This window comes from Eurosta solidaginis, chromosome 1 (assembly GCF_040869045.1).
Source record: "Eurosta solidaginis isolate ZX-2024a chromosome 1, ASM4086904v1, whole genome shotgun sequence".
NCBI lineage: Eukaryota > Metazoa > Arthropoda > Insecta > Diptera > Tephritidae > Eurosta > Eurosta solidaginis.
In genome coordinates, this window is record NC_090319.1 from 17008906 (window position 1) to 17080994 (window position 72089).

Below are 72089 nucleotides of genomic sequence, written 5' to 3' on the forward strand. Positions count from 1 at the left end.
CTACAAGTAATAGGCATTCGCATTGTTAAAATATGTAAGTATTAATTGATGATTTTATAAATTGATATCTTTATATTCATTTAAAAATATATAGGACAACTCAAAAAACAAAACAAACACAAAAGCAACAATTTGTAATCCTAGTGGACTTAAAATACATAAATAAATAACAATTAAATCGAAACCACTTTTTTATAAAGCATTTCTATTTGAAATCATGTCATTTTTTATTTGTTCTCTGATACAACTAGCAATATTTCTCATTCTATGATTTTCCACGTATTCTGTATTTATCACGTTCACTTCTTCCAGTTCAATTTCTGAACTGGGAGGATTTCTTCATTTAAATCAATCCTTTCTTCATTTAAATGGTTCCATAATGCTACAGAATCCTTTTTTTAATTTGTTCAACAAAAATTAATCGTTTGCCGAAATTGTAATCGCCTTGTTTCTTTTGTTCTCTTTCTTTGAGTTTGGTTAGTGATGCATACTCAAGCAAAAAATTAGCGAAAAATAAAAAAGCGACATTGTTAGCGATGCGATAGCGCTACAGAGTTCCAATTACCTTTCGCATCGCAATTTATTTTCGCATCGCACTGCCTTTCGCATCGCAATACAGAGTAGGCCCCCAAGTCTACAAGTAGGATATGTAGCAGCACGCACATACACAGCCACGCTCACCTGATAAAATGCTTGTTCTTGTTCGTTTTTTTTTTGTGGATGTTATTTGGCACTGTTGTTCTTCTTAGGTCCAAGGAAAATGTAGTAGCTGGCAACGAAAGCCGCGCAAAATCGTAAAATTACAAAGAAATATCCTTATGTACTTTCAAACGAGCACTTAATTACATCTCTCTTTAAAATCCATATGTTTTGGACAATTTTAATTAACAAATTGTGATACTTTATTACCGGGGACGATCGCTAAAACACGACCAAAACCGTCGGGGGAGGTATTAATAGACTCGTTTTTGCCTCGCTTCCAATAATTCGAATACTTTTTCGTTTTTTGGACTATTCATAACGGGACAAAACGCGTCTTTTCATTTCTCTTTCCACATTTTTGGACGGGTTATTGCAGTCGGCTTCGGTTTTAAACTGTTTTTGGCGGACAACTTTTGAACGGGTAGAAAAACTTAGCACCCGTGTTTGTATTCTTAATACTGGAATAACTACGCGTCCTCAGATACCCCAATTCAAGACTTTTGTATAATTTTCTGTAGGACCCATATAGGTGCACTACATTTTCATACTAAAATCGTTCAAGAAATTTACCATCACAGCAACCCATATCTGATATTCCGCTCCTTTTTTTGTTTCCCCGTGTCGTTTTCCACGACAGCAACCCCGGTAATTTTGACACTTCGTTCAGTGTCAAACGCATGTTCCACTGAGTTCCACAATGATACTGACCGAAGTATCAAACGGCAATGTGTCAGAAAGAGAAACAAATTGTTTCCTTCTCATACATATCATACTTGTAAACCTGTACTATGGTATCTATTCATTGAATATTTACTCTAAAATTACCGATATTAAATTTATCGAGGAAATATTGTAGCTGACATCACGCGACTAAATTACCTTGAAAGTCGGCATAAAGTCATTATGTATTATATTAGTTGCGCTAAACGACGTCATTTGGAAGCACGAATTATATGCTTGTATATTTAAAAAAAAATGCTTCGATTGTCCTGTTGCTCCGGACATCAATGAAATCAAAGGCTCAGGTGGAGCCTGCAATACCGGCAGTTTAATTTTTCCGTTTGCACAGCACAACCCCACTGTTTCATTTTTGAATTTTTTCGCACCACCATATTGAAAATTTTTGTTCATTGTGCCAATGACAATGGATGTGTGTGAACCGTAATCAACTGCGGAATCGTATTCGGGTTTGTTTGTCTACGAACACGAACATTCAAATTGTAACGTTCACTCCTCTCATTAGATCGATTACGAGCAACCGCACTACGCTGCATCCTTAATATATCACTTCTATCACGTTCTTCCCTTCCTTCTTCACTTCGAGCGGAACGTAACCTTGCATTTCGGTCATGTCTGCCTACATTAAATCGTTCGCGTTGTTCTTCTGAGCGGTTAGACAAACGTCTAGCATTACGGGTACGACGACCGATATTGTGTCGTATTGGGGGCATAATTAGTGCTCACTGAAAAATTAACTTTAAACTTGAGAAAAAATAACCAAAAATGTATTATTATCAGCACAAAAACACAATTCACTTTTTATTTATAAAATTTATTTAATACCTGTCAATCACTGAATCCAATGTTTACTATTTTATAATTATAAACTTTTATTTAGTTTCACTTTTGTTGTCTGTAATGGAATCTTGCACGTTAAATTTGATACACTTCCCGGTGTCCGATTGAGCTGAAATTTTGCACACATGTATAACTCCGATGACAATGCAATATTACTTTGTTAGAATTCGATAAATTAATCGATAACACAGTTATCGGTAAAGATTTGTATTTACTTTGGCATAACAGCCTAAGTCCCATACAAGCCCGCCGGTACCTATCCGTGGATTGTGATATTTGGACGTGGTGAATCACGTGTGTCACGCGTGGTGAATCTCAACGCTTGCGAAAAGCGGAGACACAACCCTCTGTTGTATTTCTGTGTATAACCAACATAGCTGAATTTTTAAGGCTGTTTAACTCTGTAATCTTTTCTGTAATTTATTTTGCTTTTGGAAAAATTACCTATTTGAAAAAAGCTGGCTGAAAAATATTGGCATAACAGCTTAAGTTAAATCAAGAATGGGAAATCTTGGAAAATTTGAGCAGATGTGGCAATTTCGCGCGTCCATTGGACGAAATATTGACAATCTGCTGATCATCGCTAGGAAATTAGCGACATTCCATCAACTAAGCAGCACTTTAGCAATACTACTGTTATTATTTGGCCGCTCAAACACACATATATTAATTGTGCATTAAATCTAAAATATACAAATACACCATAATAATTTACACGGCCAAAGCCATAATAATTTACACGGGTCATCTATTCTTTCTCTGAGTCAAAATCTGAACTACCAGCGCTACCGTCAACAGCTCAGTGTCATCATTGCCAGTAGCGCCAATAACACCAAACTCGTGCCTGACACACAAAAGTCGTTTCACTCAATAGCGCAAGTAAAATGTACTACGCACTCACTACTAAGTAGCGTCAAAAATTAGAACAATTAGGACTGTGATATAAACTGTAAGATTTAATAATTTAGGTGTAAAGTTTTAATGTTAAAAATATATAATTATGTACAATATAGATTTTTTTTGTCGCAGACGAAAAAGCCTAATTATCGTTTAAGCTTACAATGAACTTATAAAGTGTTATATTTCTTTAGAGTCAATTTATTGTTTACTTTTAGTTAATTTTATTAACCAAAATAATAAAAGCTTATTTTTAAAAAAGTTTTTTTTTTTCTTTAATTTTATTTTTAAATATTTTTTAATCGATAAATGTATTTTCTAAATTTTCCAATGTGTACTATGTTTTAAAAATATCTCAATCATTGCATTTTCTTTTTAAGTTTCCGCTGGTTCACATGTACATACATACTTATTTTTTAATTAATACGCGAACTAATTGCAATGAGAGAAGAAAAAACGCAAACCCGATGAATTATGCATGACAATTACAATTACTTGTGGTGGGGTGAAGTGTGATGAGGTGAGGTGAGCTACGGTTAAAAGAGGTGAGGTGAGGTGAGGTGATGTGGGGTGTGGTGAGGTGAGATGAGGTATCTATCATTAGGAATGTTTCCTTTCAAAGCGCTGACGCATGTTCCAAACGCAAACCAAATTGGCCCAACAATTTAGTAGTTTGGTGGCATACAAAGTACTGAAAACGCAGTAAATTTGCGAAATCATGTGGTCATCCCTGGGGCCCTATTCGCTAACTGTGAGTTTTAAAGTGTACACAAGGAATTATGTAAACTTTGAAATTCTGATTCTGTAAAGGAAAACTGTGAAAAAAAATCACTGATAAAAACTTCATGAGTTTTTTTGGCAGCCAGTGTACACTATTGTGACATTCAAAACTCATACGCACTGTTGCAGAATGACTTTTTTGTTTTCATGGCGTTTGATGAATATTTTCTCACTGACATAAGACTTTTACGTTCAACGCTCATTCAGCAAAACAATGTGCAAAATAATTTACAGAATCGCATGAAAATTTAACGTGTAAGTTGTGTGGGCAAATGAGTTTTCACTGAGTGTACATTTTTCAGTTTTTCACAGTTAGGGAATTGACCCCAGGTCCACATTTTGGTCGATATCTCTTTAAAAGGTTCACATATTATTAATACCTTTAATTTAATACCCATATCGTATAAAAGCATCCTGGGGTCACCCCTAGTCCACAGTTTGATTGATATTCCGGGAAGTGGTTCTCGTATGAACCCGGTTTCACCTCCTTTTTACAACTGACGTCAATACCTATCATTTGATACCCATATGGTACAAAGATATTCTTTGACCTATATCTCCAAAAGCCAGGGTCGGGTCTCCAGCGCCACCCCGGTTGTCAATTTATGGTAGGAACGTTTTCCATTAAAGCGCTGACGCATGTTCCAAACACAAACCAAATGGGTTCAGCGGTTTGGTAGTTTGGTGGCGTACAATGTACTGAAAGCGCAGGAAAAATGCGAAATCGTGAGATCTCAGCTTTCCGCATTTTTCGGCCGCAAAATCAAACATTTTTGAATTATTTTTTATCTATAAACCCTCCACAAAGAAGGTCCAAAAAACTAATTTTTACAGAATTGAGATCGGCTTAGCCATTTGGGCAGGCATCGCGGTCGTACGATAGACATTTCATGTTTATATATATAGATCAAAATATTGTTTTAATAACACCAAAAACGACTTATATATTCTATATACATAAATTCATAAGGATTATCTCACTTCAAAATTTTAGCTAAATAATCTAAAGTTTTTTTTTTGAAACTGAGTCGAGAACTGTGCGTGTGAATGTGCGAATTTTCACCGATCAGCTGTTAGTTGCACTACTTGGTAAAATTTACAATGATGCTAAGTATCAGTAATGGGCCCTATAGCTTTGTTCAGATTGTCAAAATCTGCGTGTTGGTATTATGCGAATGGCATGGAATAAGAACATAAAAACTTGTTGACCATTATTTGCTTAGTGCAAAGTTAAATTAAACTCCACTATTTCGGCTCAACGGTTCGCTAAGCACCTTAGCTTCTTCAGGAGCGAAACTGAATTTATTTAGTAATGTACACAAAAACTTTATAAACATAAAAGATATGCGGCGGAGATGTCAATTGTGTCCTCCTTTTTATTAACAGTTCTTTCTCTATTTTGCATAATTCTTAAGCTGCAAGTATGCACCGAAGTGTGTCGTACGTACGGCCGTTTGTCGTACGAACCACGTTTGACCGAACCCCAAGCCCGTGGGAATCATGTGTGCGTCTGTGTACATATACATAACATATTTGTGTGTGTATTGTTTACAGCAAAGCACTGTCGCCATTGACCAGTTTGCATGCATGCTTATGCAAACATCAACTTTTGGAATTACAATTTTTCATGGTGCAAATGGCAGAAACAAATACTGAATAAGAATTTCTAGTTAATTTATTTGTAACCTCCAATTTTATATACACCCCTATTCTGCATTTCGATTACGTTCCCGTTCTACGCTACGCTTTAATCGAAGTTGGGTATTCTGCATTACGACGGAAACGTAACGAGAAGAGGAAGAGCAAATGATTTTTCGAAATCAGCTGTTTGTACGGAATGTGTGAAAATTAGAACAGAAATATTAATTGGAGCACATTTTTTGTATGAATACAGATTAATTTTGGAACACTCCTATACTCCTAAAGGAGTATTCCTTACACTATTTATGGAGTACCCTTCAAAAAACGTGAGTACTCAATAATGTAAGGAATACTCCTTTGGGAGTATAGGAGTGTTCCAAAACTAATCTGTATTGATACAAAAAATGTGCTCCAATTAACATTGCGATGTGCTAGGAGTATTCCATAGAGTACATACGTGAGAGTACTTTCCAAAGTACTTTCACTGTAGTACTCCATGGAGCACCCACAGAGGATCATACGCCAAAGTACTAAAGAGGAATTGTGTCGGAAAGAATTATCGGAGTAAATTTAATTTAAAATGAAAGTAAATGAAGAGGGGCAATACAACTTTTATATTTTTTACTACGAATATTCTAATGTTATTTAGCATTTGCGTGAATAAAGAAACTAATATTTCTCTATACTATAGTATGTATACATAAAACCAGCGCGCGGTTGCATTTTATCAGAGTTGCCATAGTAAAATTTTATTATCAGTTATTTGTATGCAATATTTTACTTTTGGCAACTCTGTTCGATCGTCATCGTGTCGTGATCATGGTCGTTAAAAAACGAGCAATGATCGGCTGATGGTGGTCCGCAAACGCATTGCAAAGGAATATTGTTAGAGTACTCCAACATGAAGAAGATGAAACACGTAATCCAACAATTTTTGCAGGGTATTCGCGTTTTTTGAAGGGTTGTTGTACCTATATCTATTTTATTACATTTTTCGTTTTCCGTTCCTTCACACGGTATTTCGTATATTATATTGTTGTGTTGTGAAAGGCCGATAGGGCTTTTTGTTTTAGTGAAAATACTTTGTAGAGTTCGATTTGATTTATAAGCCAAGCATGTGTTATTTTTGTTGTATGGTATATCAGAACCGAAGTTTTCTGTTAATTTTGGTATGTAAGTCTCACTGAAGAATTTCTTCGTTTGGCTTGCAGTGTTTGTTGTTGAGAATCTGCTACTTTTGTTTTCTATTTGTGCTATCTTCTGCTGTATAAGATTTTGTATTAGGGTTTGCGGGTAATTATTGTTTTTTAAGATCTCACGGATTTTATTTATGTTGACATTCTAAAATTGTTTATGGCTAATATTTAATACTTTTTCGATTAATTTGGATGCCGTGTGGACTTTGTATTTGAACGGTTGGGCTGACAGAAAATTTATGAGGCGCACCGATGATGTTGGTTTCGTATACCAATCTAATACTAATTCCTTTTCCATTCTGTGGATTCTTATGTCCAGAAAGGGAATATTGCCGTTCTGCTCTATTTCAGAAGTGAATTTTAGTTTGCTATGGAATTTATTTAATGTGTCTAATATAAAGTTCAAATCAAGTAAGTTTTTTACTAAACAATCTGTTTGCTTAATTCTAACCGAAATTTGTTTTAATAACTTTCTTTTATGTACATTGTTGTTGTGATAAAATTACTTGTTTGTGATAAAAATTACTAAATAAATTCAGTTTCGCTCCTGAAGAAGCTAAGGTGCTTAGCGAAACGTTGAGCCGAAATAGTGGAGTTTAATTTCACTTTGCACTAAGCAAATAATGGTCAAACAGCTATTTATACTGCTGTTAAACACATAATTGACCGGCTATCTTTTAATTACATAAAAACTTGTGTTGCAAGAAAATAATGCCAATGTGTTGGTTGCATTTTGCCTTTGCCATCTCCTTTTGACAATCCAAACTCCAGTGAAATGAAAAAATAAAATCAGCTGATGAGATTAGCCTCCCATATAGTTGAACCATGTATACAAGGTGGCAGCACAGTGACAGCTGATTTGGAGTAGTCATCGATTTACAAAAACAAAGTACATGGAAGTTTTATTTATGTCTGTAGGTAGTATGTCGCCGTGCTACCACCTTGTATGGTTCCGCCATGATGTATTGTATGGCAAAAGTAGTGGCCACAAATCACGCACAAAAGATTGTGCATTCGCGAGCATTGTAAAGCCTACAAGTAGGATATGTAGCAGCACGCACATACACAGCCATGCTCACCTGATGAAATGCTTGTTCTTGTTCGTTTTTTTTTTGTGGATGCTATTTGGCACTGTTGTACTTCTTAGGTTCAAAAAAAGTGTAGTAGCTGCTAGCAAAAACTGCGTAAAATTTTTATTGTAAAATTACAAAGAAATATCCTTATTTACTTACAAACGAGCACTTAATTACATCTCTCTTTAAAATCCATATGTTTCGGACAATTTTAATTAACAAATTGTGATACTTTATTACCGGGGACGATTGCTAAAACACGACCAAAACCGTCGGGGGAGGTATTAATAGACGCGTTTTTGTCTCGCTTCCCACAATTCGAATACTTTTTCTCTTTGGACTATTGATAACAGGACAAAACGCGTCTTTTCATTTCTCTTTTCACAGTTTTGGACGTGTTATTGCAGTCGACCTCGGTTTCAAACTGTTTTTCGTGGAGAACTTTTGTACGGGTAGAAAAATTTAGCACTCGTGTTTGTATTCTTAATAATTTTCTGTAGGACCCATATAGGTGCAGTACATCTTCATGCTAAATTCGTTCAAAAAAATTTACCATCACAGCTACCCATATCTGATATTCCGCTACTTTTTTGTGTCCCTGCGTCGCTTTCAACGACACAAACCCCGGTAATTTTGACACTTCGTTCAGTGTGAAACGCATGTTCCACGCAGGTTCCACGCTAGTTTGAAACTGACCGAAATGTCAAACTGCAGCGTGTTAGAAAGAGAAAGGAATTGTTTCCTTCTCATACGTATCATACTTGTAAACCTGTACTATGTTCACGAGTTCAAAATTGCTTCGTTCTGCACATCTACGTCACAGTTTCCTGCTTGAGCGAAAGAAAGAAAGAAAGAAAAAACAAGAGCTAGAAATTACGTATAAATTGCCCACAAAAAACAGCTGATCTTTTGTTTACATGCGCAATGCGTAATCTTCTGTATGTGATTTGTGAGTAGTGGCTATTTACCAGGTATGCACCCATGGTTCAACTATATACAGGCTGGCTTATCTGTAAAGCAACAAAATATGTCTGTTCAAATTGTCAAAATCTGTGTATTGGTGTTGGTGCGAATGGTATGGAATGGAAACATAAAACTTAGCAGTTTTTGTATGTGTAAGTAAAATGTTGCCAATGTGTTGGTTTCATTTTGAGTTTGGCATCTCCTTTCGACAATCCCTTCGACCATGCAATGACATAAATGAAATCAGCTGATGAGATGAGCCAACCTGTACATAATTGAACCATGGTATGCACCTTAACGTTAAGCTAATCGTTTATCAAAAAATTTCCACCGTTTCCGTTGAAACACTTCGAAATATTATCGATAAAGAAATTATCAAGATAAATTGTGTCTCGTTTTTAACCGAAACGAAACGCTTTCGTTAACGTTAAAAATATTAACAAAAACGTGATACTTTATGTTTGAAATGTGCCATGGTGAAGCCGTGGTGGTAACAGCGAGCGGACATACACACACAAACTCCATGTAATTTGTTTGTGTAATTTGTTGGTGGTAATGTCAAAAATACTTTGAGAAATGTTCGTACTGTCAAAATTCATGAGAAAAGTTGCAATCAGCTTGGCTAATGGTTTCACCTTTAATGACTCCGCCATCAATCAGCTTTGCCAGCATAGTTTGAAATTAATAATCAACATAAACGATTTGATTTCGTTTTGATATGGCAGAAAACGAAAAAAAATCATTTCGTTAATTTGACGTTCTTAACGTTAATAAACGAAACGAAATGACTTTGTTTCGTTTATTAACGTTAATTATCGTAACGAAATGATATCGGTTCGTTGGTTAAGCATGCCTGCTATTTACCCCGCGCTCCAAAGCGAATGTTCTCTGCATTTGCATTCAGCGAAAATTTTTACAGGTGCACTTGCATGTATATTGTTGTTACATTACCTATGGAATGCAGTGAAAATTTGCTGTGCAATGATACAAGATCATGTGAACATGATCGTGAGCTGCCCTTGAAGATACATCTAATAATTTGGCTTATTTTTCCATTAGTGCACCATAAAAGTGCATCCACACTAAACGTGTCGTGTCGTCCGACTGTCGCTATGTGTGAATGGTGCCATAAGAATACAAGGAAGGAATATTTTGTCACTACGTGTAGCGTCGATTAGTGTGCACGTACTTTAAGCAATTCTGAGTAAAATACAATTTTTTTTTTTTGTAATGGAGTTTTCCTTTTTGATAATAATCACCCCAATAAGGTTATTAAGCCAAAGAGTATATATTTGTTAAGAGGCGTCACTCGATACTTTTGTTGTTGCCAAAGAAGCACCACGACATGGTTTGTCATCTCGAATGTGATTCTCAAGGAAGTTTTGTTTAGTTTTCTTTAACTGCATCCTATATATTTATGCGGTGAAGTGACTTTGCATAATTACGATTTTTGGAAAATAAATTAATTAATTAATTTAATACAACACAAATACCCCACGAAAATGTATAGAAGGCGTTTTTATAAATACATCTGACATTTTCTAGAATTGGATTAGGTCCACCTTTTTTTGGAGTTCAGAGTTTTGATAAATTAATGGGTCCGGGGTGCGAACAAAAACTTGAAGACTCTTTAAGATACAAAATTTAGGGTAATTCTTTACTTTAGCTCACAACTACTAAAACTCGTCCAAAAATATCGGGAGAGGTGTCAAAAGACGTGCCTTGGTTCCAGGATCACGAATCCGAAATATCATTTATTTTCGGAGATATTTGCAAACAAACAAAATCGTGAATTTTCATGTGGTTATTGTAATTTTGATGATTTTGTGTACACACAAAAAAACTTAGGGTAAAAGTGTTTTGCGCGGATATAGTTTTGGCTCCAAACCGGTGCTGAACACACCCAGGGTACTTTTTATAAGCGTAGCCGCAGGCCGCCAATGCAGACAAGTGTTCTGCGAAAAAATACTATATATCATACCCCGTTTTCGGAGCGCTCCGGGGCCATTTTTCGGTTTTTTGGAAATATCTTTTCACAGAAATAAAATTTTTAATTTCCGCTTTCGGATTCGTGGCCCTGGGATCGTGTCTTTTGACACCTCGTCCGATATTTTGGACGAGTTTTAACAGTTGTGAGCTAAAGTAAAGAATTACCAAATTTAGTTTTTCATTATTTTATTAAAGCGTGGTGCTTTAATGAAATATTTTACCAATTCTTTCTTAAAAATATTAAATCAGGAATTCTCATTCACTACGAACAGATACTAACACCCCTATTATGAACTCATACGATACACGATAAACGCTTGCAATCTGTTCTACCGTATAATGAAATAAATTCTAGCGTGTGAAACCCGAGCGTTAGCGTTTATCGTGGTATTGTCATACGCTAACTATCGCATAAGCTGTTCAATTTTCTACGCTAGCTATTTTTCCACGATATGTTGGGAACTATTTAAATAGAAGTAAATATAAAATTATTACATAATCCAAAAGAATCCAACTATTGCCTCATTCCTAACACTCTGTTGCAACACCCTGGGCAAGAAACCTTAATGTGGCACAAACCTTCAAAATATTTGGGATGGGTGACCTATTTTTACGGGCGCGCAAACTGCCTTCTATCTCTGTTAAGACATACTCTGGCAACAATTTTGTTTATTTAACTTTTTCTTTACTTTTAGTATGTCAAGTACTAAAGAAGATTGGAAGCATCTCTCAATTTTCTTCTTTTTGTGGGTTCTATGCAAGTTTCGTCAATTTGTTCATTTGAGTTTATATAAAAGGTAACAGAGGTTGCATAAAACATTTTATTATTACAGCTTTTAGAAACTTTTGCCACTTTTACGTACAAGACAAATGAATTGTTAGTATTTATGTTTTATTTTGCTATCTGTTTCGTATAGATTCAGAAAAATGTGTAAACTAAACTCTGCCGTCATTCATAATTGAACATCTATTGGGCGTGTGGAAATCGCAATATGAAAGCTGATGTTTTACGATACGCTAGCTAGCGTTTATCGTCTATCGTATGAAAATTCATAATAGGGGTGTAATATAAGCTGTGTTTTTTTTACACGAGTATACGTTTCGTTGACGAGTGAAAAAAAAACGCCTATCCTCGCTTAGATAATGCTTAGGAGACCCATCTAGCGGCTGTAGTTAAACAACTAGCTACAGCAACAGGGTGTACCGAAAAGCGGAGACACAACGCTCTGATGGCCATAGGGTATAACATATAGCTGAATCAGTTGCGATGAATTGTGGACACACATTGAATACATAGAATTAGTGTAGAGGGTGAAACAAAGACACATATTTCAGTTACATCTGAGTATAATGCGTATTGAAATTTAGTAGGACAAAATTTATGCGCAGCAATTTCAGAGGTGTATTTAAAGTTTTTCGCTTAGCAGTCCATATAAAGTTTAAGCGTAAACGGATATACGCGTGTTAAGAAACACGGCCATAAGTTCGAAATTCTCTTTTGCTTATATTGAACGTCTGGCTCACCCCATTCCGTACTGTATCCACCAACAGTCAGGGTTGCTTTATTATTTTCATGTGATCTGGCAACAATCTGGCGTTTTTAAAAAGATGGAGGAATAACGGATAGAAAGGAGAGCACAAGGCAAGCGGTGGAAAAATAAAATAAATTGGCCGAGAAAAAATAATTTACACGTTTCGAGCATATTGATTTTTTCTCAATTAATATGTAAGTGCAATGGAAAGTTGTTGTCTAAGTGTTTGCGAAAGTGTTCGAAAAATGCCGTCTTTAATATGTTTAGAAAGATACGCGCCCTAATTTGCATAAAAATTGGTTATATGTATATGTGTCAACCAAAATATGGCACTGGCATAGTTCCCATTATCCAAATGCATTTATCATATAATAATTTTCTGTTTTCAGGTCTGCTGATCCGTTCAGTTTAAGTGAATTATCAGAATTTCTTGACGATTCTGATGGCCATCGATTGGCACAGTTTATACAGAAGAAAAGTGGTAAAGTGTGGCCCAGTCGCAAGCGAATTTTTAATTCTGAGCCCGAACGGTTTAGTTTAGAGGTGCGTCTAAAGCGTGTCAGTACACCTTGCGTTTCACTAAAGGAATCGGGTGAGAATACCGATAGGGAAAATGATTCTCAACGAGCTCAACCAATTGTACAACCGAATGAAATACAGGAAAAACCAGTCAATACGCCTGAATGTAGTGCTGAAAAGCAAACACACTCCATATTAAAACCAGTTAACTCCGAAGCGGATGGTGTACCCCATGACCCAGTTTTACAAGCGAATGAAATTAAAGAAGAGGCAGTTGATTTGCCAGATGGTAGTACTAAGGGATTAACTCACTCCCAATTAGGAAGAGAAAATCCTCAGGCGGTCTGTGACCCAAATACCAGAAACAACACAAGCCTTCCAGTTAGAGATCAAATCAACAATACAGAAGTGGTAGAGCCTGCCTCCCAGACAGCTACGTCACAAACACCACCGAGAATTATGGTATGGTTGGCAGCTGAAAATCAAGCACAACCAACGCTTCGAGAGGAGGAACAAATGCAACAGCCAAATTTGCCACAGCAGGATGAGGAACTAAATCGTTGTGTTAGTCCCGTACCTTTAGCATTGTTACCCGCTACACCACAATCATTGAGACATAAATCACCACGATCCCCCATGTCAAAAAACATGCGAAGTGGCGGTGTAAGTAGTGCAGATCGTTTAAGGCGTCATGTTCTAAAGCGTCATTCCGTGTTACCCCATACCGGTAAAAGAACGTTACTTAAAGAATTTGAAAAGACTGTAACGTCGACAGATTTTGTAAGTATTTTAATATTATACACATTGTTTTACAAATTATGATGTTTATATTTTAACTACAGCAGCCACCAATATGTAGCACGCCTTTAAGCCACAGGCCAATAGAAAAAGTTCAAAATAATTCACCAACTGCAGATGAATATGCAAGAGCAGATGTACAACGTCTATCAATCAGTTCTTTGAGCAAACATGATGAAGCATTGATGAAAAATATGATTGGTGACGCGTTAGAGGAGGCAATGAAAAAGTTGCAAAAAATTGATAATACTGAACGAATGCAAATTAGTAAAACACCCGATAATACAATAAATCAACCGCGAAATATAAAAAACCTACGTCGGAAAACCAAAACAACACCTGTATCAATTAGAAATGAAACCGTTATACCTGACACACAAGATTTGCTGCATAAAGCTCAAGCGCAATCTTCATCGAACGGTCAAGCCGAAACCTCTCATGTTTTGATCACACAGGAACTATTGCAAGAAGTGCAAAATACCCTTAAAGATATCAGAAAAACGCAAGCACAGCCGTCAAAGATTGTCATACCAGTGAATCAAACTTTTAACAGCGCGTCCACCGCTACTAAGGCACAATCTAATATGAAAGAATCTGTACAAAATGGCACGAATATCGAGAATATATTACATGGTACAATTGCACAAAAAAATAGTCTTAATAAGCTGAATGAAACGCTTAGACAATCACGTGCTTCTAGTATATGTTCAGATATTCAGTCTATTGTAGAGATTCGAAATGCTTCCAAATGCGAAAATTCGCATGCTTTTCTAAATCATCCAACATTTACGCATAATAACACAATAAATGCTCGTACTCCTATTGACAACGATAGAGCTCTTACAAAACACAATAGCTGTCACTCCTTCGCAAATAATACCGCTAACAATAATGATGTACGAGAAACTTTCCAAGGAGGACACATACAACATGCGTGTCTACAACATTCTATTGTACAGGATCCAACAGTGGCAAAGCAAATCCAGCATGAATGTTTTAGCCCTCAACATTCAATGGTACAAGGTTCGGCAGTGTCAGTGCAAGCCAAGGTACCAGAGGATATTAATGCTCGCAAGAATCGGCAGCAAAGCTTTTCAAGACACAATAGCATAAACTCTGCCGATGTTGTTAAAACGTTCAACAGAGAACACGCGCAGTATGAGTGCCGAACTGACGATTGTTCAGTAGTGCAAGATCCGACAGAGCAAGTAGAAGCCAATGTTTCCAAAGCTTTTATTAGTGGAATAAATCACGAAGAAAAGTCTAATACAAAGGGAAATAACAGGTATGTCACCAAAGCGCCTGATACGTGCATGGAATACACACAGATTGAATGCTGCACTGGTTGTGCAAGGCAACCAGAAGTACAGATTCCAAGAGTAGACACCGGTTCTCGCGATAATTTGGCAAGACATACCAGCATTCATGCTAACCCATTATCTAAGACATTCGGGCAATGCCATAATCCTGACCATTCAGTAATTCAAGATACAGCCAAAGCACCATGTTCAAGTCGGAAATCTATAGGTTTCATAGATAACCCAACTGTTTCTTCCGCTTCAATCGTAAATAATCAAAGCTTAACAAAGGCTGCGTCTGAGCGTCCCAGGCGGTCCATTTTGAAAAACAAAACCATGTCACACGTTAAATACACCAAAAATGCAACTATAAATGAAAATATGGAAATAGCTAGTTCATCACTCATTACAGAAGATGAGGATGTTGACGAGAGCCATAGACCCATTGCTAAAAGACGAGTTACGCGTAAGAGCGGTCCGCTTAATCTTGCAACTGAAAGACGTAAGCCAGTTACACGCAGCAGACGCAAATGCAAGGGTACTTTACTGTTATCAAACGCGGTTGAATCGCCTACAATTACTTCAGATACCGATGCCGAGTCTGGCCTACCACCAGCACATCCCCTTAACTTACATCATGATAGGCGTGGCGAGTATATGTCGCAAAAACAGTCAAAGCGACCCCTAAATAAAGCACCAAATACACCGAAAAATGGTGAACAATTTGCAGAAGAACTTAAAGCACATTTGGCACGTCTAACAAATCTTGAAATACTTGATTTGCGTAAGCGTAATTCAATTAGTGAGGCATTAGTGGCACCAACAAGTTTGCAAAAATCTGTTACAAAAGTAGACAGTACTTTGAAACATAAATTGCAAATTGAGGAACAAATTCAATTGGAAATTTTGCGTCGAGAGCTATTAGGAGAAGCGGAGGGTTTACATGAAATACTGGCACAGAATCCAGAGTCGTACAATGTGGAAAGCGTTGCTCCGAATGTAAGTGATACTGGAATTCTTGAAGAACTTGTTGAATTACCGTCGGCTCCAGATGTCTTTAAGGATAATAATGGTATGGCAACAAGCCAGCAAGAACAAATGCTTGCCAATTTAACGTCTAGTATGCGGACATATAATTCTTCATTGATTGATGACAATACAGAGCGTGTAACATTTATTCAGCCAAATAATAGTGTACAAACTAGGCGTTCACTATCACGAAAAAAGAAATCTAAAGATTTGGTAAGTGAAATAAAATTATTAATAATTGTGATTTTTGGCGACCTCTTAATTAATTACTTATTTTGTTTAAAGCTGGCTTCAGGTCAAATTGAGTAAAACACAATATGTTTTAAGTTTTACTACCAATATATTTCGGCTACTCTTCCGGTAACCGTCTTCAGGGCGTAAATTGCATTTATTTACACGTCTGCTCTGTCTGACGTGGAGCTGTGTAGCGGAAGAGTAGCCGAAATATATTGGTAGTAAAATTTAAACATATTGTGTTTTACTCAATTTGACCTGAAGCCAGCTTTAAACAAAATAAGTAAAATTATTAATAAAATTAGTTTGGATTGTACTTAGTTTCGGACATGACGTTTAAAGTCATATATCAGAAAGTATTTATATTAAGCTTGTATATACAGAGTACAAATAGAGAACTGATTTGGTCTTCAATTGTTTTGTTAATTTTCGATTACGATATAATGCTTTCTTTCTCTCCGATATTAAAGCAAAATTCACAGCAATGGAACGAAATTTAAAAATTTTACATCAAAGTTTTCAACTTTTTACTAGTCTTTAAAAATTATCTGATTATGCAGTTTTGAAGATCATTCAATTTTCCCATAGCGATATAGATTTCGAGACGCCATCGATTACCGTTAAATTTTAAGAACTTGGTTTTGCCGAGGTTGTTGTTCATCATCTTTTTATACAATGGACCTTACACGAAAAAGTGTGACTGAAAATATACATTTCTTTTTTGCACCGCAATAATTTTTTACGTGTTTATTGTATAAAAAAGTGAGCAACATAAAAAATACAGACAATTTTATAACATACTAGCAGACCCGACAGACGTTGTTCTGCCCTAAATTTGGTCTACCTGCTGACATTTTAATAAGCTTTTTCCGTCTAACTCTGCCCTCGCCTCTCTACACTTTTTCCCAATCTTTGTATTCACTCCTCCCTCCGTATTTTTCGTTTCATCTATCTGCATCTTCGTCTCATTCTATCTCTTTCTCAGTCTCCTTCTCTCTTTTCTCTTCTCTCAAGTTTTTCTCATTCTTCTTCATATCTTATTACCAGTCCCAGAGGGTGGTATGTATTTTGTTACAGTCTAATTCCGAGTCTCAGTAGTCCCAGGTCCACTCCGAGTCTCAGTCTCACTCCGAGTCTCAGTCTCACTCCGAGTCCTAGTCCTAACCCCAGTCCCAGTAAGTACTAATATAGGCAAATTTATATATCAAATTTCAGACAAATCGAATAGGACGTACGTAAATAGGTATGTATTATTAATTCATGTCTTTATTTCAGCTTCGCATGCATATTTATCAGTTTTGTCTGGTTGATGCGATTAAATCGAATATCACAATGAAAATTACTTTAAAGCTCTCAGCAACAGCTTTCATTTCATATCCAAAATACACTTTCTAGGGGTATCCGGGTCCATGTTTTGGCCTATATCTCGAGACCCTAGTCATCCAGCCGTGTAAAACTTACTCTGTACTAAAGTATACAGCAACAGCTTCAATTTGATACCCATAATGTAAAAACACATTCTAGGTGTATCCGGGTCCATGTTTTGGCCTATATCTCGAGACCCTAGTCACCCAGTGGTGTAAAACTTACTCTGTACTAAAGCACACATCAACAGCTTGAATTTGATACCCATAATGTAAAAACACATTCTAGGTGTATCCGGGTCCACGTTTTGGCCTATATCTCGAGACCCTAGTCACCCAGCATAAAACTTACTCTGTACTAAAGCATACATCAACAGCTTCAATTTATTTATTTTATTTATTTATTTAACAGTCATTAAATTAAACAATTAAACAGACCAAATATACCAACACTTAATTCACAGATGTAATACACGATATAAACAACATAAGCAGTCATCAATTTTAAAGAAATATTTAAACAGTATTAATTAAACGCGTGACAATTTCAATTATAAACTTAGAAGTAAGCAAAAGTTAAAATGTTATAAATGTGTTAAAATGTACTCATCAGGAGCTATTAAATAATAATTTATGAAATTGACAATAGAGCAAATTAATAGTAGGTAAAATATATACAGAACTAGCTATACACTACAGATTCTAGCGAGCAAATTAATAGTAGGTAAAATATATACAGAACTAGCAGACCTGGCAGACGTTGTTCTGCCCTAAATTTGGCCTATATGCATTTTTTAATTAGCCTAGGTCTTAAAGACAGTAATAATAAATAAATAAAAATAAAATTTTCCGTCTAACTCTACCCTCCCCCACCCCTCTTCACTTTTTCCTGATCCTTTTATTCACTCCTCCTTCAGTCTTTTTCGCTTCATCTATCTCCATATTCGTCTCATTCTATTTCTTTCTCAGTATCCTTCTACTTCTCTTTTTTCTCTTCTCTCACCTTCTTCTCATTCTTCTTCATCCCTTATTGCCTGTCCCAGAGGGTGGTATGTATTTTGTTCCAGTCCCAGTCCCACTCCGAGTCTCAGTCCCGGTCCTAGTTCTAATCCCAGTCCCAGTCCGTCTCTGGTTAACTTCCCGGAAAAAAGGATCGTAAATACTAATATAGGCAAATTTATATACCAAATTTTCAAATTTTGAATTTTTTCTAAAAAAAAATCATAACTCAAGAATGGCTAAACCGATTTGGGATTTCAAAATCAACCAAACATCACCTCTCCTTCCTGTATCTTTCCTAAAAATTGCATGGCAATCTTTCTATCCGTTCTCGAGTTATGGACTGACAATCAAAATGTATACTTCTTTTTATATATATAGAATAGAATTTATACAGAATTTCATTACATACATATAAAAATAATGATCACAACGCAATTTTGCCAACAAGTTTCAAGTAACTGGTACTTCATATTTGAAACAGAGGGTTGAACAGTATTATCACGGTTTAGCGTTCTTTGCTTCATTTCGAATTACAAATTTAATGAAGTTAAAAGGTATTTTTTAATACCAAGAAACGAGTCGCAGACGTCTAAATTTTTACAGTGTTTATTAAAATCACGACATAAACAGCGAAGTGGTTCGTGCATTTCATAATTCGACCTGCATGTAGCTACAAAAATTGATAGAAAATGTCTAGATGGCCTAATAGGAACGTTAAAATTAATTTCACAAAGCAAAAAATGGACTATTTATTGACCCTCTTATTAGTTTTACAATAAATAAGACACCAAGCATCTCCCTGCGGCTCTGCAATGTTTTAACCGGCTGCAATAGGGGGGAAGATTTTTAGAAGGATCCCATGGTAAGTGTTTTAAAGCGAAAAGCAAAAATTGTTTCTGGGCCGATTCCAGATTGTCGGAATGAACCTGATAACGCGGATTCCAAATTATTGAAGCGTATTCCAAAGTAGGCCTGACCAATGATATAAAATTAAAGAAAAAAAAACTTTTTTAAAAATAAGCTTTTATTATTTTGGTTAATAAAATTAACTAAAAAGTAAACAATAAATTGACTCTAAAGAAATATAACACTTTATAAGTTCATTGTAAGCTTAAACGATAATTAGGCTTTTTCGTCTGCGACAAAAAAATTCTATATTGTACATAATTATATATTTTTAACATTAAAACTTTACACCTAAATTATTAAATCTTACAGTTTATATCACAGTCCTAATTGTTCTAATAAAAAACGTGTTAAATTTTGATGGTATAATTAAGAACATTTAGGATCTCCTTTTCTTGCTATCGCAATGTAACACGCTTTTATTAGAACAATTAGGACTGTGATATAAACTGTAAGATTTAATAATTTAGGTGTAAAGTTTTAATGTTAAAAATATATAATTATGTACAATATAGAATTTTTTTGTCGCAGACGAAAAAGCCTAATTATCGTTTAAGCTTACAATGAACTTATAAAGTGTTATATTTCTTTAGAGTCAATTTATTGTTTACTTTTTAGTTAATTTTATTAACCAAAATAATAAAAGCTTATTTTTAAAAAAGTTTTTTTTTCTTTAATTTTATTTTTTACTTTTTAGTTCGTTTTATTAACAAGTAATAGAAGCTTGTTCTTATAAAAGCTTTAAATATAAGTATAGGGGGTGAAAGAAAAACACATATATCAGTTACATCTGCGTATAATGCGTATTGGAATTTATTAGTACACATTTTATGCGCAGCAACTTCAGAGGTGTATTTAAAGTTTAAAGCATTGTAAATATAAGTATTGAAGTCATGAGCCTGGGCATTCGCGTAATTTTAGTGATGTAAATTGCATGGCGCCAGCGCCAATGCGGTGCCAGCTCAATGGTAGCTCATTGACGAAATTACTCCAAGCGAATTTTTGACGCTTCTTAGTAGTGAGTGCGTAGTACATTTTACTTGCGCTATTGAGTGAAACGACTTTTGTGTGTCAGGCACGAGTTTGGTGTTATTGGCGCTACTGGTAGTGATGACACTGAGCTGTTGACGGTAGCGCTGGTAGTTCAGATTTTGAATCAGAGAAAGAATTGATGACCCGTGTGAATTATTATGGCTTTGGCCGTGTAAATTATTATGGTGTATTTGTATATTTTAGATTTAATGCACAATTAATATTTGTGTGTTTGAGCGGCCAAATAATAACAGTAGTATTGCTAAAGTGCTGCTTAGTTGATGGAATGTCGCTAATTTCTTAGCGATGATCAGCAGATTGTCAATATTTCGTTCAACGGACGCGCGAAATTGCCACATCTGCTCAAATTTTCCAAAGATTTTCCATTCTTGATTTAACTTAAGCTGTTATGCCAATATTATTCAGCCAGCTTTTTTCAAATAGGTAATTTTTCCAAAAGCAAAATAAATTACAGAAAAGATTACAGGGTTAAACAGCCTTAAAAATTCAGCTATGTTGGTTATACACAGATATACAACAGAGGGTTGTGTCTCCGCTTTTCGCAAGCGATGAGATTCACTACGCGTGACACGTGATTCACCACGTCCAAATATCACAATCCACGGATAGGTACCGGCGTGTTTGTATGGGACTTAGGCTGTTATGCCAAAGTAAATACAAATCTTTACCGATAACTGTGTTATCGATTAATTTGTCGAATTCTAACAAAGTAATATTGCATTGTCATCGGAGTTATACATGTGTGCAAAATTTCAGCTCAATCGGACACCGGGAAGTGTATCAAATTTAACTTGCAAGATTCCATTACAGACAACAAAAGTGAAAGTAAATAAAAGCTTATAAAAAGAGTTTTTGTAACGTATGGGTCATTGAATTCTTTAGACCAACGTTTAACGAAAGCCAAAGTACCTTTAGCGCTATTCACGCAAGATTCAATATGAAGTTAAAAATCGCGTTTTGGGTCCATATCCATAATGTAAAAACACATCCTAGTGTTACCCTGATCCACGTTTTGGCCTATACTCGAGACCCTAGTCACCCAGGGGTATGAAAATTACCCTCTACTAAAGCACTCATCAACAGCTTTTATTTGATATCAATATTCTATACACATTCTAGGGGTACCCGGGTCCACGTTTTGGCCTATATCCCGAGACCCTAGTCACACAGGGGTATGAAAGTTACCCTCTACTAAAGCACTCAACAGTTTTCATTTGCTATCCATATCCTATAAACACATTCTAGGGGTACCCGGGTCCACGTTTTGGCCTATATCTCGAGACCCTGTGCTTCTATCCTGAATTTTCTTTGGTATAAACATGGGGGAGCCCCAGACCTTTCCAACGAATGCAAAACCGTGAAAATCGGTTGGTGCGTTCTGGAGTTATAGCGTCAGGAAGGAAAACCCGACTTATTTTTATATTATAGATAAAGGCGGATGAGAATATACCCGCGGTTGGTATGCCTGTCGTAAGAGGCGACTGAAATACCCAAATGATTCAAAGGGTTGTGTAGCGCAACCTTTTCAATGGGTTGCCAGCGTAGTTTATAGCTTCTCCAACCCAATTGTCAACCTCACCTACCCGTGGCGAATCCTGATTCTTTAGCAGTCGAGGTTCTGGCGCCTCAAGTTCCATGGAACTAGGCCCCACCCCCAGAAGGTTCCATGTGTACTTATCGGACTTGTACCTTAATTGTGCTTCTTACCGGAACGTACAGGATTTATATCCCACAAGAGACAATTAATATTGATAAAAATAAAAAATAAATGTAAGGCGCGATAACCTCCGAAGAGATCTAAGGCCGAGCTTCTCTTCCAATTTGCGTCGTGCTCCTCTTGATTTTTCCCTACAAATTGGCCGGACGGGACCTACATGTTTTTATGCCGACTCCGAACGGCATCTGCAAGGCAGATGAACTTTCACTGAGAGCTTTTCATGGCAGAAATACAATCGGAGCGCTTGCCAGACACTGCCGAGGGGCGACCCCGCTTAGAAAAATTTTCTTCTAATTGAAAAATCTTATTTCTAAAATTTTGATGTTGCTTTGCCCGGGAGTTGAACCCAGGGCATACGGTGTGATAGGCGGAGCACGCTACCATCACACCACGGTGGCCGCCATAATATTGATAACGCTCCCTAAAACCCTGGGGGAGTTTGTCAATCGCTACAGCAACAACAACAGCCGTTTTTATAGATAATAAGGCACACTTGCAGAACGGCGAGTTATCTTTTTAACGTAACATAATACTTACGAAATATGGCTTGACTCTATAGATTGCAAAGGTCCTTTTTCTTCATTTTTTAGCCTGAAATAACGAAAAAATACATGGATATACAAAAGCGCGTAAAAAAACGTAAACAAATAAACGTATCGAAACGCTCATTATATTCTAAAGGTGACTCCACAGGGGAAAATGATGAAAACGAAGGGAATGCATCATCAGAGAAGGATAATTTCTCTCAGACCACTGCAACAATACAGCCAATACCACCACCGCCCGATTTTACACCTACAAGGCCACTATCCAACTTGCATATACCATCACCACCACCGCCATTGATTGCAACGTCGTCGCGCAAAAGTGGTGATCCATTACCAGTGCAATCGCCAACATCAGCTGGTAAAAATTCTTCAAAACGGTTCCAGTTCATTTCACCGACATTAAGTAGAGAAGAATCACTCCCGCCACCACCTTCACAATTCTCTTCAACGACACCGAACAGAGAGACACCATTACCGCCACCATCTCCAACATCACCTTTGGGGGTGTATGTATTACCGCCAGGGCCATTTTTGGATCATTGCAATAATACATCTCCGAAAAGTGTTAACGCCACACGACGGCCGTCCATCAAACCTTCAAGTTCAACCCAAGCTGCTTGCTGCCAAACGGATGATGAACTATTCAAAAAACCAATAATGCCTGCACCTCGTGGACGTCCACGAAAGAGAAAAGCTTCCGAACGCACTGAAGCATCAAATCGTCAAGTTGAAAGTAGTGACACAGAATCCGCAGTTGGTGATGAAGGTGAGAACACTTAATAATTATTCAACGTAACATTTGTTAAACATTGCATTTTTATACGATTTCGATTTACAGGTGTGCGCCGATCCAAGCGAGGGCTAGTACCAAGGAAAGAAAGCTTTTTATGTGGTACACCAAATGGACCACCATTATTTTATTCATTGATGGCAGCTGCCGAGCAGCGTTCAGCTAAAGCTAGACTAAAACGCTTAGAAAAAACAAGAATATCAGCAAGCTTAAACAACAATATTTCAGTTCCAATTGCTTCAAGCACTGTAAAAAAAGTAGCAAAAAAGAAAATATGTAGGCCTTCAAAGAAAAGTACAGTTAGCGAGGAACATGGTCACTCTTTTAGCTCATTAGGTGAAACGAATACAGCATCAGGAACGGTATGCAGTGCAAGTACGAATTATAACGCAGTCATCTCGAAGCTGCATCCAATCGAAGAAAATGCCAAGGAATCTGAAGACATAGCGTTTATGACAGAGAAGGCAGGTGTAGTAAATGTGGCACAACCGTCAAGAGAGAGCGAAGCACCCGCGGCGATCAGTCCACAAAATATGGCAGTAAACAATAATGAAAGTGACACTCAGATAACGAAGAAAAAAAAAAAGCAAAAGCGTAAATTAAGTAAGGCAACTGCAAAAGGCAAATGCAAAGACATGACACATAAAGAACTCAACGAAATGTTTGATCAACTGAAAAATGGTGATAGTGACGCTCCTGAGGGTAGCACACAAAAGGGAACTAAGGAAGCAAAACACGATGAAGCAACTTGTTCGGGGTCAAAAGCTAAAGTAGGTCGGAAAAATAAAACTCGCGTACGTAACGCAAAATCAAAAAAATATATCACAGATATTTCATCAGCACCTGGCACAGTTTCAAAGAATCAAAGTCAAATGGCACTCATTAGCAATCAATCTGGGGTGACTACCCAAGCTGAAGCAATAAACGAAGCGGCAATTGGTTCTAAGTCAAAACCTAAGGCAGATGAGAAGAATAAAAAACAAAGTAGCCAAATAAAGACCACAGAAGCACAATTACCTACGCAGCAAAACACTTCATCAAATGCGAATACAACGAGTGCCACAAATCGAGCAGGAATATTAGAACGAAGTCGCTGTAATGGGCCTCCGCCTCCCGCTCGGTCGAAACTGAATGAAATGTTTGATCAACTAAAAAATGCTGCCAACTATAAGCCACCTTGTGATGAATCATCATCATCATCAACTTCAAGCACTACTCAAACACGAAATTTACGTGTGCGTCTGCGCCGTACACCTTTACGCAATGTAGGAACAAGCAGGCCAGCAGAATTAGATCCTTCAACATCATCGACTTCTTCAACCCGCACACAGAATGCTGCCCAAAAAGAATTATATAAATGGCTTAGGAATGTATCATATTCAGCGGAAACCACCAACACTCCTGATATGTGCATTTTTAGGGAAATGCGTACTTGTGAGTAAATTTCTTTTCATACATATTTGAAGATATGCTGGAGACCACATTCATGCACGTCTTCATTTCTTATAATGATTTTAAAAATTTTAAGTCATGTATTGACTATTTATTAATTTTTAGCATCTGCTGGTAATCTGTACTTTACTGATTTGCAAGGTGTTGATTATGCTTTTTACGATACAGATGATACAGCTTCCTTGGGTTATTTACGCTTCCAACCGTTGCAATATAAATCATCAAAGCGGGCAAAACATAATAATTTGGTAAGTATTAATTATAATACATGCATTTTTTTTTATCAAGTTTCGAAAACAAGCTGAACGTCTCGTATAGTTGTTGTTGTTGTTGTAGCAATGCTCGCCCCACCTAATAGCCGCGACCGATCACAAATTGTCATCAATATCCTCTAACGGGAGTCCAAGGAAACTTGCCGTTTCAACAGGGGTGGACCATAAGGAAAGGGGTGTTAGAGGCGTTGGTTCCACATTACAATTAAAGAGATGGTTGGTGTCATGTGGGGACACATTGCAAGCAGGGCATACATTTTGTATGTCGGGGTTGATTCTGGATAGGTAAGAGTTTAACCTGTTACAGTATCCAGAACGAAGTTGAGCAAGAGTGACACGCGTTTCCCTGGGGAGTATGCGTTCCTCTTCTGCAAGTTCTGGATATTTTTCTTCAAGTACTGGATTCACCGGGCAATTCCCGACATAAAGGTCCGACGCCTGTCTATGGAGTTCACCAAGGACCTGCTTGTGTTTTTCCGCTTCATACGGCTGGGTTCTCAGGTGCCGTATTTCCTCAAAATGCTTACGGAGATGACTCCTTAGGCCCCTAGGCGGTGCTGGTTCGTCAATCAGATGTCTGTTGAGATGCCCAGGTTTCTGGGTATTCAACAGAAACTGTTTGGTCAGCATCTCATTTCTCTCCCTGATGGGGAGTATTCTCGCCTCATTATGCAGATGGTGTTCTGGGGACATAAGAAGACAGCCCGTGGCGATTCTGAGAGCAGTGTTTTGGCAGGCCTGTAGTTTCTTCCAGTGGGTGGTTTTTAGGCTTGGCGACCATATGGGTGACGCGTAGCACGTAATCGGCTGGCTAATTGCTTTGTATGTGGTCAAGAGCGTTTCTTTATCTTTTCCCCAGGTACTGCCAGCAAGGGATTTGAGGATTTTATTACGGCTCTGAATTCTTGGAACAATTGCGGTTACGTGCGCACCAAAATGTAGATCCTGATCAAACGTCACACCCAAGATTTTGTGGTGTAGGACAGTCGGTAGCGTAGTGCCATCGACGTGGATGTTCAATATGGTCGACATTTGGGGCGTCCATGTTGTAAACAAGGTCGCGGAAGATTTAGTCGGTGACAATGCCAGGTTTCGCGAGGCGAAAAAACTGGAGAGATCAGGGAGATAGCCGTTTATTTTATTGCATAGCTCGTCGATCTTTGGGCCTGGGCCTGTGGCCATTATTATGCAGTCATCGGCGTAGGAAACGATTGTGACTCCTTCCGGTGGTGAAGGTAGCTTAGATATGTAGAAATTAAACAAAAGCGGGGATAGGACACCACCCTGTGGCACCCCTTGTTTAATTCTCCTTTGTTTTGATGTTTCGTTTCTGAATTGCACCGATGCCTGCCGACCACCCAGATAATTTGCGGTCCACCTTTTAAGACATGGGGGAAGGGTGGACCCTTCCAGGTCTTGCAGTAACGAGCCATGTTGACCGTATCAAAAGCTTTTGATAGGTCTAACGCTACGAGTACTGTTCTATGGTGGGGATATTGATTCAAACCGCAATTTATCTGGGTGCTAATGACATTTAGCGCGGAGGTAGTGCTATGGAGTTTTCTGAAGCCATGCTGATGAGGGGCTAGCTGCAAATGTGCTTGGAAATAAGGGAGTAAAATGGCTTCAAGCGTCTTTGCCACTGGCGATAGGAGAGATATCGGACGAAATGACCCACCTACGTTAGCTGGTTTCTCAGGCTTTAGTAGCGGGACCACCTTGGCCATTTTCCATTTCTCGGGTATGACAAAGGTGGAAAGAGACAGGTTGAAGACATGCGCTAAATATTTGAAACCCTCTTTCCCTAGGTTTTTAAGCATCGGCATGGCTATGCCGTCTGGGCCCACTGCTTTGGATGGTTTAGCGCGACCAATGGCGTCCTCAACCTCTCTAGCGGTGATGGTAATTGGTGCCGCGCTGAGTTTGTGTTTATGCGCGTGCCTATTGGCTCTCCGTCTATCTTTGTCGACCGTAGGGTGCATTATATATTGTCGGCAGAAAGCGCTCGCGCATTTTTTCGCATCCGACAGCACCTTATCGCCAAAGGCGATGGGAACTTTGTCTTTGTGCTTAGTCGGATTCGATAGGGACTTTACGGTGGACCAAATTTTACCTACACCGGTAGAGAGGTTACAACCTCTTAGGTGCTCTACCCATTTCGCCCGCATGTGTTCGTCCACAAGCAATCTGATGCGTTGGTTTATATCCCTTATTTGAGGGTCGCCTGGATCAAGCTGTCTTATAAGGTCGCGTTCCCTCGCTAAGCTCGCGGCTTAGCCGGGAAGTGGGGCCGGATTTCGGGAATTCTCCCGGCGGGAATGAAATGTGCCGAGGCGGATTCAATGACCTTACGGAAGGCACGCTCCCCTTGGCGGGCATCAGTCGGGATAGGGAGGGCAGCAAAGCTACTGTCTGTTGCAGATTTATATTCTTCCCACTTTCCTTTTTTGAAGTTTATGAAAGTGCGTTTTTCGGTGACGATGAAGTCGGCGGTACGCTCGAACGAAATAAGTATGGGCAGGTGGTCGGATGCCAATGTTACCATCGGCTGCCAGTTGACGCAGTTTACGAGTTCTGCGCTTACGATTGAGATATCTGGCGAGCTATGACAGCTTCCTACCATACGTGTGGGGGCGTCTCCGTTCATTGTGCAGAAAGTCATTTCGTCTATTTGATCCGCCAACATCTCACCCCTACTGTCCGCCCGCAAGTTTGAATGCCATAGGTCGTGATGGGCATTGAAATCGCCTAAGATAATGCGATTGTTGCCAGTGAGTAAGGCCTCGATATTAGGGCGGTATCCACTGGGGCAACAGGTGACAGGAGGGATGTAGATGTTGATGATTTCTAGATTTGCATCGCCTGACCGGACAGATAGGCCTTGACGTTCTAAGACATTGTCACTGCGGTCGATGCCAGGATCAAATATATGATATTGCACAGAGTGGTGTATAATAAACGCGAGGCCGCCTCCATTTCCGCTCTCGCGGTCTTTCCTGTGGACATTATAACCAGAGCAGGTCTGCAATGCAGATCTTGCTGTGAGTTTAGTCTCTTGAATCGCAGCAATGCGGATGTTGTGCCGCTTCATGAAATCGACTATCTCCGTAATCTTCCCAGTTAGTCCATTACAGTTGAACTGCAGAATTCTGAAGTGCATGAGGGGTGACGCCGCCACTCTGGGGGTAAGTGAGGGGTGACTACGCCTAGGTTGTGGAAGGCCAGGACGCAATTGCTGTTGTGGCCTTGGGACTGGGCGCCCTTGGGCAAGCATTGGGGTACCCGGATGATTTGGGTTTGCGACCTGGCAACATGGCGCGATGAAACCCGTCGAGGGGTTGCCGTCGCGGAGACCAGAACATCTAGGAAAGTGGCACCACCCAAGGCAGGAGCTGCATTGAGCGGATGTCGCAAACCTATATATTCTGTGCTGGCAGACGGTGCAAACGGAGGCAGGGACTAAGAGTCTGTTTCCCTGACCTGCACGATTGCTGCCAGAAAAGAGGGGGGAAAAGAAGACGGGGGCAGGGGCTGATGCTCAGCATTGCTACCAGCTCTACTACGAAGGTAGTAGTTATGAGTGGTATCAGCTGTTTGAGTTGTTGGCGCCGTGGGGCGCGAGCAGCAGCGGGTACTTGTGGCTTGCTGAGCAGCGAAGCTGCTGGAAGGTAGTGGGGATACGCTTAGGCGTAGACTACGGGACGCCCTTGGGCGTGAGCAGCAAGGAGCCACAAAAGATTTATAAAAGTTACGTGGACGTCGGGTTTTGGGATCAAGCCCAGAACAACCTGTCCGATGCAACCATATGTTGCACGAGACACACTGAACAGAGTATGACCGTCCTAAAAAGATTCTTTTCTGGCAGATGCAGCAAAACCATTTCTCATGACCGGGGTCAGGAGACGGACCCGGATTGGGTTCGATACCTTCCCGGAGTAAGAGAATATGTAGCAATCCTGCTGCAAGGAGCTGCTGGGAGGATGACAATTTGTGGGAGGGACGAAACAAATTAAATGGGGTCACACTGAAATGACAGTCCTTGGTCGGGAAAAATCCCGAGTCGCTCCGGTACATAGAACCGACTGCCTTAAGAGACGCTAATGAAAGTTTTAGCGTTTGCTGAGCCATGTGTAACCTCTTTTTTAGAGGATATTATTTCTCAAATCAAATCGGTTTGTAATACTTAATTATTTTTATTGCAGCACTTCGTTGTACTTGCGGGTACATTCCGCTTTGGCACTGAAAATGAAAATGGAATATTCGGTATCGGCGATATGGTAGCCATCAATATCGGTGAGTAGATGTTGTGTTATTATATTCGATTTTTTAAGGTGTTAACAGCGGTTTAATTATCTCGTTCTTTAGGCCAGCGATACAACATAACGAATATGGAAAAAGACATCGGCATACTAATGGTCATTAAGAAGTAATTGTTATATATAAAGAATAGATATTAAAAAAATTAAATATTTTCTCTTGAACATACAATTTATTTGTAGTTAGTATGTATGGTTTCTACAAACCACAAAGTTTCTATTATCGTTTATCGTCAGTAAATACTCGTATATTTTGATTACAAAATAAAAAAAACAAACACGTTAATGCTGTAAAGGCTATCAACAGATCCCAACTATGGCATAATTCAGAATATTAATTAATTTATTCCCCTTTTCGCAATTGTCGATTGTTGATTTAAGTGACTGTACACTCTATAGAGTCGTTTGTAAAGGATGATTGTAAACGAAATTATTTGATTGCATGTCAATCCCACAGAGATCGCGACAATCGTGTTAAGGACGAAAATATTCTATATTTCATAAATAATTATCTTAGTTTCTATGTTTCATAGTTATAAAAATGAAGAAACTTTAATTATATTTTTTAATATTATAAACTTTTGTAGTTAGTGTTGTAAATAAAATATATAATTTAGTTTTCTTTTGTTTGCATACAATATGATAAGGAACACCTCTAATGTTTGATTCATGGTTCAACTAAATGGTTGGCTCATCTCTACAGCAACGACATACTGTAACGAATTTAGTGAAACTCCGCTTATTTTACACCTACTAACGTTCGTATCGCTAAAATGTTGAATAAATAACTCTAGTATTCAATAATGCAAAATGGCCTTTATTAAAGTACTTCCAATAACACTGATACTTCACAACCAATAGCTTGCTTAAATCAAACTGATTCATGATTGCTCAGCTTGCGCTCTTTTATACTCTTCGGTTTCCTCGTTCGAATACTTCTAGGCGTTTCTTCTTCTAGAATTTACTACTTAGTTACCAGCTATAAAATTACGAGCTTCAAACTACAGATGCACCTTTATAGCTTCTCGCATAGCAATATGCGCGTGTTTATGTGAGTAATGATTGCATACTTTTGTGAGTTATCTCAGATATATACAAGTCGGATCTGTCAATAAGTTTAGAGTATTGGGACATACTTTGATGAAGTGACGCGCACTGTTTCATAAAACACTTGTTGTAAGTTTACATACTAAAAATTAGTAGGCGAGAAAAACATTAATGAAAATATTTGAGTAGTAAAAAAATATGAGACAGAGTAAAATTATTATTGATTTTTTAAATATAAACGAGCTCTAGGCCAAATATTTGTATATTCTTAATAAAACACAATACGTGAAATTTTGATATACAATTATATTATTTAATTTGTCGATATTGTATTTTTATGATTTTAATATGTATGTTTGTTCTTTTCGTACCTAGTCCTGATGATGACTTCAGACTGAAGTCGAAATATCGACAAATTAAATAATATAATTGTATATCAAAAATTCACGTATTGTGTTTTATTAAGAATATACAAATATTTGGCCTAGAGCTCGTTTATATTTAAAAAGTTATAATTCAAAGGCCGTAAACAACAAAAATAATTATTATTGATTGGAAGTGCGTGCGCGTCAATTCCTCTTACACTTTTGATAATGACCGCGCATCCTGCGTCATACATGTATTGTGCATATCTCACCGCTTCTTGTGTGTACATATCGCTTATTTGCTGCAACGTCGTCATAACTCAAAAAAACATTTGAGTTAATAACACATAAACGTACCCAATATCATGATGTATGTATGTTGTATAAAAAAATCTTCGTGATCAGTTAAAAATTTAGCACGTGGTATAAAAATGAAAATATGCCTTTATATGCGCAACATATGGCAGTTAAAATCTTTGAATGGCTCTCCTGGAAAATTGTGTTTTTTGAGTTATGACGACGTTGCAGCAAATGAGTGATATGTGTAGACATAATGATTGATTTATTTATGTAGATACAAGTGACTGCTTACTATCGGCTTAGAGAGGATATTATGCCTTTGTGTTGCTAATATTCGTCACAATACCTTTGTTCAGATTGTAAAAATCTGCGTGTTGATGTTGGGCGAATGGAATGGACAGAAAACATAATACGTTGCAATTTTTGTGTGTTGTGGAAAATAATGCGCTAAATTAAGATGCATTTACTAAAAATAAATAGTTAAAATGATGTGAAACAATTTTTTTTTTATAAAAAATTGATCACAACTTCAGTAAATAATTTTCTATGTGTTCGTTATATTTTGAGTTTTCAGTCTCCTTTTGACAATCCCTATACCAGTGAAATGAAAAAAATAAAATCAGCTGATGAGATGACCTAACCATATAATTGAGCCCTGTGTTTGATTCTAAACTCATACATTCATGTTTCATGCAAAATTAAATGTTCAATGTCAACTCCGTAAATATAATTTTTTAAATTACTCATGAAGCATGTGGATAATAACTGGCAAATAATTTGTATGCCAATTTCACACAGAGGCTTAATGAAATAATTAGTCAAGTTTTCTACATTACAGCCCTAATTGAACTCAATCCTCCACCCCAAGCGGGCTAGGGGGTCAGAATATACGCGCGGTAGGTATGCCTGTCGTAAGAGGCGACTAAAATACCAGATTCAAGGGGCTGTGTAGCGCAAATTACTAATTCTTAATTATCTCATTATTGCTTTATTGAATGCCTAATCGAGGTAAAAAATCCAGTCGGTTTTGCTTGGTGCTTCAAATTTCATTGTCAATGTAACAAATGACAATCAAACATAAATTATTTTCAACAATTTACAAAAAATAGAAAAACATGAAAAAATTAAAAATTTAATTTTTGCTGCATTTGCTGCAAAAGCATGATTCAATCACTAGAGGTTTGTTCTTCAATGATGACAGATCTTTGACACTCCCAAATTGAAAAATCTGGACGGGTTGCTTTTACGAAGTAAGGAAAACGGGGAATAATTCAATCCCCTTCAGTGAAATTGTAGTAGACAAGTATCTTTGGTAGTATATTAGTAGTGATAATAAATTTGTAAATGCCAAAAGTTTTTGGCGAAATAATTCATTTCCTCTAAATATTTCGTGCTATGTTGGTTTGGTCCTTCTTTCAGAAATTGTTTGAAGAATGCCGTACGTTAAAATTTTATTCAAAAATGCACTATCTCAAAATCTGTTTCCAAAACTCCCTACATGAGCATAAGTTGAATGCATTTTGTCATAAGAGGTAGTTAATGGAAAGTATTCTGAGATGAGTCGTTCTTCAATCTAACTCTAATATAGGGCGGTATTGTGACAAATCCTGAATTGGGAAAATTTTGCAAAGTATTTTGAGGTAGTATGATTTTGAACAGGCAGCCGACATTAGGCGATACGCTACTCAGCAGCCGCAATAAACTGACAAAAACAAAAATAAAAGAAAATGTCTTTTTGTCTTAAAACTTTATACCTACCTTGACTTTCACAGAAGAGTTAAGCTTTTGTTCGGTCCTGCTACACAGGGAGTATTCACCTTTTTATTCTGAAATTTCGGAAAGCTCTTTTCCGTTAAGTATTCATGGAAGCGTTCCGGATAAACCGTTAATTTAGAATATTCGGAATACGTTCATTTGATACTACCTCACGAGGTCCGAATATGCATAATATTCCAAATATAAACCGATTCTCCAAATTCTAAAATGGAGACGAATGTTCTGAACACACGGAATTAATAGAACAGAATGTCGACTTTTAATACGCGCCCAAAAATATCGAGAGAAGGGTCAAAAGACGCGTATTGACCTCGATAACAATAATTCGAAGGCGAAAATCAACATTTTAGCTCATTCAAAAGATATTGACGAAAAACCGAAAAATGACCCCGGGTTGGCGGCCTTCAGCCGAGCTTATAAAAAATTACCCTGGCCAGTCCACCAATGAGGTGGAATCAAAATTAAATGCGTGCAAAATCCCTTTGTAACAAAATCTTTTTCAGTGCACAAAAACATTACAACAACCACATGAAAATTGCCTACTTCAACTGCAAATATCTCCGGACAGAGATACAATTTTTCTCTTCCGCCTTAGGATTATTGTTGTCGAGGTCACTTCTCTCGATATTTTTGGACGCGTATTAGCAGTAGACTCCTGATCTAGACTTTTACCGGAATAAGTTAACATGCCCAATGAATACATTTCATTATGGCATCGATTTAATAGTCGAGGTTTTGACGTTGAACGATAAATTTTGAATTAGTTTAGGTTTCGTATGATCATAGGTTTGCGAAAATTTGGGAGCAAAATGGATGCAATTGTCAAAAAATGTGTCTGTCGAGCAAACCTCTTGTGATTGAATCATGCTGCAAAAGGTAATATGGCTTTTTCGAAAATAGGCACATATTTGGTTAGGTGCAACATCTTTGGGTAGTTGCGCATGCATTTTATGTTGATTGTATTTATAGTTAAGAAGTAAACGGCTGCTTTCCATTTTAGCTTTTTTTTGTAAAAACTAAATATTTTTTTGGGGCCGCTGACAGATATTCGCTTAATTAAGCAAAAGGCCCTGTATAAAAAGGGAAACTTAATTATTTCAGTATGTTTGTTTAATGGTTATAATTTCAATTATTATAAGCCGGTGTTAAGCTCATAAATTCTTAATTATTTCATTTAACAGAATTGTGATTCGATCAAGTTTCTGTGTGAAAACGGTATTAGGATGAACCATTTCAAGGAGTTATTGCAATAATAATTTTTTAAAAGCATTTTACAACTCATTAGGTCCTTCACATGAGTGACGCGCCTAGTAGCGAAAAGATCAAAACAAGATGGAAGTAAAAGTGGTATGGAAAGCACTTCCATTAAGATATCGAACTATGGCATGGAGAAGTGTACTAGTGTTAAAGAGCTAAGGTTTTTTTTAAGGGCCGAAAAAATTTGAAAATATGCTCGTACTACACGGCTCTACTTCTATGTAGAAATGGACTTTCCTTTTTTTGTACTTCCACTGACATTTTTAATGTCCTTACAGTTTGATTGTTATATTTACTTTTGGGATAAATTAGGGTAATTCTATAACACAGCATGACACTCTTACTAAGTCCAACAATATAAAGAGGAGTATCAAAAGACGCATTTTGGATCCAGGATCGCGAATCCGAACACCCAGGAACACATAGAAGAAACATGAGAAATACGAGCTGAGAAATGCAGGGGAACAGAAGCACGAGTTCTATGATTTTGCAGGACATAGTTCCGGTTTCAAACAATTATTTATTGATTGCCTTCGGTCTAGCTGCCGTAAATCAAATTAGTCTAAATAGGAAAATCACCATATGTTCAAAGCAACTATCAATGATGAGAAAAGACGTACGTAAGCTTTTCAACAACGGGAAACTGTGATGTCGTAACAGCATACAACAATGATAATAGAAAACCGAAGATAAAACGTAAGGGTATTCAGTGAAAGTATTTTGTCTATTCTAGAAACAGACGTAGGAAAAAAACTTCCTAACAGCGCTTACGCCAGCACCTAGAAAAATATAGGCAAGGCTTTTCTACCAGTGTATTTCCATCAGAAATGTCTTCAAATACAGCGGATGTCGGAGAGTTAGAGATTTTCGCCTTCTTTAAAGATTATGAAGGATATCACTGTCATATACCCCAAGGGTAAGTCGACCACCAATCAGAGCTTCCTGCGGACTTCGGCTTGGATGTCATCCTGTAAAGCGGAGGGCAAAATGTAGTACACTGTCGTCCAGACCAAAAAGGCAGTGAAATGTAAAAAGTAAAATCGGAGAAAATTGAACTTTTATTTGGAAATTAAAGATTTTTCAAGTAAACTTCAAATTTATATAAGACCTTGTTTTATCTTTCATTGTGAATTATTAATGAGTAAATTGTAGCCGCAGAAATTTATTGGCATTCAAATTTTTAAAAGTAAGTGTATTTTACTTCCTTTTTGCCATTTACGGCAGTATGGGTCGCAGTGCATTACCATAATCTATATACATTAGGCCGGGTCGATTTGTGGGGAGGCAAAAAAATCTCCCATTGCTTTGTGAAAATCATATTCTAGGGATCAAAATAAGAAAATTTGCCGAAGGAACCATACCTCTAAAACGAATTCTGATGTTCTTTGCCTATGTTTTTTCTTTTTGGAGTTTATTTTTCTCTTTAGAAATTTATTTAGTCAGAACATATGTAAATGAAAAATGAATTTAACTTAGTAATAGAAAAGAAATTAAAAAAAATTATTAGAAATTAGCGTTTTTACAAACCCCTTTTAAAACCAAGCCATCACTGTGATGCATTTGCATGTCGTAAACATAGTTGTGTGGGTTTTTTATTCAACCGTTTTAAAAAATGATCACTGTGACACAATTGCAGATCGTAAAATTGCTTGTGTTGTTTTTTTTTAAGCCACCACAAGACACAGCAGGTAGAATTGAAATTGCCCCTACCCAAAAGTTCGACCCAAAGGGGGGGACATCAGAATTCGTTTTAGAGGTATGGTTCCTTCGGCAAAGTTTCCTAGTTTGATCCCTAGAATACGATTTTCACAGAGCAATGAGCGATTTTCAAATCGACCCGCCCTAATATACATATCTATTATTTCGGTATTATTTCCAAGACTATTTTGAGACTATTACGTATCGTTACGGGAATATCTACAGAGCATTACAGGATAATTTTGGGGTTTCGTATCTAGGTCATTTACATACCGCACACTGGATACACGTGATATACATATAAAATAAAATAAAAATTCGAGCATTCAGATAAGTAAAAAAACTGATCCAACTTTCCATATGCCCTAGTGAAATTCTATGTTTTTACCAACCTCTCTGGGTGAGAAGTGCAGTTAATATAAAACTGCGTATAATGCTCGGTAGGTTTTGAATTGGGAAATCCAAATCCAAAATTTTATGCATTTGACTTAGCTCTATTGATTTTTTTAAAAGAGCAATGCAAACTTATAAATAGTTTTACTTTATAATTGAACGAAGTTTTGGGTTTTATTTTTTTACCGCTGGTAAAGGGTAGTCATGAATAAAATAGATTTCCATTTTGAATTAATGTTTGAATTTCGGTTAGATCACCACTAACTCCACTTGAGTGGCCAGGAGTGTTGGAAGATGTATTTATATCTCGAAATAAATTATATACAGAATATATTATCATATAAAATATAATTCACAGAATCGTATAAACAAAGCTGGAAATTAATGTTGTCTTTATTTTCATAATTTTTTTTTTTTTTTTAATTACTATCTTTTAAAGCATTGTATAAATATTACAAGGTCAAACCGGCGAAGGCCAAAACGACGTTTAAAAAAATTTTAAAATTCTCACTGCTCCCACATTTTTATTTTTTTGTTATGGGTTTGTTTTCATAACAAAAATATAACAAACTGTAATATATTTGGTAATTCTATACGACAGCATGACACTCTTAATACACGTCCAAAAATATGACGAGAGGTATCAAAAGGCGCGTTTTGGATGCAGGATCGCGAATACGAAAGCGGAGGTAAAAAATTTTGGGTCTGTCAAGAGATATTTGCATACAAAATTTTGAAAATTTCCATGTGGTTGTTGTAATTTTGATGATTTTGTACCCACAAAAAAAAATTGTGAACATAATTGTTTTCCGCGGATATAGTTTTGGTCTCCAAACCGGTGTTGGACCTGCCCAAGTTAATTTTTTATAAGCGCGGCCAAAGGCCGCCAATGCAGAAAGGTGTTCTGCGCAAAAATACTATGGATCCCACCCTTGGTTTCGGAGCACTCCGGGGTCATTTTTCTGTTTTTCGTTAATATCTTTTCACGATCTAACATTTTTATTTTCCGCCTTCGGATTATTGTTGTCGACGTCAATACGAGTCTTTTGACACATCTCTCGGTATTTTTGGACGCGTATTACCATTGTTATGCTGTCGTATAGAATTACCATATATTTTTGCGTTCTAACATAATATTATGATATTTTATCTAAAACCGAATTTTTTATTGGTGGAAATAAGTTTTTTGGTGGAAAGAAATCTCAACGGTCAAACGCATTCCAGAATCTTCAATTCAAGAATTGTATTGTGGTTTCCTGCAAAAAGAAGCATCAGGACGCGATCCTCTTCTGAGGAATTTTCTTCAAAAAATTGTTTAGAAATTTATCTGCGTCTGCGCGACGAGAAGAAAAACCCGACTTACCGCCAAGGTGTACGGAAGAAATACATATCTACTAACAATAACAATTTGATGTGATATACATCTGAGGAGATTAAGGTCTAGCTTTCCATCCAATTCGAAGACTACGTATCGTGTATTCGTTTTTCTACGAACTGGCTCACCTAAATACATGTTTTGTGCCGACCCAAAAATTCATCTGCTAATTCGGACGAACTTTTGGTGCCAAGGTAATGCCGAGGGACAATCAATACCATTTATAGAAATTTTTTTAAATATTTTTGATGGATAGGCCAACACACTAGCTCTACACCACGGCGGCAGACTTTGACCGTTCAGCGGGTAAATTAAGACTCCACGAACTATCTTACTCCAACTGGACGATGATGTTTAGCTAAGCTGCGAAGAGCTATAGCGTTGTTGCTGGCGTGAACAAGTTATGGGAAGATCTCCACTGAGGTCGGAGAACCAGGTGGGGGAAGACTTTGATCTCTCTTGGTGCCCCCTGTTGGCGTCAGTTATCGCGAAACAGGATTAGCTGGAGTGACTTGTTACGCAACGACCAGCATCTACTAAACGGTTAAGCGCCAATTAAAAAATGTAGCTTCCAACCGCGAGGAAAAGGACAAAAACAAACCAAAGAATACCTCCAAGATAATATTTTCCCGCAGTAGCGAGGACAATTGAGACTGGTGATCTCTTATAAAGTGAAGTTTCAGCATATTTAAAGGTTAAAGACGTATCAACCAAGTGAAGAAGGATGAATGAAAAATCAATAGGGGTGGTCTCCAACATTCGCTTCTTAATTGGAAGAGGTTAAGAAGTAAGGCCTTTTCTTTTGTCCCTTTGTAAAAATAGGACGTGTTGAGGCATACATTATATTGGTAACTCATTTTTTTGCCATATACATAAAAACCGATTTCAAAAATTTTCGAAATATTTGTTCACTTATTTCATAAGCATTTTATTTTTTTTGGCATTTAAAAAAGTGAAAAATATCAAACCAACAATTTTTTTTGTGTTTACTTTGGTTTGGCATTTCCACAAAGTTTAATACAAGGCGAATTCATTACAGGTGGTGTTATCCCATCAGCCGATTGCTTCTTCTTGATAATTTTCCATACATAGCCTTGTACAACAAAATGTCAGTTAATCGAAATCTATGAAAATTCTCTTTTGACTTGACATTCATCTGCACGGGGAATTGATTGAATTCGCTTTGCCACCACCTGGTAAAGATTCGCCTTGGTTTAATAGAATAATTTTACAATTTTTTTAAAAATTAAAAAACCAATATGGCCGCAAGAAGAGTAAATGGCTTTATCTGGTAATATTTATACCATGGTTTAAAGTAACTAATTTCAATACTTAAACAATCGTAGCACACGAAAGGCAATGTAAGAAACTCAGTATATATAAATTACATAAAATTCGTATAAGTATTCAACAAACATATTGAAAAACTCAGTAATAGGAAATGGTTATTAATATTTTAAGTATTCAGTGTGTTTTAAGTTTGCATTAACTAATTGAAGCTAAATATAGATACTAATAACACAAATAAAATGACAACATTTGGCTACTACTTTTACTTAATAATTTTTGAGATTTACTCTTTAGGTATTATTCTTAAATATTGCTTTCGGTATTGCTGCTATGGCTGCTTTGCTTTCTGCTTTGGTCTGTTTGTGAAGAATGCGCGTTTAAGTTTACTGTTGCTGTTGTTTTTGTGTAGACAGTGTGCAACAGCACAATTAAGTTTACTTATTTTGTTTAACCATGCGTACGCGGACAGCAGCAGCAATGGCACCATTTCTTCCATTGGTTTCTAGTGGATTTATTCAATATTTCTTAATATTATTCGCCCTACACCGAAATCAAACACAGTGTTTGTGTTATTTATCTATCTAATACGCTTTCGCTTTTAAATATGAACCCAAATTACGTACATATTCTAATCAATTACATAATTATACTGTAGATTTTGGTGATTTTGCTTTACAGATTTGAGAGTTTGATTTACAAGTAAATCAACTTTCCTGCAAACAAAAATTAAAATCCTTTCTATGCAGCACAACATTTGTTCTTTTTGTTACATTATTTTTCTAATACGCTTTCATGCATATTGTTAATAATTCAATACATTTAATTAATTTTTGACTTTGTATTATTTGATGTTGAATGTGAATTGTTTAACGTTTGTGGCGCTTGTGTTTTAGTCATTTTACAAACCGTATCGTAAATCGCTGGGAAGTATTGTATAATAAAGTAAACAGTCGCTAGGTACGCGCAGATAAGTATGGTGAGGAAGAGATCAAATACGGCTGGTTTCACATGATATACATTTAGCCGCGCTTCTTTACCATCGTAGAACAAAAAGTCCGGATCACGTGTGTCTGGCTTATCATATATGATTTTCACGTTTTTAAGGTACTTTTCGAAAGCGTTTTTCAGGTCATTATTATGTAGCGCAGATTTAAGATACAAGTACGATTTGATAAGTTTTTTGCTTATTTGCTGGAATAAAGAAATACACATTAATTAATATTTTTTACAAATCCAACTACGCAACAACTTGGAGAGTAAAAAAATCGAACTTTCATAAGAATAATGTCGGCTAATTTGTATGACGTCATACAAATAGACAACATTGGTTAATTCTTTGTAGTTTTATAAATAAAACAAAACCAAAAAACCAGTTTCGTGGAAACCGCCGCCAACATAGTACAAAGTACGTACTGTGCAAAGAACAAAATATGCAAACAAGACAATTGGAATAAAGTTTACAACAACTAAGTCATGCCTTAGTGATTGGTTCATGGTATATATGTATGAATTCATACAAATTAGCCGAGATTATTTATATATTATTTGGTAATGAATTATCGCTTTTCGGGTTTTCGAAATTTTCGATATCGAAAAAGTGGGCGTGGTTATAGCCCGATTTCGTTCATTTTAAATAGTAATCTGGGATGAGTGCCCAGGAACCTACATACCTCAAAATTTACTCAAGTTATCGTGTTAACGGACAGACGGACATGGCTAAATGAATTTTTTCTTTCGCCCTGATCATTTTGATATATAGAAGTCTATATCTATCTCGATTACTTTATGCTGTTACCGATTACCGTTATGCGAACAAAATTAATATACTCTGTGAGCTCTGCTCAGCTGAGTATAAAAATTTTCTATGGACAAAAGCTATGTAAGTTCCTGATTTTGCTTAAAATGTCAAATCTTTAACTTACCAGTGTATCAGCAAATATTTCATTTGGTTCCTGTATGCCATACACATAATGGGCTAAGGATTCCGCAATAATTTTAGCATGTTGTTGTGTCTGCTCTATTAATTGCTCGTCTGAATCTTTAAAAATGGTAAAACGAACTGGTTCTTTGGGTGATTTCAGCGCTGATATTGTGAATGCTGGCAAACGCTTCATACTAAATCGTTCATGTTCCCATGCTAGTTGCTGATCAGCTAAATTAATTTTCTTATGCACACCATCGACTGTGACATTGCCATGTAGCTCAGCTAATGTTTTGAGCAACTTAAAGAAATCATTCATGGCTGTGCCCTCCTTAGGCGGTTTAGATACATGCATATAAAGATTGCCTATATCAGCATTTAGGGACTGTGTGATCGTATCTAAGCAAAGCACGAAGTCAACGTTCTAGAGGACAAATGATATTCTATTAAAAATAAAGTATATTTCTTTTTTTTTCAAATGAAGCTTTTGTACTTCAAAATAGTACGACGATTTCCTATTCACTGCACTTTAATGTTTCGCCGAAAAGCAAGACGTGCTCTAAAGGCGTCCCTGTTAGACAGCTATCAGTCATTTGAGGCATCAATTGACAGATATGGCTGATGGAAATTTACATCACAGCGTAAAGCAAAGTTTCTATCAGGTTGTTAGAAGCGACATGAAAAACCTGATGTAAACATTCTGTATACGTGTATGCATACACATACATACCATGGTTTTCCATACGAATAAAAGGAAAAATTTACGCGAGTGGATTAGTGATGTCAACAATTCTGTTAATGTGTTGGAGTTTCCGTCAGCTCTGTCTAGCAGGGGTGTTTATTTATATGTAGATTCGCGTTAAGACACCATTGCCTTTTTATTACTTAGTAGACAACATGCATATATGCTATTTTAACTAGCCTGGGATATGTAAGCTACCACAACAACAATAACTTGTTATAGTACAAAGGATCTAGCAATACTTAAGTAATTTTCATTCAAACCTCTTTTTTAATATTATTTGGCTTTTTCAGAGCTATTAAAGTGCCCGTAATAGACACAATATCCTCCTTTAGTTTCCATATAGCAGCATTTTATAAATGAGTTTACATACACAGCAAATAGTAAATTTTAAAAGCAAATATTAATATTACCTGCAATTGCACATTTTCATCTAGCCATTTTTTGATACCCTGAAAATTCAATAACGTGCCCGATTCGGTGAGAAGGAAAAGCAGGCGATACTTTGGCATTGCATTTGGCGTATTGTGCATTTTGCTAAACAAATCTGCGAGCGTCATCAAAACAGCAGCATCAGCGTTTAATGGATAATCCTTTGAATTGTAAAAAATATTTAATATTGCTAAATATGTGCTTATAAAACTTATTACAACACTTACATGGTAGAGCCCGAATGTATTTAAATGAGCGGTAACAATAATTAACGGTTGCTTATTGCCACTTTCCAAGCCAACTTCACCTTGTTTCAAAATTTTCGATGAGCTTGTCAGTTCACCTTGTATGATTGGTATTTTACTATTCTTGCTAGCCAAATGGCTGGCACCGGATACAATTACTTGATAGCCATTTGCAGATATTGTTGCAAACAATTCTGAAGCAGCAGAACTGCGCTGAGCTTTACCAGCTTCATTATCACGGGTTGTACGTGTAATATCCGTAATAATGCGCTCTAGCTCGGCATTATATGCTGAGAAATAAATGGGTATAGAATTTGGTTGAGCCAACATTGCTTGTTCGAGCAGATATAGATGCTGAAATATGAATTTAAATTCATTGATTTTTGTATATAATTGTGTGTATTTAGAAGTAGCTACCTGTTTTTCTTCCAAAGACATTGCGCTAACATTTTTTGGTAAGAGTATAACCAAACCCCCAGCTTTTTGTCGTATATCGCGAAACTGTTCAATGGTTAATTCTTGTAATCTAGTAAAAAATATATGTATATATTATAATTTATATACACAAGAAATATTTGTAACGAATTTATACTCACTTAGCCACTACACAATGCCTGCCCGTGCTCCAAGTATAGAGTGACTTAGCTTCTAGTGATAATGCAGACGCACGGCATCCTGTAAAATGAGCAAATATAGTGACCAAGAAAAAAATATCGCAGAAAATAAATAAAGCCTAGTAATGGGACATGTGTTCTGTGCTCCCTGAGCTATCGGTACTTATTGTCCTCTCCGCCATGCCTCGTATACTAGCACCATTAAAGTACTAGCCGCCCTTCTCGGAATGTTGGCGTTCACAATATGTTGGAAAAAGTTATAAATTGTTGTGACAGCCCTTGAAGGGGTTGCGCTTCACAATGCCTTGGATCCCTATCATGAAAGCGGATTTCTAGTTGCTTTGCCATCTGCGAGGTCCACCACGAGAACAATGTAGCAGTAGATTAAGTCGGTAAAAAGGTCGAGTAATGAGGAGAAAGAACCGGATACAAGCGCGATAATTCTTCGTTGCCATTAAAATACAGTTATCTGCATAAGAATGATTAGACTTCTTCTGGCACAGAGCAGTTTGCATATGTAAAAAAGAAACAGAAGTGGGGTCAGGACTCTCATTTGGCCTGTCTGTCATTCAGATAGTTGATTTGGGAGATGACTACTAAACCTCCCCTTTTTGTAGCAATAAGAATACTCCACTACCGAAGATTTCCGGGAGTATTATCGATGATAGATGGTGTTGTATCGGCAATTTGATGACCAAATCGAATCTTCCAGATCAGTGAACCGCAGTCGCCTCTTTCGACAGGCATGCGCTGGCTGTGGGACGCTATCTGGTCCTCGGCCTGTAAGCTGTCTTAAATACATTTTTTTTTATTATATGCACAAATTGTAGTTCAGAAATTCTAACTCATCAATGAGCACAGAGTGCATTGGTACTAATTTTCTAACCTCAAAATTGTGTATTTGCCTTGACCGAATTACTAACGAAGATCTATGAATACAAAATAATAAATTCCATTGATAACCCAAAGATGTGACTTGGAGTACGAAGATGCAGATATCATTCAGAAAACCCAATTGATATACACCCTCACATCGCTAACAGCCTTTGGGTTAAGTTCAATTTTCGCCTGCTACCATAAATTAACCATAGAACAAATTACATTTTACTCACCATAAGCGACTCCGTTCACATCAAATTGCGACATGCGCTGGACCGAAAACTCACTAGATGCCAAAACAGGATTAGCAGAACAAATGAAAAAGAGAGGCAATGCAATTAGGAGATAAGGCAGTCCACCACGAAAAATATCCGCGAAGTTTTCTGCGTCCTCGAACATTTTTTAAAGGTTTTTTGTGTCTTTTATGTAGTGAGCTCGTGCTGATCCAGGGGTAAGGCTATGTGAGTTTTTTTTAATGCAATTGTTAATTAAATTAGTTTAATTGAATACGATTTGTATTATTGTGTCCCAAATGTCATCTTTGTCCCAAATAGCGCCCGGCTGATTTTAAAGCAAGTTGTAGGGTTGATTTATATGGTATTGGGAAATGGTAGATGCATAAAGTGGTATTTTTTACAAAAATTATTATTTCTGCTTTTTGTAAATATGTTTTAAAATTGCAATGTCTTATAAAATAAAAGTTGTTTTGGGGGAATATTTTGAATAAGGTGCCACGATTTTCAAACTTTTGTTGATTTGTAGGGGCAGAGGGGGTCCTAAAAATCACAAAATTATCATCCGCAGCGCTAGGAAACTCTTAGTTTATGAAATATAAGCGTTTTAATTTCCAAATTTAGTAAAATTTCAACTTAAAGCTGGAGACATTGGTGCTTTATCGGTAACCGTATCGATAGGATTATAACAGCTGATTCGACCTATCTTATGAGAATCAATGCAATCGATTATTGGTGCCGCTAAGGTCGTAACCGTATCGTAGCCAACCAATTGGGTTGTGGTTTACCGTCGTAACGATAAACAGCTGATTACGTTAGGGATACGGATACAGTGATACGACATACGGCACCAATGACTCCAGCTTAAGTCCTGCACTTAAAAATCGGTCGCACATGTCGATAGCGGTATTAAAAGACGCGTATTTGCGTCATGATTCCGAATCCGAAAGCAGAAACTATATTTCTTATCTCGTTTAAAAGTTATTCGCTGAAAACACGCCGGTACTATTGTCGCTTTTTTCGTTGTTGCTATTAAACAAACGAAAACAAATGAAGGTGGTGAATAGTGTTGCCAGCTCCGCAACATTATCTTTTTATCTTGGTAGAACATTATAAGGTGGTGGCACGTCGACATAAATGCAAACAAACATACACTATCAATGTATTTTGTTTTGTAATTCTCTGAAAAATTTGAAATTAATGTATTTAATTGGAACAATTGCAGAATACATACAGTTGTCAAAAAAAAAAATAAAAAATTGTACTTTATAGAGATTTTTATGCTGATTCCAACGGTAATTCTGCGTAGAACACCTTTCTGCATATGCGGACTTCGGCCGCGCTTATAAAAAATAACCCTGGGCTACGCCATGCCAAGTCCGGGTGTGTAGTATAACCGTGGCTACCGCCACGGTGATGTCCTTCTGCGTAGTACACCCTTCTGCGCAGCACCCCAAATAATATTAGACTACAAATTATTAAGTGTTTTACAAAAACAAAATACATTGATAGTGTATGTTTGTTTGCATTTATGTCGACGTGCCACCACCTTATAATGTTCTACCAAGATAAAAAGATAATGTTGCAGAGCTGGCAACACTATTCACCACCTTCATTTGTTTTCGTTTGTTTAATAGCAACAACGTAAAAAGCGACAATAGTACCGACGTGTTTGCCGCGAATATAGTTTCTGCTTTCATAGTGTACAAGTACAAGTGTGTTGACTTATCTGTCAAGCATTCTGACAGGCACTCGCTGGATTCGGAATGACAGCGAATTCAAAATGGATACCATTACCGAATGCTCCGAATGATTGAAAAATTGAAAAAGTCCATACGATTGGTAGTCAAAAATGTTGTCGTTGAGACCAAAAATGCGACTCTAGACCTGAGATTTCCATCAGGTGAGCGAGGCTGTTTGTAGTTTTGACGTTTATCGCTTAGTGAACACACTTGGTATAGGTACACTATGTCTGCTTTCGGATTCTCAATCTTGACGCAAATACGCGTCCTTTGATACCGCTATCGACATGTGCGACCCGAATTTTAAGTGCAGGACTTAAGTTGAAATTTTACTAAATTTGGAAATTAAAAAACTTATATTTCTTAAACTAAGAGTTTCCTAGAGCTGCGGTTGATAATTTTGTGATTTTTAGGACCCCCTCTAGTCGTAACCATACACATACCCATAACCATCTCCAATGACATCGATTAATGGTGCCTTAACCTAAAAATCGTGAAAATTTCATAAAAATGAAGAAAACGCAAAAAATTACAAGCATATTCCACAAAAAATAGTCATAACGTATGCAAAACAATGAATAAAATCTACAAAAAGTTATTAAATTCATCAACTCAATTATTTTTAGGTTATGGATATGGCGAGAAACCAAAAACCAATTGGTTGTCTATGGTATGGTTATGGCGTTAACGTTATGGTATTGCACCATTAATCGATTACACTGATTTCCATAAGGTAGGTTCGATCAGCTGTTTGATCTGGTTATGGTTTTATGGTTATAAGTTGCCATTAATTTGCCCTTAATGTCTAATTTTTCTGTATGTTCTTTTTGCAAAACGAAGCATAGCTTCCGCCCAAAACTACAAATCCTGGATCCATGGGGGAACTAGGAACAGGTGGCAGCCGGAAATCAGCTGATTGGTACTTTTTTAATAAGGCTTCACATTTCAAATTCCGGCGCAGTACGCATATGACTATAGTCCGTCGATTTACAGAACAACGTACATGGAATTTTTATTTATTGTGACAAATGTTAGCAACACTAAGGGATACTGTCATCTCTAAGCCGATACTAAGCAGTGACTTGTATGTACATAAACAAACCAATCATTATGTCTACACATATGTACATGCCAGCAGCTGAGAGATGCTCACAAAATTATGCAATCATCAGCAAAGTATTTCTCACACATACACATGCATATATCTGAGATGCTCACAAAAGTAGGCAATCATTTGAGCAAGTATCACTCACATATACACGCGCATATGAGAAGCTATAAACGTGCATGTGTAGTTTATAGCTGTTGAGTTTATAGCTGGTAAACAAGTAGTAAATTCTAGAAGAAGAAACGCCTAGAAGTATGCGAACGAGAGATCACAGAGTATAAAAGGAGTTAAAGCTGAGTAAACAGTAATCAGTTTGATTTAAGCACGCTATTGGTAGCGAAGTATAAGTGTTATTGTGAAGTACTCTAATAAAGACCATTTTGCATTATTGAATATTGGAATTATTTATTCAACAGTTTAGCGATACGAACGATAGTAGAAGGTTGCAAATAAGCGGAATTGCACTAAACTCGTTACATTATGTTGGACGTGTGAACGAAGCTTTTCATATAGATAGGTTCGACGCAATCTTATGCATGATGAGCAGAGCTGTAAAAAGATTGAATCAATTAAGAGTGCATTCTGTCAGCTTTCTTTTAAAAATTTCGATTTTTTGCATATTATAAATCTCCACTCCTGAATGGCTTAAAAGACTTTCAACTCAAAGCCAAAGTGCGTGTGTTATTGAATGGTAAAATATAATTCAAAATAGATTGTGAAGGAGGAACCAATCCCAATTTTTATTGAATGTAAAGTTGAAATGAATGCACACTTTTTTCCATTCAGTACTAAATACTTTTTCCCCAAGGTTATTTTTTTGTATACTTTCATTGTCATCAGCGCTGATAGATAAGTTATATCAATTCAGGAGTTGGGTGCAAAAAAGGCGTAAAACTGGTCAATAGAAATAATAGCCCCTTCTAATTATTCAAGTAGTTTATTATAAAACTAGAAAATCTTAAATCATCTTCATGATGTCCAAACATAAGAGATAGACGAATAGTACTTCATAACAAATTTTGTATACATCGTAATTGTGTTGATTTTTCTTTCATTAATCGTGTAAGATCAAAAAATTTGAGGCTTTTGTGGGTTGACTGGTTTCCTTTTTAGGTATAACTCGCTTATATAAAAGCATAGGGCTCTTGATTATGTAAAGTATTCTAAATATGACGATATAGTCGAATTTTGCTGAAACTTCTCCAAGTCAATCTACTGCTTTCTTGCATCGTCCTACAGTGATTCAGGCTTTTTCTATTCACCTCACTCACCTTCCCCGTTTTCTTTCATCTGTGCTCTTCAGAGGTTATTTATTTTCCTCCCCATAAAGAGATTGACTGCCTCGATCGGACTACAGTTTTTTTAAAGCTGATGTTTTGACAGTGTTTGACGGGATATAAGTATAGGACCCGAGTGATTGATAAGGACCATGAGTCTATCTGCCTATTTGCACGGCATTGGTAAAAGATTGAAATTGCTGCATTCTATCTTACTTGAGTAAATTTGTATTCAAAGTCAATTTCCTTTGCTATCAAAAAACTACCTATAGAGCCTCGGTTAATTCGCTGTAATTACAAATTATTGTTTTGAGAAGAATATTTTTCTTAGGAAAAAAAATTTTAAGGACTACCCTTATATAAATGGACCAAAAAATAGAAGGCAATGTTTCCTTTAATACATAGTCTTGTTGAATTTTGACTAAAAAACTTTAACAATAGCTGGAGCGCAATCTTTCAATTTAAGGCAAACCATGTACTTCGGATTAACTAATTGATTATTTAAAATTTAAAAACCCGCTCTACCTTTAAAATTTTAAGTCCCAAAATTATTTTACAAGAGCTATTGTTAAATTTTGTTAGTCAAAATTCAACAAGACTATGTCTGTATTAAAGGAAAATTTGCCTTCTATTTTTTGGTCCATTTATATAAAGGTAGTCCTTAAATTTTTTTTATCTTTTTATTTTCAATTTTTTAGTACTGCCTACAAAAAGGCAATTGCAACTTTGATTAGTAATTTAATTAATTCCTAAGTGAAAATTCTTATCTTCATTTATATTTTCAAAATAGCAAGATTTAAGAGAATTAGTGGAATTTTCGCTGACACACTGGCGAAAACAACAGAATTCCACCTCGCATCATAACAAGAAAATTCCACATCGTTTGCACAGCTGAAAATCGTGGTGAAATTCGCATACACCTGAAAGTCTAAAAGAATTGTGGTGAAAGTCGCGTACGTCTAAAAGTATGCAAGGACCTGCATTGAGTTGGGCCTTCAACGAGGTGGAATTCTACAACGCCTGCAACACTCAGGAGGCTAGCCATGAAGGTATGGCCTAATCTTCTAAATTGCCGGCACAACAACGGCAGGCCGCATACATAGGCCCGCCTACAACCACCCGACAACAACAACCATCTCTGCAACCACAACAAACACCTATATTAGCCACAAACCCGGATGGGTCTGTTCCAATATAATTATAATTAAACAAATTCTGGAGAAACTTAAAAAAAAATTTGGAAATTAAAAAAATAAAGGAAATATTAATTTGTTAAACTTAAATAGATAAATCATAGAATTAGAAAATTAGGATTTAAAATAGATTTGCGATAAGAAAATAATTAAACTTAATTAAATACATACAAAAGGAAAATTTAAAATTAGAAAACTAAAGCTAAAAATATATTTGAAATGGGAAAATATTTAAACTTAATTAATTGCAAATAAACAGGAAAAGAGAGTAGAACTTTAAAAACTAAAGTAGGATGAATTATAAATAAGGCGAACCAAAAATGAGTTGATTTTTTTTGTTGGAAAATAACGATAAAAAAAATTTAATAATAATAATAATAATAATAATAAAAATAAAATAAACTCAAACTAAAATAAAGTGAAATAAAATAAATAAATATATCAAAAATAAAGTAAACTATAATAAAATAAGATTTAATGAAATAATAGAGATTATAAAATAATAGATATAAAAATAGCATAAAATTTAAAATTAATCCAAATCAAATTGAAATAAAATAAAATAAAATTAAAATAAATAAATACATTAAATAAATAAATACGAGAAATAAATAAACTAAATAATATAATAATATACGTGGCTACAAAAAAAAAATTTAGAATAAATAAATTTTACTTAAACTTAATAACAAAAAAAATATAGAATTAATAAATTTCTATTCAATTTTGTATAATATAGTTAAACTTTATTGTTCTAAAATATATTTTTGTTGAATGAAAAAATTTAAATTTTGTTTCGATAGTTCACAAAAAAATATCTAATAATAACAAATTTATACTTTAACAAAGTATATTTATTACAAGAAAATAACCCTACACCAAATACACTCACTTCGTCAATTTTAATGTAAACGAAGTTCTTGTAAGTTTTCGTTTGAGCAAACCAAGTATAAAGTCGAAACATTGTTTTTTTTTATAAAAAAAAACGGTAATTATATAGTATATGCAAAAGCATTTTTTTTTGAATAAGTAATCGTTTAGAAACATTAAACCAAAACGGCGACCCTCACGTTCAAAGTCAAAACAAGATTTATCTTTGAAAAGTGGCTGGTCAAGTCATTATTAACCGCAACCAGAGAAAATTTCCTAATGTAATTACAATTTCGAAATTTTGAGAATTTTTGCCCTAGCACTTCATAGTTCAAAATTTTTTTTTTAAGTTCGTTTAAGATTTTTGGCTTTAGAGCCCATGCGGTAGCACCCTTTTAAGAAACCCGTGGTTATCTTATTTTTCAAGTTACATACATGTGTTAATACAAATGAATTGTAATTAATAAATTTTATAAAATGGGAATGCTGTCGTCCAATTTGATTAAAAGGCATAGGTAACACAGGTAAGGGGCCACCGAAAATCAGGTGCGTCGGTGGCCATGGTTTTTGAAGGTGGGACTAGCACCAGGCGTCGCAACAACACCCGCGGCGCCCCTATGTATATTCGGCCTTTTCTCCCCTTTCCAGCTTTTTTTTAGTATTTAATGGTTTTGTTTCAGCCAAAGTAACCGGTCATTTCCGGTTCGTTAAACTTCTTTTGCGTTTCCCCTTTTTTAAATTTTTTTTGAATTTTGATTTGAATTTTAAGCGTTTTGAGTCGTCTCTGCGCTTTTGTTTTTTTAAAGGCATGATATGTAATTTTTTCTGTTTATGGCGCAGGACGGCAAGGTTGGCAAGAACCCCGCCCAGCCGACATGACTAGCCACAGAGCACCACTAGATCATGCCGACTGCCTTCCTTGCCGCTCCCATAGAAAATGCGACACCATAACACAATTCATCGCAACTGATTCAGCTATTTGTTATACACTATGGCCATCAGAGTGTTATGTCTCCGCTTTACGGTACACCCTGTGCTGTAGCTATTTAAGCTGCAGACATTAAGCCGGAGTCATTGGTGCCGTACGTCGTATCGTTGTATCCGTATCCCTAACGTAATCAGCTGTTTATCGTTACGACGGTAAACCAAAACCCAATTGGTTGGCTACGATACGGTTACGACCTTAGCGGCACCAATAATCGATTGCATTGATTCTCATAAGGTTGGTCGAATCAGCTGTTAAAAGGTTACCGATACGGTTACCGATAAAGCACCAATGTCTCCAGCTTTAGTGCTTTATCGGTAACCTTATAACAGCTGATTCGACCAACCTGTTGGGAATCAATCCAATCGATTATTGGTGCCGCTAAGGTCATAACCGTATCGTAGCCAACTAATTCGTTTTTGGTTTACCGTCGTAACGATAAAAAGCTGATTACGTTAGGGATACGACTACAGCGATACGACATACGGCACCAATGACTCCCGCTTTATTTAAACACTGCTGCTAGATGGGTTTCCTGAGCATTATTTTTTTTTTTTTGGGTTTGGTTGAATGGCACGGACGCTAGTCCATAACGCCAGGTTGTATGTCGGATGGTTCTTTTTTCAGATTGTTGTATATGTAATTTTAGCTCCACTAATACACAATGGTAGTACCAAGGTGGCCAGAACCATGTGTAGCAGCTTGCAATTTGGTATTAATTATTGTAATTGTTCGTATTTTCAATTAGGGTTGGTTTTTACTTGGCACCACGCCATGTTATATTCAATTTGTCTTATTTATTTCAATTTGACTTTTATCCAATTGGGGTAATATTTTTTCGGTTTGTAAAAGTATTTTCGTCGTCTTAGGTATATATTTTAAAGAATTTATATTCATTCTGGTTATGTGTACATGACTGTACATTAATATATAATAAATTTTCAATCCCGTTATTTGTTCTTTTTGTCCTTGGTGGAGTTATATGTATATTATCGCAATTTTATCGCAGTTTATTTATAAGGTAAATTCTACCCCGTTATATGTTCCGTTTATCATATATGTATGAGTTTATGTAAAACGAAAGTTTTACTTATATTTTTACATTTAACATAATTTTTAAATTAAATGTTGACAATATTTTTTAATTTATTTGATTTTAATTGTTCCGGACTTTTGTCCGTTTGCCGTTTATATGCTGAATGTATTTATTACCATTTTAATGTTAAATTTGAATTTGCCCGATAGCAATTATATGTATTTTTTGGACAAAATGCATATTTTTATTTTAATGTTTTTTCAGATTTTTGCCCGATAGCAATATAATCTTTGCAAAATTAGCAGTTTTTTTTACGACTACCGCGTAACACGCACAGTTATTTAGTATTTTAAATTAGATTTTTGCCATTTCGATTTCCGCACTATCCACCATTTTATTCTCAACCGCTTCAATAGAGTCCCTTTATAACACGCGGTTGAGTTGTGGGGAAAACCGAACTTCACGCACCGACGTCACAAAACGAAGTGCTGAGCATTATCCATGACGGAACGATCAAGGTGGCAGCATGGAACAGCTGATTATAGACTTTTTTTTATTTGATTTGATACATCAACTTCCGGCGCAGTACGATTTTGACATTTGTCCATCGAATTTACAAAAACAAAGTACATGGGATTTTTATTTATGTTTGTAGGTATGTCACCATGCTGCCACCTTGTATCGTTCTGCTTTGGCATTATCTAAGCGAGGATAAGCGTTTTTTTTTACGCACAAACGTAAACATATACGCGTGTAAAAAAAAAGCACGGCTATTAAAGTTGCAGACATTGGTGCTTTATCGGTAACCGTATCGGTAACCTCTTAACAGCTGATTCGACCAACCTTATGAGAATCAATGCAATCGATTATTGGTGCCGCTAAGGTCGTAACCGTATCGTAGCCAACCAATTGGTTTTTGGTTAACCGTCGTAACGGTAAACAGCTGATTACGTTAGGGATACGACTATAGCGATACGACATACGGCACCAATGACTACCGCTTAAACCATGAACACATTCTGCCCATGATCTTGCTACTCTTCTTGCTCAGCGACAACTAAAGACGAATAAAGGTGAAAAAAAATAATAATACGTGTGAAGTGGCGCCAAAAATTATTTCACTAAATGAGGAGCGCCGCTTTAGAAGCAGAGGTCGTGATATTTTTGTACACATAAGTTACGTTCCAATGATGCGTGAATCAAATATGGATAGAAATTTAACATGCAAATGCAAACACAAAGTTGTGATCCTGATATTTATCTGGTTCGTTCAATTTCTGATCCGTATAGCAGTTCTGTTCGTTACGTTTTCTGTAGTAGATTTTTTGACAGCTAACCACTTTTGAGTTGGTAGCACTCATGGCTCAACTATATCTTCGTTACGTTTTCTGTAGTAGATTTTTTGACAGCTAACCACTTTTGAGTTGGTAGCACTCATGGCTCAACTATATCTTTGGTTTATCTCTATCAGCGTGTTGGTGTTAGGCGAATGTAATAGGGCTGATTACATTCAACACGGCGCCTACAGACCACAACCACAATAAAGCAAAGCTTGACGACAACCGTAGCCTAGCATTGGATTCTTGATTACTTTGAAAGCAGCTTCCGCTTTCCGATATTTATTTAATTTATAAGCTTCCGCTTTCCAATATAAATTACGGCAAATAGTAGCGAAAAATTAAAAAAAAAATTTATTATATTTAAAAAACGTCCAATAGAATGTTTTTTGCTTTTATTATCTGTTATTCACTTCTTTAGCTTTTATTGACAAAATAAAAAGGACGCCACTCACTGTTGCTTCCCAAAAATAGAATTAGGTTTAATCTGGCTACAACGGCTTTCGTGATTGATTGTCGTGCTGCTATGTTGCGCCGAAAATGACGACACTCATAAGAGCATGTGTAAAAACAATATGACAGATGTGGCGGCTACACCGCCGTCGTGAATGTAATCAGCCCTAAGGTAATGAAAACATAAAACTTAGCAGCTTTTGTGTGTAGTAAGAAAATTTTGTCAATGTGTTGGTTTCATTTTGAGTTTGCCATCTCCTTCTGACAATCCCTACTCCAGTGAAATGAAAAAAATAAAATCAGCTGATGCGATGAGCCAACCATATAGTTGAGCCATTGTAGCACTAAAATATGTGTACATAAAGGATTTCTCCATATTTAAAAGCAAAAACACGGAAAGAGTAAACAAGTCACCCGTTACTCGCAGCCATTTGCTTGATGTTTTCTAAGAGGTAGTCGCTTGCTTTTTTGGGCGAGATTGCTTAAAATGTCGTCTATACATTTTCGTGGGGTAATTGTGTTTATTTTTCCGACTGTATCTAATTAAATAATTCTCTATCCAAAAATCACAATTGCACAAGATGCCTACACCGCATGGATAAATCCCACACAATTCAAAAATGTCCCTCTTAGAAAACATTCGGCATCAATTTTTTGATTTCCGGCGAGTTACTTGCCACTCGTAGCAGACTGGTGGCTCTTATTATATTTATCAGGGATGCACCTTAACGTTAAGCTAATGGTTTATCAAAAAATTTCCACCGTTTCTGTTGAAACACTTCGAAATATTATCGATAAATAAATTATCAAGATAAATTGTATCTCGTTTTTAACCGAAACGAAAAGCTTTCGTTAACGTTAAAAACGTTAACAAAAACGTGATACTTTATGTTTGAATTGTGCTGGCAATGCTATAGCCATGGTGAAGCCGTAAGGTGGTAACAGCGAGCGGACATACACACACAAACTCCATGTAATTTGTTTGTGTCAGGGATGCACCTTAACGTTAAGCTAATCGTTTATCAAAAAATTTCCACCGTTTCCGTTGAAACACTTCGAAATATTATCGATAAAGAAATTATCAAGATAAATTGTATCTCGTTTTTAACCGAAACGAAAAGCTTTCGTTAACGTTAAAAACGTTAACGAAAACGTGATACCTTATGTTTGAATTGTGCTGGCAATGCTATAGCCATGGTGAAGCCGTAAGGTGGCAACAACGAGCGCACATACACACACAAACTCTATGTAATTTGTTTGTGTAATTCGTTGGTGGTAATGTCAAAAATACTCTGAGAAATGTTCGTACTGTCAAAATTCATGAGAAAAGTTGCAATCAGCTTGGCTAATGCTTTCACCTTTAATGACTCCGCCATCAATCAGCTTTGCCAGCATAGTTTGAAATTAATAATCAACATAAACGATTTGATTTCGTTTTGATATGGCAGAAAACGAAACGAAATAATTTCGTTAATTTGACGATCTTAACGTTAATAAACGAAACGAAATGACTTCGTTTCGTTTATTAACGTTGATTATCGTAACGAAATGATATCGTTTCGTTGGTTAAGCATGCCTGGTTTGTGTAATTCGTTGGTGGTAATGTCAAAAATACTCTGAGAAATGTTCGTACTGTCAAAATTCATGAGAAAAGTTGCAATCAGCTTGGCTAATGCTTTCACGTTTAATGACTCCGTCATCAATCAGCTTTGCCAGCATAGTTTGAAATTAATAATCAACATAAACAATTTGATTTCGTTTTGATAGGGCAGAAAACGAAACAAAATCATTTCGTTAATTTGACGTTCTTAACGTTAATAAACGAAACGATATGACTTTGTTTCGTTTATTAACGTTAATTATCGTAACGAAATGATATCGGTTCGTTGGTTAAGCATGCCTGATATTTATCCTCTTTGCTCCCACACCTCAAACGGTAGTCGGGCTAGGTATTCCCATTCTGAACTAGTCATATTCGGGAGGAGGGCCATATATTCCATTGTCAGGGACCGGGGTATCGCGTTCGTCTTCTCTTTTTATACCCAGCTGTACTTGTACACAGGGTATTATAACTTTGATTGGATAACGGTTGGTTGTACAGGTATAAAGGAATCGAGATAGATATAGACTTCCATGTATCAAAATCATCAGTATCGAAAAAGAAATTGATTGAGCCATGTCCGTCCGTCTGTCCGTTAACACGATAACTTGAGTAAATATTGAGGTATCTTCACCAAATTTAGTACACGAGCTTATCTGGACCCAGAATAGATTGGTATTGAGAATGAGCGAAATCGGATGATAACCACGCCCACTTTTTATATATATAACATTTTGGAAAACACAAAAAACCTGATTATTTAGTAAATAATACACCTAGAATTTTGAAATTTGATGTGTGGACTGATATTGAGACTTTTGATAAAAATTTGAAAAAAATTTTTTTAAATGGGCATGGCACCGCCCACTTGTGATAAAATCAATTTGACAAATAATATTAATCATAAATCAAAAATCGTTAAACCTATCGTAACGAAATTCGGCAGAGAAGTTGCCTTTACTATAAGGAATGCTTTAAAGAAAAATTAACGAAATCGGTTAAAGACCACGCCCACTTTTATATAAAAGATTTTTAAAAGGGTCGTGGACGAATAAAATAAGCTATAGCTTTGCAGAAAAGAGCTTTATATCAATGAACTTCAAATCAAAAAAAAAAAAAAAAAAAATGGGCGTGGCACCGCCCCTTTTATAACTAAGCAATTTTCTGTTTCGGGAGCCATAACTCGAAAAAAAATTAGTTCAGTATATAACCATATGTATATGTATTATTGCGCAGCCTTGTAACACTATTAAGCACACAAAACAAACAACAACAGCATTTCAAGTGTACAGCTGGGTATGTAATGTTCGGTTTCACACGAACTTAGACTTCCTTACTTGTTTTATTTAGAAATATAGAGAAGTGATCCCTATAACTCAAATCTCTCAGTACATCGGTTGCCATTATAATTCTCGCCCAGGTCCTTGTTGTAAAATTTTTGGTTATTATTCCAACCAGACAGCATAAGAAGCAATCGAATTTGTGTGAAACCCAAGTCCACAGTTTACGATAATAGCAGCACTCTATCTGCTGACAGTAAATGGCTCCTGCGTGGGAGGTGCAAGGAGGGGAAAGGTTTGAAGAAGGCGGCAGCTTTTTGCGGCAAGGGTAATATACAAACAGATCGAGTTTAAGAATGGAAGGAATACTTATCTTCCTTTCTAAAAAACGAGCGAGTTCACGTGCCCAATATCCCCACCCTTGATGACGGTATTGGGCGAAGAGGAGTAAAGCCCGAGAAAGAGGAAATACGGAATAATGAAAGGTTAATTAAGGCTTGATTCTTAAAGTTGGCATCAGGTATAGAAGAAAAAATCGTCCCACAAATATCACATCCTATTCAAGGAAAATGAATGAAAGAAACGTTAGTAAATTACATATAGCTCATTCGATATAAATATATGAGGTATGTATGTAGATTAGGGTGGCCATTGTTAATGAAATAAAGGACTTTTTCAGTCCCACCCCTTTTAACGGTAATACTAAGATGAAAAACATCACATAAAAATGTTGGTTCTGATTAGAGACTGCTAAGGCGTATCGCACGGGGTCAAAGTTAAACTACTTTATGGAGAGTCGGAAAAATTAAATCAATTTTCTGTTTTCTTACAGCTAACATTCATGCTACTATAATTGGTGATATCAGATATACATTTTGGTCCCCTTGGAAACCGGTTAGAGCGTGTTGCACTCAGATTACGCTATGAATACCCAATACTTTACACCCCTTAAAGGCTCCATTACTGATACTTAGCATAGACTTGACTTGGCGTAAACTTGGCAACTTAGCCTTGATTATACTCCACTTAGCGCATACAATCTGGCATCGTAATCAATAAATGTCAATTTGTATGACAAAATGTCAAAATGAAATGGAAACAAACAAATGGCATCTCAAAATGTAAACGTCACTTAGAACTTACATAGAAAATCAAAATTCAACAGACTTCTAAGTCAAGTTAAGTGTTGCTAAGTTTTGAGTAAACTGTAACATGCAATGTTCATTTAACAGAACTGTAAGTGACAGTTCTCAAGCCAAGTCAAGTCTATGCTAAGTATCAGTAATGGGGCCTTAACGGTTATAATCAGGACCAAAATATGTATGTGATATTATTAATATATGAGCACCACCCTAATGTAGATATGTACATCTACGGATGTATGTATATTATGATTGTTAGGACCTACTTCTGAATGCCGCTGTTTTATTTGCATAAAACATTCGTGACATGTATTCATGTGGAACCCGATTATGTCGAGGGTATGCCGCATAAAATTTCTTTGCATGTACGTTGTACATACATATTTACTTAGCATACCGCTGGAGGCGGGGATGACTCGTACCTAACCTAATTCAATCTATTTCCTTTCGATTTCGTTGACCAAACTTTATCAGTTACAATGAAGCTGTTAAATTCCGATTTTGTTGTCAATTTGAGGCTAGTTGCATATAAATTTATATTGAGTAAGTAAATAAATACAAATAGGAAGCAGCTTAAGCCCACATGGGTTGTTTATGAAACGTTTAGGATCATACAGGCATGTATGTGGCTACTTTTGTCGGTTTGGTAAATTTATGTTAATGTGTTAAGAAAAATTGATAGAGGGTTAAATAAGTTTCATGCATGAGTAACGAAAAGTTTCTAGAAGGAAGGAATTGCAAGAAAGCCAGCGGAGAATGACATGCAAAGGGTAGTTAAATTCACTAACTATTTTAAAGGTATTCGCCATCGATATATTACTTACTTACTTAATTGGCGCTTAACCGTTTAAACGGTTATGGCCGTCCAACAAGGCGTGCCAGTCGCTCCTCCTCTCTGCCAATTGGTCACACTAAGGGAGTTTAAATCGTGTTCCACCTGGTCCTTCCGACGGAGTGGGGGTCGCCCTCTACCTCTGCTACCATAGGCAGGTTGCGAGAGCAACACTTTCTTGGCCGGAGCGTCATCTTTTGTTCGCCATCGATATATTAGCCTATTGATAACCATTCGTGTTCTGTAGCTAGTTATTTAACCACTGCCGCTAGATGGGTCTCCTAAGCATTATCTAAGCGAGGAAAAGCGTTTTTTTACGCGTATACGTATAATACGTATACACGCGTGTAAAAAAAAAACACGCGACTATGAGGATGTGATGTCAACATTTGATATGTTAATGTGAATATATGATGTCACATCACACCATTGATGTGTAATGTGTAATGAAGGAAAGGTCCTCTCGACATCTATAGGCAAATTGAATTGAGGAATTTAACAGAATTCTTGTGTTTGGCAATTTCTTTGGTTTGGCAGAGGAATTTAACAGAATTCTGGTGCGTGGCAGAAGAATTTAACAGAATTCTGGTGCATGGCAGAGGAATTTAACAGAATTCTGGTGCGTGGCAGAGGAATTTAACAGAATTCTGGTGCGTGGTAAAGGAATTTAACAGCATTCTGGTGCGTGGCAGAGGAATTTAACATGTTTTGGCATTCATGTTGGTGCTGTGTGCGGCTCTGTTGGGTGCGTGTTGTGGCTTGTGATGGATGATATTATATTCGTGATTCGTGTTTCGTGTATTCGTGTGCTAGGATATATTTAATATTATAATTTCAAAGTAAAAAACACAGAGCACAGAGCATCTCCACCTTGAAACACCACACAACAACTTAAATTTTACTTTTTTTCGGAAATAGGAAATAGTACCAAGCTCCTGAAAGAGTAAAAATTTAATTGGCGCTTGGCGCTTGGCGCTTACCACATTTAGGAGATGCTGTGCTGTGTGCGTGCTGGGTAACAAGACTCCAGAACCCTGTTCCGCGATAACTGGCGCCAACAGGGGGCCCAAGAGTGATCAAAGTCTCTGAACCCAAGTGAAGTGGGATCTTCCCATTGCCCACGTCAGCAAAAACGCCGTAGCTCTTAGCAGCTTAGAGTCGCTGAGTCTGGTACTACTCGCTTCGAGACCAGAATGCAAGTACTTACTATTGGCTCTTCCAAATCATCTCCCTATGGAAAATGCCCGTCACTAAGCGATTTAATGGGCTCTTTTCTACTTCGTGTGCATTTTCCTCTCCTTTTATTCTCTGCAAGATTTTGACTATGAATATTGCAAATCATCGAGAAGTACCGACGCGTCGGGAGTTTCGACGGGAGTTTTTGCACAGCTTTAATACTGCGGGCATACTTATCTTAAGGCGATTCCTACAATTGAATTGAATTGAATGAGCGATAGAACAAATGAACAGAGAAAACTAGAGCCAAGATGTGGCAGTGAAGAACAGAACAACCCGCTCTTAACGAAGGCTCAAAGCTTACGGACATCGAGCAGCACGGAGAGTGAAAACAGTATTCCCTATATGGATAGACTAAGTGATTCCAGCATTACCGCCAACATTAGTGCAAATTCTAGTAATAGCAATAACACAAGTTACGAGCAAATTCTCATGGAGGACAATGCCACACGTGCGCTAACAAAGGCAGGCGGCCAGCGTAATATCCATGTACCGATCTTCATACATGTCAATGAAAATGGCAAACGATGTAACGTCGACAGACCCACACGGCTTCAAATTTCTGAATATTCTGAGAATGAAAGGGGAACGCTTGAAATGTTAGATAATGTCGATTCAATTGGTAGGAATTTGCGTCGTAATTCGATTTCACTGCCGATGGGCATCGACGCGGTTGATCTCGAAGGTTTAAGATTAAAATATCAAATGCAAGATCAGGATGCACTGAGTGAGGAAGGAAAGAGTGATAGCCGTAGCGAAAGTGTAAGTATGTTTAATATTTTGTATACCCTTTTTAATCATTCACTTTAAGTTTGATAGTCAGCATAAGTAGTATAATGAGAAGCCTCGCCCTATACCACAACGCCCTATACCACAAATAAATAAAGCAACTTTCTTTTCCCCAATAATTACACCGGCCTTACAAAAAGTCCGCACCCAGAAATCAGCCAATACCTTTCGAATACCGAATCGGATTTATTATTTAGGTTCTTGATTTCAAGATATTCTTAATTAAAGTTCGAAAATGACGTTTTCCACATATTGGCGGGACGGGACCTGGCCTACATGTTTTACGCCGACTCCGAAAAGTTAATTTAACAAACTGTGATTGACAGTTGAATATGATTCTCTTGTAAGGGACTAGTTATTATGTTTTTTTGCATTTTACCTTGTGCGACAGCATTATTTATGACTTCAAAGAAAAGAATATGAGAACTTCGAAAGCCTACCGTACTTATTTCAATAAAACCAAACACACGAGTTAAACTTGAAACACAATGCCCTGACGCCGCGAAAAAAACAAATTGCATTTGAATATCTGACATTATATTAAAAGAGTATTTTGCTAAAAATATAGCATTTTTGTTTATAAACCGCTTCAGCCATTTTTGTGTATTTAACTGCCCGAGAGTTATGCTTTCCCGCATTACTTATCTTCCCACATCCAGAATCTCCTCGAGCCTTACTTACGTGTTTCATATTTTCTCCTTTCGAAAACTGGATTCGAAAGGACTTTCTATTTGAGTTTCCAAATCGGAAACATATATGGTAATTTGTTTAATTGTGTCCAACTAGAAGGACTCGGTTCAATTGGGATGGGAACAGCTCCTTGATACAACCGTTACATTTGTAAATACTCGGATCTGACAGACAGCTGATAAAATCAGTTTCCTTAAAAGTATTTTCGGAAAGTTGAGATGAACTTGTTAATACAACCCCATAGCTTTACTCCCATCGCTTGCGTCTTGGTGTGCAATCTGGCGTTTGCTGTCCTCGCTCTTATAACATGCACCGCAATCTTCATACTTTGTGTGCCTCTTTCCTTCTATGATCTTAATGGAATTGTAAGATGATTCAGGGGGTTGATAAGCGTAATAAAAAAATTCCGCAACCCGATTGTTAACCTTAGCTATCCGATGGTAATCCTGTAACAAATATGAAAGTATCATCCAAATATTTAGCAGGCGAGGCTCTGGCGCCCCAAGCTCCTCATGGAACTAGAGGTGGTGGCGGGATTGCCTAGGAGGATCAATATGGTCATATTAAAACGTTCCGGATGGTCGGGCTTGTACCTTAATGGTGCTTGTTAGCGAAACGTTCTGGATGTATGTATGTTCGGAAAAGGATCATAAACATCGATAATTCTCCTTAAAACCTTCGGGGAGTGTATCGCTACAACAACAACAACATGGGCTTATAAGCTGCGAAATATTATAAGTGTACATGTACCCCACTGTTCTTGGCGTTCTTATCGCAAATGATGGTTTTTAGACCACGTTTACACATCTACAATAAATCGTCAATAGATAATCTACGCGTTTTCATACGTTCCATCCCTAGGAGCGAGATTAATTTCTATCAAGTTTTCACGTTTCTCTTTTATTTTGTCCTTCCAATTAGAGATTACTCACTAGAGGTGGAACTTTTTCTATGAAAAAAATTCACATCTCTAAATTTTCTTCATAATTACCAATTATCGAATTATGGAAATCTAGTTAATAATCAACGATAAGGAGTTAAGTTCGAAAATTAAGATAGTCAATTTCAGAGCCCAAAAATAAAATTTTGAAGGCAACTGTAGGGTATGGCGGTGAAAGTGTGGTAGGTTTGGGCCTACTTGGCTGCTTCTGGAGTTGGCAAAATAACTTTCTTTGATGCCACAATGGACAAAAATTTATATCTAACCTTACGAAAGGCAATTTGTTGCGAATTGCCCCTAATTTAGGTGTACGTGATCGATTTCGCAATAACCAAGACAAATACCTTTAACACAAATCCGGGATTGTGCAGGCGTGGTAATATGGCACTGTCCACACCTCATGAATCCACTTCCACAATCTCTCGCCTTAAATGCCATTGAAAATTTGTGGTCAATTTTGGAATCGGATATACGGCAAAGGCAGATTAGTAAGATTAACGATTTAAAAACTACTCTTGTCGAAGAAAGGCATAAGGTACCACCCGAAACCGCTCGAAAACTAATTGCATCTATGGAAAATCATATTGAAGATGTTATTTAACAAAAAGGTGGTCATACGAGGTACTAAACTAAAGAAAAAGTAGTTTTTTCTAAGGCGGGGGGCACAGTGCACGAAATAAGCTGTGACCCTAGTTTTTTAGATGATTTTAGTTTTTATTAAATAATTAGCACAAACGTGTAAACACATGAAAATTAAGTATTTATTCAAATAATAGTAAAAAAAACACGGCTATTGCTACAGAATGAAAAAACATTTTACGGGTTTTAACAATGTTATCCAGATAAACTTCTGCTTTGCATGGTAGAACTACATTCGGAGTGTTTGCCAACCACCGCCGAGGAATGAGGGACACGTCAAACGCACGGCGTAGGCGTTTCAGCTCTTCGATGAACCAGCCGCTTCGAGATATTTTTATTTATTTATTTATTTATTTAATTTAATTTCAAAAATAGTCTAATGTTCTTACAGACTACTTGAGTTTGTACTTAAAAATACAGACCTTAGCAATACAATCAAAAAATTATTACACTCAACAAAGATTTGAAGGTGGTCTTTGGCAAAGAAAAGTCAATGGCCAAAGAATTTGAGATAGTATTGAACTCCCTCAGTGCTCTAAAAATGCGAGCATTAGAGGCATAGAGGGTCCGGGCGCAATCAATATAAAACATATCCCAATTTCGAAGTGATCTAGGGGGTATATGGAGACAAATACTCTCGAGTAAACGTGGTGAATCAATCACATATCTTGGCATTTGACAACGGTTTGACAGAAAAGGCGAAACAGACGGATTTGGACTTTTTTACTAGAAGGTACAAGGTTCCAAGAAATAATTCAAGAATTTGTCGTGGAAGTAGAATATGAAGGGGGATTGAAGAAAGCCTCCACGTGGCCTTGCACCCTTCCTGTTTTAATGGCATTTACGTTTGTGAATCCTCTTCTGTTTATAAGGTGCTTGTTTGATGGACGCCCATCAAGAAAAGAACGCATACCAACAAACTACAGCAGATATGTAGATTACCAATGTTTAGCATAAAAAAACGTTTGTAAACCACCATTTAATCCGTAGACCGGGTGGCCAAAAATATAGCATAATCAAATGCACTTAGGTTTAATGCCACGGGCAGCTTGAGAATCGGACTATTGCTGTGTACTAAGAAAATAAGCAATCACCAAATAAGAAATCATCGAATTGTCCGCCAAATGTAACCTAACCTGTATCAACTTCATCGTCACTGTAAAAAGTTCGCCAAGCTTGATGAAGTGTTATTAGTGGATATTAAAAACTTTCAAATAACTCACTCAATTTCACTAATCTCAGTAATTGCAGCTACCACTAGGTTATTTATTAGTGAATACATTGGAGCTAATTCATCAATGCCATATATCCGCTACATTAGTGTCACATTATCTAATTGGGTTAACGCATACCAATGCCAACCCCTACACTTGTTGGTTGCAATGAGTAATATTGATGAACTTGTTGTTGTGACGTCACTTACATTTTCAGAAACTCATTTTGAGTGTAAAATGTAGAGTTATGCATAGCGGTAACAAAACCACTGACTATTCATCATTTCAATTTGTTTAACTGACTTAAACTATGAGCATTTTTCTTTCGTTTATTTCATTAGCCATTGAGTGCGCTTGTAATTCTCAACTGGTTAGTGAAATATTCTAAAGACATAGTTTAAAATTTATATACCAAAGCGGGGTTTTTCAAAGCAAATGAAGGTGGCTCAACCAGCATCAAATACTTCAGAGCACCAGTGCTAGCCCCCAATAAATTCATAAAAGGTGTAACAGGTATATAGCGACCTCTCTCTAAAAATAATAACATAACATACAGTCCACAAAAATAACAAATAATATAATTACAACAAAAAAAAAAAATTTCGCCCGTCGACTCAACCAAAGCTTAGACATACTTAAATAAAAACTTTATGAATTATATACTTTTATTCACATAAAGATGCATATGGCGATATTATATGCACTCATGACCCCAGCAGTGACATCTATTGGTTGTAAAGTAGCATACAATTGATATGACTGAAATCAAACTTCAATCAAAATTCAGAGATTTGGATAATACTAATGTGTTAAATATTGGATAATTCTCAAACATTTTTTTTAGTTCTGTTTTGTTGTTGTTTCATGCAACACCGCGAACAGACATCTTGGTTTCTTATTTCTATTGGGTCTTAAGCCATTGCTAGGACAGGCACCTTGTTGATGGTTAAGAACTTAGGCTTTTTATGTTGCGATGCAACGGTCGCCTTGTCGCAACAAAGGGCGTTGCTGCTACGACGTGATTGATAAGATAAAGCGAAGTAACACAGAAACTTTTTCTGTTTTACTCTGTTATTCTAAACAAAGAAAACGCTGCAACTCCGGTTGTCCATAAGAAGATGAACGGAGCAACAAAGAAGCTCCTGACTGTGATGCTTATAGATTGCAGGAGTTCCTGTGAACAGATGTCTGTCGAAACTTAGAGATCTGAAGAAAGGAAGGCATTATTAATTCGGGACGAACCATTTAAATTTCCACCTCTACTTGCACATGGGCAATGGAGTTAAGTTGATAGTACTGAACAATATTTACACTTTGAAATAGTTAAAGGGTGTTTTTCCAAACATTTAAAGGCAGGGAAAGAGTCCCACGAGTGGTGAGGTACGGACGCACCGAACCGTGCTTTGCACACAGAGTATATTAACTTTGATTGGATAACGGTTGGTTGTACAGGTACAAAGGAATCGAGATAGATATAGACTTCCATGTACCAAAATCATTAGTATCGAATTTGATTGAGCCATGTCTGTCCGTCCGTCCGCCCGTCTGTCCATTAACACGATAACTTGAGTAAATTTTGAGGTATCTTGATGGAATTTGGTATGTAGGTTTATGTGCACTCATCTCAGATCGCTGTTTAAAATTAAGATATAGGATTATAACCACGCCCACTTTTTCGATATCGAAAAATTCGAAAAACCGAAAAAATGCGATGATTCATCACCAAAGACGGGTAAAGCGATGAAACTTGGCAGGTGGGTTGACCTTATGACGCAAAATAGAAAATGAGTAAAATTTTGGACAGTTTTAAAGGTGGCACCGCCCACTTTTAAAAGAAGGTAATTTAAAAGTTATGCAAGCTGTAATTTGGCAGTCGTTGAAGATATCGTGATGAAATTTGGCAGGAACGTTACTCCTATTACCATATGTGTGCTAAATAAAAATTAGCAAAATCAGATGACGAACACGCACACTTTAAAAAAAAATTTTTTTTAAGTCAAATTTTAACAAAAAATTTAATATCTTTACAGTATATAAGTAAATTATGTCAACATTCAACTCCAGTAATGATATGGTCCAACAAAATGCAAAAATAAAAGAAAATTTCAAAATGGGCGTGGGTCTTAGCGGTACGCGGCAGATGATGTTCTGGGTCGCCTTGGTCCAAATTTTGGTCGATATCAGGAAAACGCCTTCACATATACAACTAACTCACACCCTTTTAAAACTCTCATTAATACCTTTAATTTGATACCCATATCGTACAAACGCATTCTAGAGTCACCCCTGGTTCACCTTTATGGCTGTATCTCGAAAAGGCGTCCACCTATAGAACTAAGGACCACTTCCTTTTAAAATAATCATTACCACCTTTCATTTGATATCCATATCGTACAAACATATTCTAAAGTCACCCCTGGTCCACCCTTATGGCGATATCCCGAAATGGCGTCCACCTATAGAACTACGGCCCACTCCCTTTTAAAATACTCTTTAATACTTTCCAATAATACTTTCCAAAGCTCTCAGCTCAGTGTCTTGCGTGCTCCTGTTCAATTCAATTCAACAATAAAATATATAGACAAACAAACGGTCTTGGAATGGGAAGCCCCACATCAGCAATTCTTATGGAAGTGTGCATGCAAAATCTGGAAGAAAAGTACATACAGGAGCTGAAGTCCACATTAGGCGTGTCATTTTATGCTAGATACGTGGATGACATAATATGCGTTTTAACTACTAAGAACTTGTACTGGAGTACCTCAACAAGCAGCACAGAAATATAAAATTTACAATAGAAACCCAAAAAGACGGAGGAATCAACTATCTAGTACTCATGATAAATATTGATAAAGAAGCCAAATGATTTAACTAAGACATATATAGAAAGCCAACGGCCACCAACACAATAATACATAATACCTCAAATCACCCCCAACAGCATAAAAATGCAGCATTAAGGCACTTGGTACATAGACTTGAAAGAACACCTCTTACACAAGAGGCATATAAGAGAGAACTTGATGTCATATATAATATCGCTGCAAACAATGGATATAAAAAAGCACTAGTAGATAAGCTCAGAAGAACAAATGGAGAACCAAAAAGAAATAATGAAAAGGAAAATAATAGCTGGACGACTCTGACATATACTGGAAAATCAACATATAAATTGGCAAAATTTTATAAAAAATACAACATTAACACAGCATTCAAAACATCGAACAATCTGGGGCGAAAACTAAGAACTAACACTAACTTAGAGGATCCGTTTAGCAGCCACGGCGTATACAAGCTTACCTGCGGATGCCAGCATAGTTACATAGGACAAACAGGACGGCAAATAAGAACGAGGTTCAAAGAAGATATTAGAGATTACAACAAAAAAAATACGGAATCCAAACATTATACCCGAGTTTAACTTCGCGAATCACATGGTCGGGAATGAATGTTCCCCAGCAAACATCAATAAAACAGTAAGGGTTCTTCACATACAAGCAAAAGGCCGACGTCTCAGCGTACTCGAAAACATGGAAATCTACAAACAGAAAATATTCGACGGTAGAATAATAAACGAACAGATAAACACAATTTCTGACACAATATTCGAGCCTTTAAAACTTGTTTACAAGAAACAAAGTAATCACACAGGTACAACAGACAAATACACAACAACAAATAAACAATTAACACACCAAAACAACAAACCCATAAAGAAGGTCAAACGACTAAAATTACGGATTTTTACCTACCCCAGTCAGCCACACAAATCGATTAGTAAACCACCCTCGGTTCTGAATGAACACACAGCACATACACATAATTAAATATACACAAGCATCAATTTTGACAATACCTGCTCATTTACCTAGGAAATATAAATACAGGATAAACGACAACAACAGATCAGAACGAAAATCGACACTGATGATGGCACAACGCCGAATGCGGTTTGACTCAAAACCAAATTTGACAAGAGATGACGGAAAATCGTTCCAACATACATCATTTAGGTATTTTAATTTAAAACTCACAAAATACACACAGCAAAATAAAAATGCAACTTCACGGCTATAATGACGTTTGCGTCAAGACTTACTCACTCCTTATGTAGGATAAAGCTGTTGCATGTACCGTCACTATGTCTTATTCTGTTTTTGTTTTTATTATTAAAAATTGCTGACCTTTTTGTGTTATATTTTCAATCCGAAAACGGATATAGATATATGTGTATGTATTTATGTATGTAGGTTGTGGATATGGGGCTCTGCTCATATCTAAAACCACATTCAACTCCTTCATTCATTTGACTTGCTTTATGACGAAATGCAAATTTTGTTGTTTTTGTTAGTTTATTTGAGGTATGTAAATACAGTTTACGTGTAGGTATCTGTGTCATGTTGTACGAGTATGTTCCATGAATTATTCATGAGTATACGTTTTGTCGTGCCTCAAAATCTTTAGAAGGAGCACATTCAGCCGCCTGCGACTTTTCAAATTGATCAAAACTCTAAAAACAACTTTTGACAGATATAATATACTTTTATATGAGTAGCTATGCTTATATTTTAGCATATACAAGGGAATGAACTCGCCTCCGTTGGTCATATATGCAAGGTGGAATGACTAAACCAATTTGATAATATTTTTTTTTCTAGTATATTAATGTTGTTCGAGTATAGATTTTATGTAAAATAGTTTCGAAAGTTGACGTTTGACATATACCTAATTTTATAGTTCCAGTGATAGAATGATTTGCACGCTTTTTTGATGAATCACCCTAATGTATTTATGTAAACATATGTATATAAATACCTGGCTTTTTGACACCTCCATTACTGTTAATTGTTATTATATCAACGCTGTTAACTTTTGTTAAATTAATACTGCCCATCCCTGTAACGTCAAGCCTAGGCAACTTTATTAATTACGTGAATTTTAAACACTCGAAACTTGTCCTTTCTGCTTCTCCTGTGCTATTTTGAGAGACTCCAAAAATTTCCTCTGATCTTAAGTTAAATTAAGACCAAAGAAAACGCCATTACAGTTATATTGCAGGCAACGGAGAGAAACACGTGGCATACAATAAATATGAGTATAGAAACACAGCAAACAGTTGAGAACATGGACGCTTCGAAGCTTATCGCTTAATTGGTTTGAGATAACTTAAAAGACCAAGTAACAGTATTTCCCCAAAATTAAATTTTTTTATATCCTGATGTACTTTTACACAGGATGTTTAGTCAGGATGCCTAACTTTTCCGCATCCGATTGCAACCCCCCTAATGCATTTCGATACTCGATTTAACGCCCTATGCATGCGCATGCACGTGTATGTGTTTTTTGTCAGCAATTGTGCACATGTATGTCGGCGTTATGTGTGGGTGACTTTCCCCTCCGAAAACGGAGGATTTTGCGGGCTAACGGTTGTCGCTTTCGATACAACCGGCCTCTTGGATTTTAGCAGCTACCCAGCTCACATCTGCCGCCAGCGACCTCTGTCGTATTATTGCGTTTATTCAGGCAATATTGTAACCTAGCTATTTATATCTTTACGCACACACACACACATCTCATCACATCTATTATAACGAGAAATCTTGTCTTCTCTTATTTTTATTCCAACCCGCTTATTCCCATTGAGATCGACCACGGTGCGCCCATCTACCTACAGGATTAGACGCACCCCGGCCGAACATTTGGTCTATCTTCACCAGGAATTTGAAATACAGCACCTACATTACAGTCCACAACAAAAGATCATAGTTGACCGCACCAAAATTGCAGAAATTTCCATAAAAAGTTATCCGCAGAATTTTACCACAACCAACAAAAGTTTGAACGTTTATTATTTCACAACAGCGTCAAAACACTGAGCAAGCGACAGCCATCGGAAGCCACTGCAGCACAACAAGCTACATGCCACGCCAAACCAACATATCGCCAAATAAAAGTAAGTGCAATATTTCTTGCCACATTTTTTGGTTATAAAAATAAATAAAACAGTATAAAATCTATTCAGAGTGCCGCACGCGTAAGGCAAGGTGCACACGAGGCTACACGTCATAGATGCATACAAGATATTTCATATAGCTACAATTTCTCTACGCCTCAAGATTTGCACTTTCGAGCGTCGCAAACAATTATTGAAAAAAAAATAAAAAATTAAATTTCTTCAGTTATATCCGTCCCCGAAACTAAATGAAAATAGTTATTAAACGGGGATGCAGCCTTTGTAAATTATGAGAGGCAATTTTAAACCACTGCGGACTAGAGAAAAGAGTGATTTCTAGTTTCCAACACTTTTTAGCTTTTTAAACGCTTCAACAATGTCTAACCAAGCTGTTGTGGTGTTTAATACTCTTTCTCGCTTTGGTAATATACCTTTCACGCACTTTTATTAACTAAAGTAACATTTTTTAACTAATTACACAAATTTGCATACAAGAAAATGTAAACAAACATCTTGTTTTTCCTTTTTTTCATGCGTACATACGCTCAGCGACCAACATTGCTGTACGCTTAGCAGAGGTCTGCTTTGAGTACTAATAAAATTAGTGCACTTAGTCATGAGCCAAAAAATTGTGTCTAAATGTGTACTTAGTCAAGTACAGACAAATACTATGAGTGACTAGCACATAAAATAAAAAAAACATATGAGTGCTCCGCAACACATATGTCCCATACATATATGACATTGTTGAGTATAAACTGAAATCATAGTCGCTTTAACTCAGTATCATGTTGGTTTCGTGTGTAATACACTGTATACTTCCTTTATTATCGGTTTTTCTTTAGCGCTGTATTCAGTTTAGTTTCGTGTACATCGTTGTGTTGTTAGCGTCAGAAGACTGATATGACTATATTCATTTTATTGTCTGTTAGTCATACTGATTCAAATTAGTGTTTTCGTATAACATAGTTGACTTTCTTGCTCAGTAAGACAATTGTGTACTGAACTGCTTCATGGCTTATGAGCGTTTATTCATTTTACGAAGCATGACTATGTAAATGTGTTTTAGTGGATATAAGTGCTTGATATTCTTTTTATGTGTACGCACTAATACTAATTTTTTGGTTAGTCAACTAATAACCTTAAAACATAAATAATTGCAGCTCACTGACGCTTAGCTACCCGAAAATTTCATGCTTTGTCGCTTTCATGCAGCTGACGCCTCGTATGCAGCTCTCCATTCAAATACATGTGTTCGGCATCAAAGCGTACAAATTTCCCCTGCAGCGTCTATGACGCGTAGCCTCGTGTGCACCTTGCCTAAGTGATTGTATTTAACCGCGAAAAGTGTAAAACGGTTTTTTTTTGGTGTCGAAAAGAAAAAAGTGCAAATGCGAAAAATTAACGTTGTTTTTAGATTCCTTGTGACTATCTGGTCTGTCCCCCCACCAGCGGTAAGGCTCTACGGACACAGCACAAGGAATAGGTGCACATAACCTCACTTTCATATAAAATTTCACGCCATTCGATTGCGGCAATTTTCATTTTTCTTTTTGC

The 72089-nt window shown here is 36.7% G+C and overlaps 2 protein-coding genes across 5 annotated transcripts; one reads left to right on the forward strand and one right to left on the reverse strand.

Annotated features, from left to right (window-relative positions):
- The first annotated feature begins 12435 nt into the window (after positions 1-12435).
- Cenp-C (Centromeric protein-C) lies at positions 12436-30308 on the forward strand. 3 transcript variants are annotated; one of them, XM_067781796.1, is made up of 8 exons: positions 12436-12545; positions 12741-13650; positions 13713-16208; positions 22862-23585; positions 23658-25043; positions 25167-25309; positions 29536-29626; positions 29699-30308. In XM_067781796.1, coding segments are annotated over exons 1-8 (5817 nt in total). In that variant the 5' UTR covers positions 12436-12543; the 3' UTR covers positions 29764-30308. The 3 variants fall into 3 exon arrangements, with proteins under 3 accessions (XP_067637897.1, XP_067637911.1, XP_067637901.1); XM_067781810.1 differs by having other exon boundaries at positions 23021-23585; XM_067781800.1 differs by having other exon boundaries at positions 13716-16208.
- Positions 30309-38761: 8453 nt separating this feature from the next.
- LOC137249842 (BOS complex subunit ncln) lies at positions 38762-44532 on the reverse strand. 2 transcript variants are annotated; one of them, XM_067781824.1, is made up of 8 exons: positions 44217-44532; positions 43087-43165; positions 42908-43016; positions 42473-42844; positions 42227-42406; positions 42077-42142; positions 41073-41495; positions 38762-40341 (listed from the first exon to the last, which is right to left on the reverse strand). In XM_067781824.1, the coding sequence occupies exons 1-8, from the start codon at positions 44380-44382 to the stop codon at positions 39970-39972; spliced, it is 1767 nt and encodes a 588-aa protein (XP_067637925.1). In that variant the 5' UTR covers positions 44383-44532; the 3' UTR covers positions 38762-39969. The 2 variants fall into 2 exon arrangements, with proteins under 2 accessions (XP_067637925.1, XP_067637931.1); XM_067781830.1 differs by lacking the exon at positions 42077-42142 and having other exon boundaries at positions 44217-44531.
- Between the last annotated feature and the right edge of the window lie 27557 nt (positions 44533-72089).

Bases quoted from the DNA above. Each gene is read 5' to 3' on its own strand.
- LOC137249842 (XM_067781824.1), bottom strand. From the start codon at position 44,382: ATGTTCGAGGACGCAGAAAACTTCGCGGATATTTTTCGTGGTGGACTG. The intron at 43,017-43,086 runs GTGAGTATAAAT...ATTTTTTACTAG, and splicing joins AGGCATTGTGTAGTGGCTAA to ATTACAAGAATTAACCATTG. The intron at 41,496-42,076 runs GTTTGAATGAAA...TTTGTCCTCTAG, and splicing joins CAAATAATATTAAAAAAGAG to AACGTTGACTTCGTGCTTTG.
- Cenp-C (XM_067781796.1), top strand. The intron at 13,651-13,712 runs GTAAGTATTTTA...TTTTAACTACAG, and splicing joins CTGTAACGTCGACAGATTTT to CAGCCACCAATATGTAGCAC. The intron at 16,209-22,861 runs GTAAGTGAAATA...TTCATTTTTTAG, and splicing joins AAAAGAAATCTAAAGATTTG to CCTGAAATAACGAAAAAATA.